General features: G+C 33.8%; 5 protein-coding genes and 2 long non-coding RNA genes across 8 annotated transcripts; 1 reads left to right on the top strand and 6 right to left on the bottom strand.

Annotated features, from left to right (window-relative positions):
* Positions 1–5,031: 5,031 nt before the first annotated feature.
* On the bottom strand, positions 5,032–12,899 carry LOC135130600 (cytochrome P450 4d2-like). The gene is made up of 8 exons (XM_064058005.1): positions 12,424–12,899; positions 11,984–12,184; positions 11,747–11,932; positions 11,314–11,687; positions 11,190–11,258; positions 10,806–10,977; positions 10,569–10,742; positions 5,032–7,684 (listed from the first exon to the last, which is right to left on the bottom strand). Exons 1-8 carry the CDS (start codon positions 12,581–12,583, stop codon positions 7,524–7,526), a joined length of 1,497 nt encoding a protein of 498 aa, XP_063914075.1. The 5' UTR covers positions 12,584–12,899; the 3' UTR covers positions 5,032–7,523.
* Positions 12,900–16,061: 3,162 nt separating this feature from the next.
* LOC135129959 (uncharacterized) lies at positions 16,062–18,133 on the bottom strand. Its single transcript, XM_064057229.1, has 5 exons — positions 17,948–18,133; positions 17,111–17,316; positions 16,785–17,051; positions 16,434–16,719; positions 16,062–16,133 (listed from the first exon to the last, which is right to left on the bottom strand). Exons 1-5 carry the CDS (start codon positions 18,131–18,133, stop codon positions 16,062–16,064), a joined length of 1,017 nt encoding a protein of 338 aa, XP_063913299.1.
* A 4,643-nt stretch (positions 18,134–22,776) lies between these two features.
* On the bottom strand, positions 22,777–49,535 carry LOC135130597 (probable cytochrome P450 4d14). The gene is made up of 12 exons (XM_064058002.1): positions 49,243–49,535; positions 41,414–41,775; positions 41,290–41,358; positions 41,066–41,237; positions 25,404–25,607; positions 24,416–24,616; positions 24,173–24,358; positions 23,618–23,979; positions 23,498–23,566; positions 23,274–23,445; positions 23,049–23,222; positions 22,777–23,000 (listed from the first exon to the last, which is right to left on the bottom strand). Exons 2-12 carry the CDS (start codon positions 41,765–41,767, stop codon positions 22,834–22,836), a joined length of 2,130 nt encoding a protein of 709 aa, XP_063914072.1. The 5' UTR covers positions 41,768–41,775; positions 49,243–49,535; the 3' UTR covers positions 22,777–22,833.
* On the top strand, positions 44,226–45,358 carry LOC135129960 (uncharacterized). Its single transcript, XM_064057230.1, has 4 exons — positions 44,226–44,257; positions 44,337–44,542; positions 44,844–45,030; positions 45,303–45,358. Exons 2-4 carry the CDS (start codon positions 44,342–44,344, stop codon positions 45,356–45,358), a joined length of 444 nt encoding a protein of 147 aa, XP_063913300.1. The 5' UTR covers positions 44,226–44,257; positions 44,337–44,341.
* On the bottom strand, positions 46,122–47,355 carry LOC135129961 (putative nuclease HARBI1). The gene is made up of 2 exons (XM_064057231.1): positions 47,227–47,355; positions 46,122–47,169 (listed from the first exon to the last, which is right to left on the bottom strand). The coding sequence occupies exons 1-2, from the start codon at positions 47,271–47,273 to the stop codon at positions 46,122–46,124; spliced, it is 1,095 nt and encodes a 364-aa protein (XP_063913301.1). The 5' UTR covers positions 47,274–47,355.
* Positions 49,536–57,718: 8,183 nt separating the features above from the next.
* LOC135130601 (uncharacterized) lies at positions 57,719–58,799 on the bottom strand. 2 transcript variants are annotated; one of them, XR_010280816.1, is made up of 3 exons: positions 58,537–58,799; positions 57,972–58,482; positions 57,719–57,884 (listed from the first exon to the last, which is right to left on the bottom strand). It is a non-coding gene; the product is annotated as an uncharacterized LOC135130601 (long non-coding RNA). The 2 variants fall into 2 exon arrangements; XR_010280815.1 differs by lacking the exon at positions 58,537–58,799 and having other exon boundaries at positions 57,972–58,510.
* Positions 58,800–59,220: 421 nt separating this feature from the next.
* On the bottom strand, positions 59,221–60,531 carry LOC135130603 (uncharacterized). The gene is made up of 2 exons (XR_010280817.1): positions 60,048–60,531; positions 59,221–59,982 (listed from the first exon to the last, which is right to left on the bottom strand). It is a non-coding gene; the product is annotated as an uncharacterized LOC135130603 (long non-coding RNA).
* Positions 60,532–60,948: the final 417 nt, after the last annotated feature.

Below are 60,948 nucleotides of genomic sequence, written 5' to 3' on the forward strand. Positions count from 1 at the left end.
CAGAGGGCAGCATGTTGAAAGCGTGATTCATTATCTTTCTGTTCGGTGTATAGTAGATGCATGGTGAAAAGACGCTTTAAGTGGTTTGGTAGTTAATTAAAGGGAGGAAACCTTTCTTTAACGACAATCAATCGTAATTTCTATGATGACACAGTTTTCCCCAAACCGCGCGGCTAATTCTTGCGGCTTCTAACCAAAAAAACATGCGATCTTTCAACGCGCAACACGTGCTGTAAATTTGTTTTATTGTTTGTAAATTCACCAATCGAGTTAGTTTTTCTTAATCGTCAGCTAGTGCTAACACAATTTAACAATCAGGATTATTTAAATAAACCACGTGCTAGAAGATTTCATGAAATTCATTTAGTCAGGAAAACACCTTTGTTCTTTATTTACGAATAGGTTTCTTGATGCATATACGTAAGTGTTACATTATAACACTTCTGAATTCTTCACACAAGATTGCTAATAGTACATTTACGCCAGTTAAATTAACAAAATTCATACTGCGAACTGGCGGGGGGTTAAAATAATTTCTTCTCTTAAGCGGTTATCATCGTTATTATCATCGTTATCATGATCACATCACTGGAGCATGTCCTCACCACGTTAAAGATTGATAACATCATCGAGGCTTGTCCTCACAACGCTAAAGAATGATTACATCATCGAGGCTTGTCCTCACAACGCGACAGATTGATTACTTCATCGAGGCATATCCTCGCAACGCTAGAGATTGATAACATCAACGAGGCTTATTCCTCGCAACAATAAAACTAGATCACCGAGACGCTTTTTTCCTCGCAACGATGATTGGATATTTTTGTGTCTGTTTATTATGTGTTTCGTTGGGGTAACCAGTTCGCGGTATGCTAAACTCTGAAAGTAAATTGTTTTTTTTTAAGTAACCAATCACTTAGATCATGGTATAATTTGACATAATGTAAACTCTTTGTTTGAATCGTTGATAAAGTGTGGCAAATACTTATTAATCTAATGTAAATTATGTTAACTTTGCAAATTTTCACCTCATAAAATATTTCTCTATCTCACAATTTTAACTTCAGTAATTTTCTTCGTTGTATAATTTTAATTGAACGTAAATTTCATGCTCTACAGTTTTAACCTCACATAATATTTCAATTGGCACAAGTTTATTTCTCACCAGATCTTTCGTTTTTCATAAATCTTTACTAGTTTTGCTTTGTAAATACTTTGTTGATGAATGTTTCTATCATATAAATTATTTGATGTCCAAGTTTGATCTCAAATAAGAATTGTTTGTTGTTGAAAATTTCACAAGATTGTATGGCGAACTTAAATGTTGTTTATTGCTCTTTTGAGACTTTAACACTTGTTCAGTTGTTATTAATATCAGAGTTAAAAGAAATTGAACATTTAAAAATGGAACTGAGGTTAAATAACCCTGAAAAACGTAGCAGAAGCGCAGGGCGCGGCTCCTAGTGGTGGTCGTCGGGATTTATCGCGCCATCTGTACAAGGGTTGCAGGCTTTGAATAGATTCAGTGGGGAATGGTCTGGACGATGAGGTGTTGTCAGCTTGACTTCACCCCTAGTTTTCGACCGAAACGGCCTGGTTAGGACGGCATGTTCGTAATGGAGGGATGCTGTGCGGTAGGTTTGCCGATAGATAGAATCACCGTCGCGGGGGACACCAGCCCGAACCGGTAGCCCCAAACTCCGCTTATGTTAGAACGCCCCAGGAATACTTTTGTTGTGCTCCTGTTAACTGCCGTAACTTTAAATTTGACGCCACACGCCCGTAATAACTTGTGTATTTGCATCCAGTTACTTTAATTCAGATTTTACGTTGTTTTTATTAAATTTGTGATATTGAACATAAGATCACATAAGATTCGTAATAATTGAGGAGTAGGCCATGTCAACGATGACATTTACAGTAAAATTTTTGACGAAACTTTTTAAAAAGGTCAATAACGTAAATTTTCTGTTCTATAAACTTGTGTTTATTACAATACCTTAACATGAAGACAGTAGTGCCAAACGTCAAAGGCAATATCTTTGACATATCTTAAATCTCGATTAGATATTTATGTTCAGTTGTTAAAGTCCAAGTCAATCTATTACAAGCAGGTATGCAACCAGCTTAACATTGTTCCTATGTTCAGAGAAAAAAAAAACCTCACGGTATAACTAACTGGTCTATCAATAATCATCTTACTGAATCGAGACAAGTGTGTTATTGAAACTTTTAGCAAGAAAAGATTATTATTTGATTATAATTTGGATTGATATGTTTTGTAAAGACCGGAGTTTGATTGTGATCTTGGTTTAACATTTGATAGCAAACTTATTTTATTGAAGATCTTAGACAGATTCTAAATTAGCATATAGATCCCTGGGATTTGTCATTCGAAATTCTAGCGATTTTCTTGATGTTTGTACTACTGAGTCTCTCTATTTTGGTTATGTAAGGTCTCGACTGGAATATTGCTCTGTAGTGTGAAGCCCACTTTATAAACAAAATGGGGTTTACCCTCTTAGAGGTATTTCGAATGGCATGCTTTATGAGCGCTTTGACGTTAAAAACTTGGTAGACAGAAGCGAATTAGCTTATGTTAGATTTTTACACAAAATTATAAACTACAAATTTAAGTGTGAAGGTTTGGTAGAAATGATAAAGGTTAGAATTCCAAAGAAAAGCTTAGGACAAAATACGATTTTTGAGCACAAATTTTCAAAGATCAATACACTGAGAGCTGCAAGTTTATACCAAATGCTGGAATGCTACAAGAGAATAGAGAGCAGCGTCGACATTTTCACTTATTGCAAAGTATCAAAAATAAAGAAATATAGCATTTAAAAAGAAAATGGCCTCACGATTTTAAGCTGTGAAATCTAAAACGTCTTATCACTAGACGTCTTCTATTATCTTATTCTTCCTCGCTTCACCTGTTTCTTTTAAATTAGAGATACAACTATACCTTTTGGTAAGCCTGCTAAGAGGACTCAATAATAACATTATTAATTATTATAATAATATATATTATTATTATAACTAATTCATCTAGAAATGCTATAAATTCACCTATTGCTACGATAGGAGGAAAGTATATGCAAAACATACTCACTTGTATTTATTTATCGACGTCCTGCCGTCAAGGTTAAGATTAAGGCGTATTACAAAAACACAAATTCTTTTTATTTAACACAAGGACTTTACTTTTTAATTTACAATTAAATAACAAAATACGACTAGCACTCTCAAGCATTTGGAGTATACGTTTTTTCACAATGGAGAAGATTTGCGGATACTCCGACTGTTCTAAATTTGATGAAACAAAGATCCATTCTATAGAGATTTCACGAAAAACATGTGTCTATTTTTGAATTTAAGCTTTTTTAGATGACTCCAGAATCCAAGAATTTATTCTAAAATCTAAGCTACAGCTGGCAAAAAATGGAAACTAACGCAGAATGTCTCTTCTTCTAAATCTATAACCATGTAGGTAATTATTTTTGAATATGTCGCGGAGTCTCGCATACTCATTATGACTGTTTGAACGTTTTCACTTCTACTTGCTTGGTTTCAATTCGGAATCACTTCTAAACTTTGGTATAGTAGCCTGCATAGATATTGTAGCCGTCCATAGAGTCGAAATTTGCGAATAAAAATAAAATAAAACCGGTTTAAACGGAGCCGACGGTGGCTTGCAACTTCTGACGTCACTCTGGCACACGTTGCACAGAGACGTATTTAATATTAAATGTCATCTTTTCCGCTATGATATAATCTGTTTCATTTCTTAGCTCAATCTCGTCAATAAAAACGAAGCTCTGTTCACTGTACACAAGTTGTGGTATGGTATATTCATCATTGCGGAGGTAGGTGGAGCGAAAAATCTGGTCATCTTAGCAGCAAACACGGCTATAAACTAGTCCACGTGGAGTGTTTGTTTCCTGTCATATTTTACTTTGCTTGAACCAATTCCGTTGCACCAAACGGTTATTACACTTGTTGAAATACATTTTCAAACTTCCATCTTTCTCGGTTTCGTAGCTGTGTGACAAATCGTTTGTCGTAGATAGAAAATAGTAAGATTACAGTGACTCTAAGATTTTGTGCAATCGGCCTTAAATACACCCCTGTGTGATGCGGCGCGTGCAGTTTTTATTCGCAAATTTCGACTCTATGGACGGCTACAATATCTATGCAGGCTACTATAACCTCATTAATTCCCAAGAGTTACAATGTAGTCTTCCTTGGTAGGATCAGGCAATCACTGTGTTAGGTACACATACCGGTATTGTGATTTATGCAGTTCTGAAGAAACAAAATGTACTCAAAATCATGATCATCCCTTTACTTCGGAAGGAAGGACATTAAAATTACTTTAATAAATCTGGCATTTAATGGGTTAGATTAAATTCTGGCCTTCCATAAATAGGAAAAAATTGTGGGGTGGAGTTGATCAGCACACGTTACACGAAGCCCAAAGAAAAACAAAAAAATTCACTCACTATTCACAATCAAATGCAGAGTTGCCAACAATACTAAATTATTTGACTACAGTTAGAAAGAAAAATGCTGCTATGTAACAATATAACATTGTCTACAATTCTACAAATAACTTATTGGTCACATATACGAGTATTTTATCTAGATCAATTAAATATCTATAAAAACTTTTTTTGTAAACCAGACCGCAAGGTTGGATCTTTACCCTTTATACTTCAAGTTAAAGATGCACCCCTACGGTCGAGTTTAGGTGTATTACTCCTATTATGACCGTCTTTGTGGAGGTATTTGATTGCATAACAATGGGTCCCTGCTACGTAAATTTGGTTTTATGATTTTGGCTTTTCCAAATCCCTCATTTGAGAAGAAAGGTCATCTTATGAACCAAATTATTATTAGTCTTACTCGCCACTGAGGATTATTGTTTTCCTATCATGGTCCTTCGAGTTTAGACACCGTAGCATAAAATTGGGAGAAAAAGAACAGTGTGAACAAGGAGTAGTTAAAGAAAAAATGGCACCAGTTTATTAACAAAAAGGCCATAAATAAATAAACAAGTTTGGTTTTAAATATTACCTAAATACATAAAGTAGATAACAAAAATAAATCTAAACCTAATAGCAAATCATAACAAAACCATTAACAGATATGTACAACCTCTAAACAATTAATTTTAACAAAATTATGAACTATAGCCTTTGCCATTTCTATTGAAACACCACTTGTTAATCGTAAATTTGGCAACGTTCATATTCAGACAATTTTCTAACTAAAAGCCGTCGTCAATCAACTGAAAGCTGATACCAATTGCTAAATTTTAAACAAAATCAACAGGTGCTATTTCAATAGAAATGGCAAATACAATATGTGAGAAGAATGTGAATACCAGTTGTAGTTCAAGAAGTATTCGTGTAGATTTTTTTTATTTTCCTGGATTGTATTTAATTTCGACCTGTTTTAACAATTAATAGAGTTCTTAAATAAATCAGAGTAATTTAGGTCTCTTTGAAGTTAGGGTCCGTACTGTGGAAACAGTTCCACCATGAATAAATTCCTTTTTTTAAGTCTGATAAAATTGTGAGGACTGATGGATACTTTAACAAATTTTGATTTTCAGTTTCTTCAAAAACGTTTCTTTAAATATACAGAGAACGCGTAAACAAATAAAGTTGTTAAATTATCAGTGAATAAACTAGGTCCATTTTTTTCTATTTAAATTCGGATCTTTAGATCAAACATACTCTACTTAATACTGGAAGACGAAAAATAATTCGATAATGACAATATAAAAAATCAGACATATAAATTAATATTTTAGCAAATGTTTATTATTATTAGTTATTATGCTTTTTTTTTGATATTTGTTTGATGAAAGTGTTAAGATATACAAAACAGTTTCGAAAAGATATTTGCTAACATTTTTACTACATTAAAAATGTTCGCTTCCAACCAGATTCATTTTCAAACTAATATTAGGAGTATCATTATACAACTTTTTTATGGAAAGACAACGGACTACCTTATTATATAATTAGGTGACTTGCATGGTAAGTAAGCAAGAAAACTCAAACAGTATTTAAATTATGCTTTTCTGACGCTGTTGTTTTATTTTTGCCAACTCATCATTTCCAAGTACGTTAAGTTCTACATCGCATGATGGTATGGATGTGAAAAACTTAAAAATAAAAACATTATTTATAATTGTACAACAAATAAATACTTTATAACTTTGTTTTGACAATTTTGGGATATTCCTTTTGTTCTAAAATATGTAATCAATTTTGGATCTGAATTCGCTAATGAAATCTATTGATTATTTATTTTATCTTTTGATTATTTAACTGAAATATCACACTCAACTATATCTTGGAATTGTCATAAAAAATCTTCAAGTAATTTCTTATATGAATACTGTATTCAATCTGTGTTGGAAATCTGGTATATAATATTCTGCTGACGTTTGTTTCATATTTACTTCGAGATGTTTCTCCAATCAACTTGGGTGCCCTTCTGATAATTTCTTAGATGATGATGATCATTTTCCAGTCAATATTCTTTTGAAATTATCACATAACATCTTGTATAAAATCATGATAAAAAAACAAATTATCCGCTTCGATTTTATCTCAAAAAATCTTGTAAAAATTGTCATAAATTTTTATCTTCAAGAATATATAATATAATTTTGCCTATTTTAAATTTTTCAGCTACCTTTATTATTTAAATAGAATATTATGTCCTGAATTTCATTTTCCTGTGTTAGATCTGTGCTAATTAATCGTAAAATTATTAATTACATATGTAAATGAATATAACTGTAAATTTAAAACCCGAACGTATACCTAGTGTGAGTTTATTCTTGAACAAGAAGAATAATGCAAATTAAATATTAAAAAAAAACATTAGATCATTAACAAATGAGGATGTGTGGTGCAGAATTCGTCATGAAATAATTTTACAATTTTTTCGGTTGACTGACGAATCTAAATTATTCACTGGTGACAATTTAAGTTTATTTGTCTACGTGTTCTCTATTTATACACAGAAAATACCTTAAAGAGACTGATTATCAAAATTTGTTAAAATATCAAAATGTTTTTGAAATTTTTATGCCTACTTCAAAAACAAAATTTATTGATGATGAACAGTTTCCGCGTGCTCACCTAATTTTAAAGACAGCAAAATTACTGAGACTTATTTAAAAAATGTAGTAATTTTTAAAAAGACCCAAAATTAACAAAAATCTAACGTCTATCAATTTTTTGTAGCTTGAATAATGTGATTAGGATATTTTTTTAAATCTATACAATTACTCCTTGTTCGTCTTAATTTTGCTAGTTTGTTGAAGTGATTATACTTATTACAAAATATTGCAACAATTAAATAAATAATATTTTAACAAAGGAATCATTTATATATGTATCAGCCATATAAACTTCCTAAGTCAACAAAGGTACCTTAATAAAAAGAATGTGTACAAAATCCCATGCCCATTACAAATTTTTACTTCCTTTTTAAAAATGCTACTGCCTTAAATCTAAACTAATTTTTACACCATTTGCTGATTTCAACACTGACTCCGCAGCCAATATCAAAGTATGTTCTGGAGTAGACGGTTTTAACTTGAATTTCCGAAGTATTTTGGAAATTGTGCATTTCATTTCCAGCATTGCGAACTTTTGGCCTTAAAAATAGAAAACACAGTTAAAATTATATAAGTGCAGCAACAACATATCTAGCAGTTTTGTAACTAGGTATAAGTACTTATAAACCAAAATGTCTCATTTTAGCCCCTGCTGTGTAACCGTAGGAGGTACACTTTCTTCACTGATCAATATAATGCGGCTAAAATCAGATTTAAGGAATCCAGACTGCACCTTTACACTTTTATTAAACTGTATTATATTTATTTATTTAGTACATTAAATGGGTTTTAAATTGTATAAAAAAACATAGTCCTCCACATGTAGTTTATGACTCCGTGTTGAGTTTTTACCCGAAACGTCCAGATTTTTGGAAAAAAGATCAAAATTATAAAACAACATTTTGCAATTTAATTTTGATTCTGCAAAACCGAATACTCTGAAATCATGCAAATGTTTTAAAGTTATCATAAACAGTGAATTTTTCATCAAAATGTATTTGTTTATCCCCCAAAAAATTTATGACGTCACCTCAAATGCAATCTTAAATGTGCAAAATATGATGAGTCTATACTTGTGATTTACCACTGCATTCATATTTTTTAGATTTGCTTATACAGGGTGTCACAAAAAATTAATAACTGAGCCAATTTATTTTATTGATTAAATCAAGAATTGCAAAACTGAATACTTTGAAATCTTGCTGACGTTTTAAATTTATTGCAGGATTGTTAATCAAAATATACCTGTTAATTTCGTTCAAAAAAATTGATGTTGTCAACTCAAAATTTTGCCGAAAAAATTCTACCCCAAAATGTGTTTTTACTTGTAATTTATCGTTGCATTCATTTTTTTTAGATTTGCTTAAACAGGTGGCTCAAAAAAATTAATGAATGAGACAGTATGTTTTATTGATTAAATCAGGAACGGTTCACTCCATTTTCCCAAAACATTTTGGAAATACAATACTGTTATTTTTAGTATTACACTGCACCAATGCAAGTTGATATACGTGTCTTTGCAAACATGTTGATGACGTCATCACAAAATAGTATAAAGAAAAAACTCAACTGGAAAATGCTGGATGTTTCAGTGTACTTTAGGTGCCAGGGAAGTTCTGTCGAAACAACTTTCGACCAATTTTTTTTAATGGTATGATATATCAAAGATGACTTTAAAATTGTATTTTTGGTTGAGTCTTGAATCTTTTAGGTATGGAGCTTCTCGTGAATAACCTTGTATATTAAATAGTAAAGACAATTAACACAATTAGTGACGTGGGAAAAGTGCTATTTCTTATTAATTATGTTAAATTTTGATACACGACATTTAACTTAATACTACCAGTAGTACTGCTATAAAGCAATTAACTGTCAGGAAATTTATCTTTTAAAATGGTTCTGATTTGGTTCGAGGTTCGACAGACTATTATAAGATACAAGTACTAGATTTTGACCTTTCTTTACAAAGTTGCACCTTATTTTTAATATGAGTAATTATTTCTGCAAATTCTGTAAAAAATACGGTATAATGGAATAGGATCGAATTTCGACATATTTTTATACATATCTAATCTACAATTGTTTAGCATTTTCGTAGATTTTTCATTGTAGAACTTATTTTCTATAACGTTTTGAAGTAATGTGATCGGCCACTTCAGGTGAAACGGCTTGTATATTTATTTGCTCTCAATTATATTTTTACATTCACTGCAAGCTAGTGAATGTTATCTGAGCATTATATTTTGTTTCTATTTATGTTTCATTTAATATTTTAAAACTGTTGCGCTATTGCTGCTTCATCCTACAACCACGGTATGATTATGCAACCAACATTACTAGCAGGAGCAACTCGATCGTTTCAAAATAAATCTCCCGTTATCATTTATCACTGATATAATAATAATTAATACCATGGAAGAGAAACCAATAAATAGAAGGAAATTATTGTTGAAATGAAATCTTTTAATGATTCTTGATATAACAATTAGGGCTCTTAACGATCCTAGAAAGTACATTGTTTTCTAATAAATGTCAAAGCTTTTGTCACAAAATCCAATGTTATTCAATGTATCTTGTCACAGAACTGTTTATGGATCTAATTTTATAGTCCCAAGAAAATTTAACTTTGCTAATAATAATAAGTATATATATATAATATCGCGTTATATTGAATTCCTTAACGTTTCGTGTTATGTCTTTAAACATAATGATCTATTATTATAAATATGTGACTTCAACTACCTACTTTGTAAAATGATTCAGCCGCGAATAAAGCATTATTATTAGTAAAGTGTAAACAAAACTTTTAATTCTGTGAACACTGTTTGTGTTTATGTTTCTGACCAAAGACTTCAAATACATACAGTGGAGGTCAAAGTAAGATGGGACTATGGAGGCAGAATGACAGAGGAGAGCATGACTTGTTGAACTAATGTTAAAGAAATGTCTGTAGCACAGGGCCTAAACTACTGAAGCTAGAAACATGAAATTTCGACAGTAGGTTCCTTTTGTAATGTAAACACCCACTAAGAAAGGATTTTTATAAATTCCACCCCTAAGGGTCTAAAATAAGGGATGAAATTTGTATGTCTCGTGAGTTTTTAAGTTAGACGGGTTTGTGGGAGTGCGAGGGAAATGAGTATTTATGTTAACCCTATCAGAGGATGAAAAATAATGTGTCCTAATTGTGAAATTCACCCTAGCGAAGCTGTGTGTAAAAGCTACTCTAAAAAATACTTCTAGCAACATAAAAACTTAAGTAAATTTTACTGTTACTGCTTTTATATTCTATGTTATCATTTTAAAACCTATTTCTGCATCTTTTTTAAGTATCCACAGGAATTTCCCTGTTAAGTTTTACACTCTGTATGATACAATATTTCAGTGCATGTGATAAACACGCTAAGAGAAGTCTTTTGCTTACCAATACAGTTCCTAGGTCCAGCACTAAATGGTATATAGGCATAGGGTAATTTTCCATCTATATCAGCAAATCTGTCAGGATCAAACATTTCAGGGTTTTTAAAGTACTTGGGATTTCTGTGAATACCATAGGCAAATATCATAAATGTATCCCCCTGAGGGACCTTAATGCCATCTGCGGAACAAATAAATAAATTTATTCCTACAACTCTGTTTAACAACCCATTTAAAACCATACCATAGTCCACTTCGTCCGACGTTTCCCTACCATATAAAGGCACCGATGGATATAATCTCAAACTTTCCTTAATAACTTGCTCCAAATATTTCATATTTTGTAAATCTGCATACGTAGTAGCAGATTGTTGTTTACTATTAAATATTTCCTGTTGTTCGATAAATACTTTTTCCTAGAAGAGAACAGACTAAATAAAATTTATTAACAGCGTATCGTTAAATACAAAGTATTTACAAATGATTGTCTATCATAATACCACAATTTTTAGTTTAAAAGCAATTTTTTTGAAACTTGAAGCTAATTGTAAATGGTAAAATTTTTAGCAGGCGGCAAAAGTTAAAAATTGCTTTGATGGAATATACACTTATTTAACTTTTACTGTACCTGAACGTGCTCATGATTTGCTAAACAGAATAATGTGAAACTTATTGCTGACGCTGTAGTATCGTGGCCCTGTAATATAATAATTTTTGTAAATCTGTCACACAGTTCATCACTAATTACTTGCTTCAAACATAAAAGTATCTACTTCTTCTCTTATTTCTTCTTGAGTTAGAGGTCTTCCATCTACTTGTGCGCTCAAAAGTATATCCAAAAAAGTTTTTCGTTTCTTAATTTCGAATTCATCATCTTCGACCGTATTGGTCTCTTTATTTTGTAACTTTTCTAATTTTTGTGTAATAATAGTATTCGATTTTTCATGTAAAATTTTCAATGCTTTTTTTTGTGAGTAATAGTTTTTCGTCAAAGGATATAGGAAATCGTACATCTGCAGTGGGGAGAGACTTCTTTCGACAAGAATGCGTGTCATAGCTTTAACGCTTTGGACATATTCAGACTGGTCATCATCTTGAGCGTTTATCGTCACTCCCATTGTACTCTCTGACAAGTGATTTAACAAATGTTAATTAAATTGATTGGTGCATAATTAAAATATTTACCGCAAATTATGTCCAAAGTACATAAAGTTACGTAAGGATAAACATCAACAGTTGATTTTCCTATTTCTCCTTGTAACTTTTCCACTAACTTTGTGCCACATGTTTCAAATACACCAATAAAGTCCTCTAAAATTTGAAAATGAAAAGCGGGTGTTAAAATTTTCCTATGTTTTTTCCATTTTACCCCTGTAAAATTAATAAGTGAAATATATACATTGAAAAATTACACAATAGTACCATCGCTAGTTAACAAACCGGTTCCCAACCAAGGTTTCAAGAAATAATAATCATCGGATTTAGTTAATAGTTTTATGCTGCTCAAAATACATTCTAAAAATTTGTAGTCAGATACTATTAGGAATTTACGTACTGGACCAATTTGTATTTTGTATATTTCTCCGTATTTTCTCTCATACTTATGTAAAGTGTGCAACAGTTCTAAAATTAAAATATTTTTACCTTGTGCCAAATTTCTAATAGGTACAATCGCGGCCACAGAAAAATGGACAACTAGTTTTGATACACACTTCTAAATTGTAAAATAAAAGATAGGATTTAATCAATATTTTGTCTGTCAAATGAAATAATTTTGACAAAGGTTAAAAAAATAATAATAACCAAAACTTTGTTATGTCAAAGAGGTCCAGTTTTCTATAGCCGCAACCGTACGTTTTTACCTGTTGTTGAACCGAATTCTAAAGCATTGCCTAAAATAGGAAGCGGTGGTGGTCCTGGAATGTCTTTGTAATATTCTTTATTTTTGTTAAATTGTCGCGTTAACCACAACACTAACACTACAATGCACACAGCTAAACCTATATCAGCGAGTATGGTCATTGCTTAAACTTGAATGGAACCAAGACTTGAGGAAAACACAGCGAAGTGCCGAAGATATTCCCGCAAGGTCAGCAAGAAACTCATGGTTATTTGTATGCGTATAGTGTATGAATACAGATATCCACCATTTTAACTTGCCTTAATTATTATTGTTTATGGAAAATTAATTGCATATGAATGTGTTACGTAGAATACCCCTGATCGTGACCGTATACCACGCAACTGATACGACATTTATAGATACCCAATGGAAATTTACGTTTGCTTAATTGCCAACTGCTGATTACTGCATGTACGCATTATAAACGACCTTACAGATTTTTTCATTGTTTCACCAAATCACAGATCTTACAATTTAAGAAAAACGAACACCTCTGATCGTGACCTTACACCACGCGACTGATAACACATTTTTATAGATATCAAATGGAAATATTGCGTCTGTTGAATTTCTGGCTATTTATTAATGTGTATGTGGTCTTATAAATTTTTTATTGTTTCACTAAGTCGGAGAGATAGTACAGTTTCAAAAAAATCCGGGACGGCAGACAGACGGACAGACAGACGGAAACGGGAGACCTATTTCTTCGTACTGTAGAGGTTATGAAAAGTGGAGAAAACGTAAAAGTAGAGAGTCGGTCGAAGGACTCGATTGCAATACTTCCAATAAGTACAATAAATGACATCCGTTGGCTCGTTTCTTTCTAATGATAATGACCAGTCGTTAAGGCATCGACGTAGGCATGTAACGGTGGACCTGCCAGGTTATTAAATTACAAAAGAATTCTTTAAATAGAATTTCTATCTTATTCTTTTTCACAAACGTTTCTAGAATTGAGTGTTTTTTTTGCTCGAAAACGTTTTAATCGGCTATAAACTGTAAAGTATAAAATTGTAGACATTTTGGAAGCTTTAACTAACTAAAGCCTCCAAAATATACAAGTAGGGCGAATGACTTGATGAATCATTTGCCTTACTTACATTTTCCATTCTGCTTCCGTTTTCTGTCAATTAACTTAGTTCCCGACGTTTGTATCTGTGGTTACAAACTATCTGAGAATAAATGGGTAAATTTAACTATATGGGAGAAATACGACAAAATATGCGTCATCTACACATATTTAGGGGTTCAAATGTAAACTTAGGTATAATCACCCTGTCAAAACAAGTAGCAAGAACTTAAGGTGCTGCATTTTTTGTTTACATTTGCTCATTTGCAACCAGTTTTTAATACAATAATTTCAATAACGTCGTTTTAATGAGAATTACCAAGACCACGTGTGGGTCTTGACTTCGGACCTTTATTTGAATACTCGATCACACACTTTTTTAGCCGATTCATTTTGAGATCGATTAATTCGCATTCTAATAATTAACCCGTGAAGACCAACGATGTCAGTTTTCAAGGTTTTTGTGTGGAAAAAAAGTTTTGCTAGTTAATATGGAAACGCAAAACCGTTATTAATTACCCCTCTTTAGCTCATAATTTTTTTTTTTTGTTTCAACAGTCATGGTTGTTATATTCCTAATAATTTATTTCATAAAAAAAAATGAAAAAAATTGAAATTACTATCACCTAAGGAATTAAAAATTATACTTTTTCAACGTAATAAATATTTATTTCTGTTTTGACTTTAGCTTTTGTCGTGGTGGAGCTGCACAGTACTCAAACCAGATCTATACCTGCAAATAAAATGTAGTCTGCATTGCAACTCTAATAAGTCAAAAATACCTTTCGTCGGCTTCGTTACTCTTAAGTATTAGCACTGCAAGAAAAACAAAATTACAAAAATGTAACAGCAGACAATAAACAATAAGTAGTTAAGTGGTAATCATGTGTTCATTTTGACGTGACAACGTCTTATAATTCGATTGAGCCGGCTGCACGCACGAAAAAACATGACTCATGCGGCGTTACCTCGCTCTGAGGCGTTCCATGTAAGGCTTGAAGTGCAAGCGAGAACGCGGAACGAGCGACAAAGAGGCACAATCGGCCTTCGCGTTCGGCAGCGTTCGCCATCCGTCTCTCTCCTTCTTCCGTATGTTTATAACAGCCACTATGTACATCCCATCATGGAAGTTGATACCGATATACCAATTCTTCTTTGTGGCGACTTCAACACAAATGTGAAAAATGACGAAACATTCATCAAATTCATGAAAGACATGTTTAATGTCGATTGTGCATCAGACGTTAATAACTCAACAACACTAGGAGGCACCACCATCGATTTGACTTTTTCAAGACACATTAAACTCGAAACACTCCCTTTCATTTCCTACTTTTCCTATCATCGTCCTATTCTCAACAGAATAACACAGATTGTAAGAAATTAAATATTACACATGTTTAACAGTTGTAAAACAATTGCTCAACGCACATTTATACTTGTAAAAACTATTAAATTGTAAAAAAAAATTGACATAATTGTATTTATGCGTATAAATAAATCTAACTTGATCAATTTCATTGTGATTTCTAATTACCTCCTTCTCTATATACATACAAATCTATTAAACAAATGAAATTAAAATTTTCTTTTGAAAAATGCTACCATTCCATCAGTATTTTCTTAAGACGTTGTCACGTTCAACTATCGTCAGTAAACCGACTTTACAGACAACCGATTTTTTTTTACAAAATCATATATGGTGTACCTATATACCGGAACATTGTTTTACTTTGAACATATGAAAAGACGTATGAGCTTAATCCCTATGTTCAGTTTTAAAAAACATACATCAATAGTTGAAAGTTTGCAACCAATGTTACGTCTGCCTACTTGATTAAAAAAAACACTATTGTCAACTACATATTTTACAAAAATATAAATATTCAGTCCGTTAAATCACCACTAAAGAAATCGAAGAAACGATGTTTTAATTAATGAAGAAAAGAAGTTAAACAAGTTATGCAATATGTAGAAGAAAATTCAATCTCTACAAAATACAGTATATGTACAGGCTGAGTCAGCTAAAAGGAGATAACTCGCATAATTTTTTCATTTATGAAAAATTCAATAAATTAAGAATATTTAATAGTGAAGCTAATAAAGCTAATTCCTTACATTTTTTGTCTATAAAAAACCTGCCAAATATGCAAAATAAAAAAGTTAAATGGTATTTCTGCAATATACCTTCTTCCATTACTTTTTTTAAACAGTGAACTTACGTATGCACGTGGGCTGTTATTCTCTCTTTGCAAATTTAATATCACTTATTACTTTTAGTTAATAAATAAAAAGGTTATTCAAGGTGTCCTATTGTATTTTCGTTGCGTTGATTTTTGTTTTTTAAAACTGAACACAGGGATTTAGACCATAGCTACCTTTATATGTTCAGAGATAAAAAAATGCCCCGGTATTTTGTTTCTACAATGTATTGGACTAGACATGGGTGGCGTCTCCACGCGGTTCATGGAGTTACTGTCATTACAGAAATACTTGGTATTTGTATACAATAAAATTTTACAATGTCATTACGAGGGGTTGGCCAAGCTGTTCCTACCAGCTTGCCATGCGTCGCTTTTATTCAACCAGAAGAAGGGTAGCTAAGAACCGCTTGTCCGGTTTTTAAATTGCAGTTTATAGTGGATATGATCCGCTGTCAAATATAACTAGCTTAAAACCCTTAAATGCATGAATTTTTATTTTCTTCAAAAAAAAATGTAATCCGTTTACAAACTCGAGAACAATAATGAAAAAAATATTTAAAAAATTCTATCAAATATTTTTTATATGAAAAAACTAAAAAATGTGCAAATGTGATACATTATGCATTTAAATACAAAAATTCATTTGATATGATACGTTTTAAAACAATTCGATTTTTGATTGAAGCAGAGATTTACTCTACATTTGTTGCAATGCACATAAGTTAACCCTTTGCAGCCAGGAAATTTGCATCGTCCTCTGTTTTCTATCCATTCCGGCCAGTGGTCAATTTTGTTGGTCCTGACGTCGAGAGGTGGAATTATAGCAGCTGGATTTCTTTTTTTCTTTAGTCCCAGAGACTCTTGAATCCCTCCGCTTGGACGGCCTCTTTTGGCTGAAGATTTGTCTAATCTGCATAGGCACTGTGTGATTTCACTTCTAAATTTTTTTTGGTTACTGGGTTGTATTGTCTTTACTTTCCCACTTCTTTTATAAAATAGCCAAGCATTGACCACAGCTAAACCAAATGATAAAATATTCGCAGATACCATTTCTTAGATTTAATTTTAATCCTGTGACGTCCAATGTGGCTATCCAACGCGTCGACGCCACCCATATGTTTATTGTAAATTTTTATTATTTGAGGGCAGTTTATTTCTATATGCTCTTTCGTTTTTCTATCAAATCTTTTGACTGGGGTTTCAGGAAGTTGACCACAAAATGAGGACATCAAGTGTACGATTTTGTTGTCGTTCCATGCTAAAGATGGTACTTCCACAGATTCAACATCTGTCACATATTCTACCGAGGTACCTCTAGATTTTTTTTTTGAGTTGAATTTCCGATGGTAATTTACAGTTGGGTATTCTGTTACGCCTTTATTGTCCCTAAAGGTAAAATTTCTTGTTTGTGAAGGTATATCACAAGATCTAAAGAGGTGTAAAAATTATCAAAATAAAGTTTATCTCTTTGAAATTTTGGTATATCTCGGTCTAAGCGAAGGACAATATTAGCGCTTGCTCCTAAGTCGGGTTCGGCAATCGGTCGTGTATTCGGATCATTTTCATGGCCCGTATATATCTCAAATTTATATGCATATCCAGACACTCCACATAAAAAAAAATAGTTTATATCCCCATTTGTGAGGTTTATTAGGTAAATACTCCTTCAGGTGATGTCTAGTTTTAGTTGCACAAATCTGCTCATCTACTGATAAACTCTCTTCCACAAGTACCGACAAAAATTTTCGTTGTAAGTAGTTTACCACTGGACGAATTTTAAAAATTTTGTGGTGTCCAGGCAGTCCACGTGGAACTTGTTCTGTATTGTCGTTGAAATGTAGAGCTGATCCAAGTTTTTGAACCCGTAATTTCTCCCCAGTAGTCCCTTACATTTGTGCAGTATGAAATAGAAGTAAAAATGCATATACCAATAAATTTTTGAATGTCTTCTTTAGTTACATGTTCTGGTTTGTTGAGGTTACTTTGAGTGCTATGTGTAGAAGATTTCGAGCAATTTCTTCCAATAAGTCATCCCCAAAAAACTATTGAAAAAATTGGTATGGAGTTTCTAGTTTAATTATTTCGGATGGAAGATTCTCATTTCCCAAAAATGTTTTTTCAGTATCAGAAAACGTTAGGTTGCCTCGTTTCCAAATAATATTTCTTTTTTGATGTCATCTTGTGTTAGTGTTTTTTCTAGAAGTAGTTGCTGATGTTGTTTGATCATTCAAATCTTCTGGCCCTTCGCTTATATCATCATCTGCAGTAGTATCATCAACATTACTTCCGGTGACAGAGTCTTCATGATCTTGAGAATTATCCAAATAGTCGTCTCTATTTGGTTCCCATTCGTCGTCACTGTCGTTTTCATATTCATCTTCACTTTCCATAGGCATTTCAATTAATTCTAAATTTTTTAATTTTTAAATTTTTCGTACCACCGACTCATCTAAAGAAGAAGACAATTTTGCCTTAGTACGCAATGTATCATTTATGTAACAAGTCAAAAAACGTTGGTGGCAGAGTTGTTTGCCCGTAGAATAGTCCATAAAATGGGTTTTTGAAATGTATATACCTACCGTTAATCGGAAACAATTTTAAAAATTTATTTCTTTGTTACGTGGAACCACAATTAGTTTACAAACATTGTCAACTGTGATGCGGCAGCCATTGCACGTTCCAGTAAGGTAAAAAAATGTAAAAACAAACGCAAACGTACAATTTTTTAAATTGGCGCCATGAACGGTAATTGTATCAAATGTGTAACACGTTTTAGTTCTTATAACATCGCATAGATGGGTCAACTAGTTTAAAAATGAAGATGTATCATATATGATACGGTATGCACTTAAGGGTTAAATCATCAAAAAAATGTATTGCATACAAAAGGAACGTTGTTGCTGTATATTTTCAGTGTCGGCGCAGTATACTTTGCGCCGCGCTGAAATCAACCGGCTGCCCTCAGTATTCAACAACTTAATGGTTCAATTCAGGCTTCAGGCTTACGTATTTCTCTACGAAGTAATACTCGAGGAATTGTTATGTTCACATTAGCTTTTTCGTAAATACCGTTTTTGGGAATTTCAAAGCATCGCTAGTCACACTACATCATGGGCACCTGCCAGACAACCTAGAACAGGGCGATGCATGTAATTGGACTATTATCTGAAGTATCTTTTGCGTCGCGCTCTGGAGCGGTGCAAGGTTACAACCTTGCGGAACGTAACAATTAAATGTACGAGGATGGTCTGAGAAATTCGCCGCCTGTCAATGAAAGAACAGATTTATAAATTTGAAACTATTTTTATTTTTCTACATAATCTTCCTGGAGCGTAATGCACTTAAACCACCCATGCTCCAATGCCATTATACCCTCCCTACAATGGTTTTCTGGAAGGTCTGCAAAATAAGCCTCAACAGCTCAAATCGCTTCAAAATTAGACCCAAAACGCTGCCCACCTAGGAATTTTTTGAATTTTGGGAATAGATGGAAGTCCGAGGGAGCCAAATCTGGTGAATAAGGTGCATGTCCCAACAAGTCGTACTTTAAATCTCTCAATTTTCCCATTGCAATAACACTTTTGTGCACAGGTGCATTGTCTTGATGAAAAATGATTTTTTTTCTATAAACCGGGTCTTTTTCCCCGAATTTTTTTATCTAATCTATCTATCTAGTAATAATAATATTCCCCCGTTATTGTTTTACCTTTTTTCAGGTAATCAATAAGTAAAATTCCTTTAGCGTCCCAAAAATTCAAAGTGATAGATTCATTTTTTATCACTGAGTCCGAGAATGTCTCAGACCATCCTCATAAATAAATAAGATCTGACGGCGTGGTGACGGTGATTTCGAAATAAATGCAATAATTGTAAGCACGGCATCCCGACGTACCGTATTAATGTGGAAACATAGAAAAAACAAATTAAAAGTTAAATGAGGTAAAACTCCCATGCACCGCCTTCGACACGATGCCCCTTATACACGTTTTAAACAGTGGGTGGAAAAACGTACGAATAAAAACGATGTAAACACTTTCAGTTTCAACTAAGACTCTAAGCGCCCTCTAGCGGATACTACGATGAATCTGTTCACAGCAACCAGGGTGGTAAAACGAGAGGAGGGAACATAGTTCGAAAAAGCGCCTGATGCCGCGCTTTCTACTGGGATCATAAATGGCTCTTCCTGCTCCTCCGAGAAAGTGGTTGTTCCAGTGGCGTGCTCGAAAGCGCTTGTCGGGAGGCTAGACATACAATACAAAAATTAACATGTAATAAGTTAATGGTATTGATTAAGTACATACATATATTTAATCGATGTTAATGATAAAAGTGATGAATGCGTAAGGGTCAAAATCTTTTATTATTTGTTACCTGTGAACCCATTCGCTACCAAAGTACACCGCCTCTGATCCTCTGCTGCGGTCGGTTGTCACCGCTTCCGATGTATTTAGTACGGCAAGGGTCACAAATAGCTGTTGCGTGGCTCTTTTGACGGTGTTTCTTTACATTGCTTAAATGCAGTAAGCGCCCTCCGGTCATCCTACCTCCACGACAATAACCACGGCCTCCTTGATGGAAAGATAGACTTTCAGTCTATTCGGCCGAGGTGCAAAATTGTTATAATTTTATTAAGCTTATGTTTCGTTTTATAAGGTAACTTGGATGCAAATAGATGCCAGCTAGAAATTTTGCTACTTTTCATCAATGAATTTGACGATTTTGAACTTGAAAATGGTTATTTTCAACAGGATGGCACAATCCTTCATAGTATGGGAAAAATCTAAATTTCCTTTCTCAATTTTTTGTTGAATGAATTATTAAGCGAAGTGGATCCATCAATTACCCTGTTAGATCTTTCGACTTAACCAGGGGATGGAAGTAATTCAGTACTGTAGTTCAATTCTTTTTCAAGTAATGAGTAATTGTAATGCATCACTTTTCAAAAAATGTAATGAGTAATTGCAACGAATTACTTTTTTGAGTAATTCAGTCACTTTTACAATTTCTTAAAATGACCAGCTGCAGTATAAAAGGTTGTCATAACCGTTCAGAACACGGAAAAATCTTTAGAAGCATTCCGCGGAGATCTTTTGCGCTATCCCAACGGAAGACTAAACTAAATGCTGGCGAACTTCCAAAACAGAGGCGAGTATGTGGCGAGCATTTTGTAAGGGATCACTGGATAATTTTGGACAAGAAAGAACAAAAATTATTTGATTTTTAGTAAAATCATTTTAATTATTTCTTCTAAATCTTGTCCACTTGCGACGCTACTGTGTTTTTGACATTTATTTAACAGAATTTTGGATCAAAAATTGTTGTCATGTGTCATCGTTTGCTCTACCCTTACTATATATATGTACAACGTGTTTCAAAATGATTTTCATCCAGTCGCCTGGTTGCAGCTTTTCATCAAGGGAAAGATAGGAGTTGAAGCGATTTCAAAGCTAACTAGATGAAAATCATTTTGAAACACCCTTTACTATATAGGTACACTAGATAAGTCTGTCATTCTATCAAGAAGGCCAGGACAATAACCAGTGACATTAGCATAAAAATGTCGTAGTATCCAAGTTGTTAAAAATGTCAAGTTTATTGGTTGGGTTCTGTAGCGTCTTTTTAAAAGATAAGAGGAAATATATGCAAAGACATGATACAAGCAGAGATTTGTTTATTCCTAGATAGGATGACCGTATGCTAAGGCAACATACGTTTTGGGATCAACATGTGTAGGTATCATGACTTTTTCTGTCCATTTTCTACGGCATGAGAACGCAGTAACAAGATTTTGTAGTCAATTTGCGGATTTTGCACATTAAAACCGTTGTGCGCAAGTCCGTCTTATTTCAATCATACTACTTATACAGACGTACAAGTCAAATTCTTTTATTTTTACTAGTATCAAATCTAGTGTTTTTTTTACAAGTTTGAACCTCATCGAATTTCAAAATAAATTCGTAACACAAATATAGAAGTCTTTTTTTCGTTTTAAATACTCAACAGATAGTATAGAAATAAATAATAAACGTTTCCACATTTTCTGATAACAAAATGTGTTGCCTATTAAAGAACTGGACTGTATCACTTTTCAAGAATTTTGGAGATGTGAAAGATAAAAAAATTAACAATATACGAAAGTGGTAAATACATCATTTTGGTTAATTTACCACTTTCGTATATTAATAATAATATAGCAAAAGAAAGCGGGCAAATATATTCGAAAAGATCTTGTGTGTGTAATATTTTCATTTGGGAATTGGTTATGTAGTTTATATAGACTACCTACTTTTCTTTCTCCACTTCTTTAAAAACCGAGCTAATTCCCTGTATAATATATATTAGTAGCAGTATGCCAAATCATCGACCAATGACAACAGTCGCTCGACTTACATGAAGGTAACACTAGTGGATATTACAACGAGGAAGAAAAAGAATTAAAAGTGTGTCTGCACCAGTCTCACGCGTCCGTTTTGGGAAAATTTATAAGTGAACTTGCAACAACCTTATTTACTTATACAATTTATCTTGTGGTGGTGTCCCTACAATTTTGGGTTTTAAAATAACCTAAATTGTGATTTGTTTTAATTTTCGCGAGCTACTTTCAACCTAATTTGTTTCGTCAATTATTTAATTCGGGAATTAAAAAAAATCATCAGGTATTACTGCTCACTTTCTGCATAGAAACTACGCATCCTGGCAGAAATTCTCTAAGCCATCACAACTTTAGGACACACCCACATACAAGCAGAGTGGTTGCCGGCCACATCTGCTACAGATGTAATGACGAATATTCTTCATATGTTAACTTTTAGCAATTACCAAGGAACCTACCCGCTATTAATTCTTGTAATTCTAGTATAAGCAAATTCATAATCTCCCACTATATTTTCTTAAATATCTACTCCAGTATTGTCAACAGTTTGACGATTAGGGCAAAACAATGGCACTGTGGTTTTAAACAGAAGACCGCAGTGGGCTAAGAAGTAAGGCCTAAGTATAAACTGGCTTATCAGCCCAGCCCTCCATAAAAAACCGATGATCCAGAACATAACTTTATTTAGAAGAACACGTATAAGTAGAAATCATTACACAATAGCTAAAATTTTTCTCTTTTTCTTAAACATATGCTAATTCCATTGGCCGACTTGAGAACAGTCTCTGCCACCAGCTGTAAGTCATGGTGCGGAACTGCAGGTTGAAGTTTAAATTCTCTAATTATTTTCGAAATTACACTTTTCATCTCCAGCATTGCAAACTTTTGTCCTAAATATTTATTGTTTATAAAAAGTAGGTATTTAAAGAAATTGTTACCGATGCAGTTGCGAGGACCAGCACTGAACGGTATATAAGCGTATGGAAATTTACCATCAACATTTAAAAATCTGCTTGGATCAAACGTTAACGGATCCTTAAAATAGTCTGGGTTTCTGTGGATACCGAAAGGAAATAACAATATCGTAGAACCTTTGGGTATGCAGGTATTTTCTAAAAATAATATTTCACAAATAAATGATTGGATAAATAGGAATGAGATACCGTATTCTAAATCTACATCCGGCTGTCTACCAATTATTGGAACTGATGGATAAAGTCGTAGCGTTTCCTTAATTACTTGTTCCAGATACTTCATACTTTGCAGATGGGCATATTTGACATTAGGCTTTCTGTCTCCTTCAAATATTAGTTCTTGTTCTTCAAATACTGATTGCTGAATAAAGTAGGTACCTAATATGGTATACGGTATGATTTCACTAGCTCACCTGAACATCAGGGTAATTGGCAAGACAGAAAAGCGTAAAGCTAATAGCCGAAGCTGTAGTATCGTGACCCTAGAATTGTTTTACTTGTATAACACATATAACACATACAGAAATAGAGACCGCAAACATGAAAGTATCAACTTCCTCTCTTATGTCAACCTTACTTAACGGTTGTCCATCAACGGTAGCCTCTAATAGCAAGTCTAGAAATGCTTTCTTTTTTTTGGTTTCAGAATTATCGTCTTTAGTGTGTCCCTGTAACTCTTGATATCGCTTGTTAATGACACTATTTGCTTGTTCGTGCAAAATACGAATCGCTCTCTTCTCTATATGGTAATTACGAGTTAACATATAAGTCAAATCAAGCATCTGTAAAGGTTGAACTGCTCGTTCGATGATAATTCTGCACATCTCTTTCACACTTTTTACATATTCTGAACCAATATCATCCTGAGCGTTTATACTGATTCCCATTGTAGTTTCTGAAAACAGATCGCAGTTATTAATATAATATTAATTGTACGTAAATAAATGATATAATTTCCTTGGTTGACCCTTAGAGCTAGTACAGCAGTCGTAGTGCAGCCACAATTATTTTTATAAAAGTATTAACTCTACTTTCATTTATTTCTTTTATCATTTCTAAAAAGATAAAGACTTTTTAAAAACACATACCACATATAATATCTAGGCTGCATAAGGTAACAAATGGATAAATGTCAGTACTAGTTTTTCCAACTTCTTCTAATAATTTTTGAACAAATTTATCTCCACAAGTCTCAAATGTCTCAATAAAATTTTCTAGTACTTGAAAATGGAAAGCTGGTGTCAACAGTTTTCGATGTTTCTTCCATTTTGGACCTGAATCAATTTGATTAATAAAATATTTTTTAAATTAAAAAAATATCTAATACTTACCACTGCCGATCAACAAGCCGCTACCCAACCATGAATATAAGTATTGATAATCTGAAGATTTTGTTAGCAATTTAGTACTACTCAATATAAACTCTAACATTTTATAGTCAGCTACTAATAACACTCTTTTTATTGGTCCCATTTGCATCTTAACAAGTCCACCATGATTTTTGACATATTTCAACATAGTGTTTAGTATAACTAAAATGTACAATAACTATTTTAAATCTCTTAAATTAAATACTTTACTGCAATTCAATTTTTAGCAACAAAAATGTACCAGTTGACAAACTCTACAGTGCTAAATATATCGTTAAATGCGTGACCAACTTAACCTAACTTAAAATATTCTATAAACTGGCTTTTATATCTTAAATTAAGACAATTTCTTAATTATTTTTTAAGATATCAAATAATAAATAAATCAAACTTAATACCTATTACGCTGAAAGTAAAGAAAAAACGAAGTCGATGGTATTAAGAGATCATTGTCAAATTAAATCTTCTACAACATTTAAAGATAGGTACCTGTTTTCTAAACACCCCGTACTACCTTTGCAAATTTAAGAGTCAAAATATTGTAATGATGAATCCTGTCACTTGAATTTAAAGGAAAACTATCATCTAGGGTATGCACACGTAAACTTGAGTATCGAGAATTTGCAGAAATACAACATAATAAAAATGAAATTTTGTTAGAACCATAAACTTATATCGGGCAAGTTATGTCCTTTTTTAATACAGGTTAAAACTAACAACATTTAACAGGTGTGTTTGAAAGTATTAATATTTACGCTAATAATCGTACTGGTTGGTAAAACTAAAAAAAAAACAAAAAATAGTACATATGTATAGTAACGTAAATACGCACCCATCACGCGAATTTCTTACTTTGAGCGTTAATTTTCGATTTACATTTGATTTTCTCCGTGTGTGTGCATAGCAACCTAGACTGTATATGTGAACCCTCTACATATTATAAGCATACCTGCCGAGGATGTGAAGTCTAAAGCGTTCCCAAAAAAAGGTACTGTAGGTGGTCCTGGCAAGTTTTTGTAATATTTTTTGGTGTGACATAAGTGAAACCACCACCAAAATACTAATATTATCATTCCTAATGGAAGAACAACATTTGCTAAAAAACTCGTTTCCATTTCTTCTACTGTATGTTCTCCAAACTCCAAACAATTTCCTACAATAAAAATTACATACTCGCATATGCAACGATTTGTATACAACTATCTAAATAAATAGCACAGGAAACCCATCAGCTTTGCATTTTATCAGTGACTATGTATGTAAAAAGACCGGCAACCCCATATCCCTAACAACCTTCAATGGGTGTTACTAATACCATTTTACGGGTTGTTGTCTGAGCTTGTACAACACAGCTACTGTAAGTGTAACTGTTTTAGTTTGAAATTTAACGAGTCGGACGGCGCCGAAAATTACTCACACTTTGCGACTCGGATCAAATATGAGTGTAGGGACCAAAAATCTGCGCAAATTTCACATTAGCATAACTTTATTATTAAATGACGAATTAAAAATGTAATTCTTAACATTTATAAAACAACTTTTTGGAATACAATCTCCACCATATCAATTTGCTTCACAAATTTTTGTTTTAACGCAGCGCATTAAATTTGTAAAAGCCAATATTTTTGCCTGCCAAATTTTCAGCAATACACACCGCTTAATTCTACATGTGTGAAGGGTTCCCACCCATGTTCACATAAATTCCTCTTTAGATTATTACAAAAGCATTCTATTGGTCGCAGTTGTGGAACTTTCGGAATATTTTTGTCCTTAGTAATAAACTGAATATTTATGCATAAATGACGTTGGCTGGGTAATGATTCAGAAAAATTTTACTCAAAGCTAAAGTAGTCTACAGCGAATTAAAGTTTCAAAAAATTGTTTATTCAATAGTTAAAGTACGTACACCGTTACGTCTTGGTCTAATTGTATTTTTTTTAATTAAAATATTTTAATACAAAATAGGGTTTCGGTAAAATTAATAATATAATTAATTTTTGCAAGGACACGTACATCAACTTGGATTGGTGCGGTGTAATACTAAAAATAACAGCATTGTATTGCCAAAATTATCTGCAAAAATGAAGTGAGCTGTTGTTGATTTAATCAACAAAATAAACTGACTCATTCATACATTTTTTCGAGCCACCTGTTTAAGCAAATCTAAAAAATATGAATGCGATGATAAATCACAAGTAAAAACTCATCATACTTTGCACATCTTTGGTAGAATTTATTCGTCAAAATTTGGAGAAGACGTCATCAGTTTTTTGGGGGGAATAAACAGATATATTTTGAATAACAATTTGCCATGCTTACAATAACTTAAAAACGTCTGCAAGATTTCAAAGTATTCAGTTTTGCCATTCTTGTTTTGGAATGATAAATTACATGTATAGACTGATCATATTTTGCACATTTTAAATAGGATTTATACGCCAAAATTTTGAGGTGACGTCATCAATTTTTTGTAGGGGATAAGTAAGTATATTTTGATTAAAAAATGTATCATGCTTATCATAACTTTAAAACATCTGCAAGATTTCAAAACATTCGGATTTGCACATTCAACATCTATGCTCACTGATTTTATTTATATATATGAGAGAATTCATAGCGGCGTTGTCAGTTATCAAAAACCTATTTTTCTTAGTTTTTTAACAGTGATACAATCAAACACTACGAATTGTAACAATAGTCGTCGTAAATGAGTATACAGACAAAAAGGAAATCTTTTCTTCCCTAATACATTCAAACAGTGGTGGCGTTTAGGTCGTGCTGGAGTCCGTTGTGCCCAGAGGCAATGTTAGTCGATCTCAAAATTTATTTTTTTATGATAATGCACGACCTCACCATGATTGGAACCTGTTTTCCACCTTTATCTCCCGTCCTTAATCCAATTGAACATGTATGGGACTTCCTGCGACGCCGCAGATTTGATATATCATATCCGTATTTAATTGTAAGCAGATTAGTCTACATTTTTAAATTTTACGTGATTTTTTCACTATTACGGAGTGGCATTATACATTTTTGCAATGATAGCCATTACTCACTCTGAAGATTTGATTCACTCGCCTAGCATTGTTTCACAAAGGGCGTCCTCGGGAATAATGGCTATTACACTTTTTGGGTAGGTAATAAAGAAAGATTTTTGTTTAACAATATAACGACATGAATACAACCACAATTACATTGCTAGAATCAGGTGTTTAAGACAAAAGAAACGTGCAAATTAAAAGATATAAAAATTTAAGGAAAAATTTCTTTTACAGTTGAACACGAATAGCTGTGGAAAGGTAAGGGACTTTCCATAAATTGTGCAAATTCATGTAAAAAATCACATCAAATTCTGCCATATAAACTTTATTGTTATGGGATGGGTTTTCTACGCTCTCAGTTCAAAGTGGGACACAGTGTACGTAGCAAATGTTGTTACCTCGGTGGGAATTGAACCCACACCTCTCGCATTCCGGGCAAGCATCCAGATCACTAGACCACGAGGCAACTTATCTTTTCTCCGCTTACCGACGTGTTATTGTGCCGCCACAACCTCATGAATACCTTTCCGATTCGATGGTAGTCAACGTTTAATGGAGTTATAATACTTTTAAATATAGATATAATAGTAATAAATGTAGAAATACGCCCTAGAATGACATTGATCTTCGACCAACAAAAAAGCAGTTTCAGTGCTGGTTTGACCTAGGAATTTCGGTTGGGATTCGCCAATTTGTTTTTATGAATTGTAATTTGTGGCGGACATTCCAATGCGCTCCGCTAGTACCCTGTCGAGGGCGCCACCGTCATCAGAGGCGGTACTATCCTACTCCATACGCACCCCATCCTGGCCACCCTCGCCCTATTGGTGGGTTACTACGCAGGCACCCCCACGCATCTCAACTCTGCCTATATAAGGGCTACCGCGATCACTTTTTATCTCCACCTTAAGGGCTGCACTGTCTAGGTCTTTTTCTGGTGTTCACTGCACAGATAGAAGCGCACTTCAGTGTCCACCATTTCCACCTTAAGGTTTGCACTGTCTAGGTTCCCTTCTGGTGCTCACCGCACAGATCGAAGCGCACTTAACTGTCCACCATCTCCACCTCAAGGGTTGCACTGTCTAAGTCCTCTTCTGGTCATCACAGGGCTGCACCGTTTTCGGTCCCCTGCACCATGTCAACTCCGCGTTATCACCAGGGTTGCACCGTTTTCGGTCCCCTGTGCCGCATCGCCGACGTCTTAATCAGGGTCGCACTGTCTAGGTCCCCTGTACCTCATCACCGACGTCGTCATCAGGGTAGCACTATCATCCCCTACGACGCTTCGAGTCCCAGGAGCCGCCACAATGACCGCCGAGGTTGCCGCCCCTTCGAGAACCCATACCCATACTTTTGAATTGTATTATTTTTACAAACAATAAAATACTGAGCTACCACAAGTTCTAATTAGGAAATAAATGCTTCGTAAGTATGAAGCACTTTAGATACGACCCTCCTTGCAAACTCACGCCGATGTCATGAATTCATAATTCCAGAATTTTACATTTTGGTACAATGTGTGGTTAATGGGGATTTCACAGTAGTATTAGCAGCCAAAGCAAAGAGTTGTGAAGATTGCAGAGTTCCCTACTGAAAGATATCAACATTGTTTACTTTCGAAAAAGAAAATGATATATTTTGTTTGTTAATGCCTATAAATAGGTATTAATCCAAGTTGATCAATTGTCAGACTTAGGAATTATCATTGATAACGAATTAACTTTTGTGTCACAAATATTGCAATTGATAAGTACCACGTTGAAAACTTCATGTTTTATTTTTAGAATTGCCAGAGAATTTGATAACTTATCATGCATTAGAGTTCTTTTTTATGCATTTGTGCGTTCAAATTAAGTGCTTTAGATTATATAATAGTGTTTCCAATCAAGTTATTAATATACATATTTCATTTCAAGTTTCAAACAAAGGCCAGCCGCAAAAAATTGTTTGTGAAATATTTGTTTTATTGTTTTTTCTTATTACTTATTTTTATTTTGTTGGTTTTTAGTTTTTAGTATTTAGTAAATTTATCAACACGTCAAAGTATTGTATTATTGTAGCTATGTCCAATATGGACAGAATTGTCGGATGGAAACAAAGTTTATTATTATTATTATTATATACGGAAAACTAGACAAAACAGATTTTAAAGTAGACTAAAGTGTTATAATCACTTAGTTTGAGCATCCGAATAAACGACAGTTTAATGATGATATTGATAACACGTAAAATTGTGCTATAATTTTCATAGTTAAAAAAAGAAACGATTTACCTAACAACCTAGACACTACTCAAATACAAAAGTCAAACTGTTTTGTCGCTAAGCAAAGTTCTTCAATACCAAATTACATAGTAAGTGTCCACTTATCATTAAATTCCTGTTTTTTATATTTATTTTAATACCTCGCGTTCATAATCGAGCTATTAAAGCACCCCAATTAAGTGCTTTAATAGAAATTTGAGTCCTTTAATAGAACTAGTATAATTTACGTTTTCAAGATGGTAGTTATTACAAATGTCATTATCAAATAAAAAATAAAATTACAGGTAGTATATTTATACTTAAATTAATTCATAATTTTATTCAGTCATCACTGATGAAAAAGTGTAGTTCCAAAGTTAACTTTACTACAAAAATCTAATGGAAAGCTATATACCTATTTACAAAAAATGAAGTAAAACAGTTGGTGAAGTGGTTTTATTTTATAGGTGAACGGCAATTCCAGCTAGTAAACTATTGTTACATTCAGTACAATTATTTAGTATTTAAAAAAATTACCAACGAGTGACCAGGTAGCAACCGATACAATTCTTTTTACTTCCCGAACGTAAGCAAAGGAAGTATTGTAATGTTTTGAAATCTTGCAGATGTTTTATCTTCTCCAAAAAACTGATGACGTCAGCTCAAAAGTTTGCCGGATAAATCCTATCTAGAATGTACAAAATATGATGAGTCTGTACTTGTAATTTCATCCCAATCATTTTTTTGAATTTGCATATACCGGGTGACTCAAAAAAAAACAATGAATGCGTAAATTTATTTTATTGATTTACTCAGGAACTACAAAACCGAATGCTTTGAAATCTACTGCGAAAAAAAAACATAATAGGCATGCAGTCGTCACGTTTCTGATAGCGAGGGAAGTACTGTCTAAACTCTTTAGACCAATTTTTTAGATTTGCTTAACAGGTCGCTCAAAAAAATTAATGAATGAGTCAATTTATTTTATTGATTAAATCAGGAATAGTTTACTCCATTTTCCCGAAAATTTGGAGATACAACACTGTTATTATTAATATTACATTGTACCATCCCAATTTAATAGACACAAAATTTTGTAAAGTAAAAACTCGCTTGAAACAAAGGCGTAGCACGCTTATTTACATTTACTTTAACTTTACAGACGTGCATTTGTTGTGTTGGGCTGACTAGGTTCCGTGAATGTGGTATAGACAAGTTATAATCAACCAATTGTGAATTACACCATCAAAAATTAAAATTAAATCCAATGTTTTATATAATAAGCGGAAATCGAAGCTATAAAAAAGTCCGGGCGACCATCGCTATTGATTGCAGTTTCTCTGTTTCACTCTCACGTGTAGAATCTCAGCAAGTGTTACCGTTTGTTGTCTTAAATTAAGAATGCTTATACATAAATGATTTTGAGTCGCCTCTGCTAACACACGCGGCATACGTGAGTAAACTGTTTCGTTATTTTATTGATTATAAATCAATATTCAAGACGATCCAATTCATTTTCCCGAAAATTTGGGAATGCAGTACTTTTATTTTTAGTACTGTACATCTACATCTATCCAAACTGACGTGTCCTTGCAAAAATGTTGATGACGTCATCGTAAAATTTTTGTAAAATGCCCTGCTACAAAAATGTAATGAGAAAAAACATAATAGGTATGCAGTCGTCATGTTTCCGACCGCGAGGGAAGTAGTGTCTAAATCCTTTAGACCAATTTTTTTAAAAAACATCCGACAATTCCATAAAAAATCGCTCAAAATCTAGCACATCTAAGAACTATAATTACAAAACATAAGATTCGTAAGTTGTGCAGAATATGTTGAAAGAGAAATAATATGGAAAATACAGATACAAAAATGAATCAAACAGAAATTAATTTCTATGAAACTTCAAAATATAACGTAGATGAACATCATTTACAAAGAGGGTGAAATTTGCACTACTGCTATGATTCCAGCAGATTTTTCCTGAACTGATCCTATTCCTTTTATTAAATAAGGGCTGAAGTCTAAAGTGATAAGGCATACAGAAAAAAATCATTATGTAACCACATCAAATGTAACTATGTAAAAATTCTTTTCGGGGGTTCATCTTCTAATTCGTTCAGAGAAGTTCAAGAAGGAAGAGAGAGAGAGAGAGAGAGAGAGAGAGAGAGAGAGAGAGAGAGAGAGGGAGAGAGAGAGAGAGAGAGAGAGATCGTGATAACTGTCGAAAATGAAGAACAAAACGTTCAAGGTGACAATATAAATATTGCAAAAGGTTGCTATGTTATTGTTCAGTATCTAGGAAATTATATATATTATAAATAAACAAGATAATAATGAAACTTTTATAGAAGTAATAACCCTCAGTGGATTGAATCACTGGAAATGGCCTGCCAACATAAATGAAATGTACGACGCAGAAAATGTGACGAAAATTATTTTCGCGCTATTACCTGTCAATGGAAGGGGGATTTTAATGTGTCAAAATAATTATTCCATATGATAAGATATATGATTAGTTAACGTGGAATTCGAGCAGTCCCTTGGTGTGTTGTTAAACAGCAAAAATGTCTTAATATGTTTGTAGCACACAAGGACACAAACTCTACTCAATAACTTGATAAATAATAATGGTACTACCAAAGAAACAATACGATTTATGTTTAACTGAATCAATTATTTCACCGATTACTATAAATATCTACTGCTCTGATAATATTTATTTGCAGTAAAAGACGAGTTTTGAGTATATGCCTACAAACTAAAATTTTGAAAGTACATACATCCCACGCAAGATTCTACCTGCTACTGACATTCTGTTGTTTAGGAATATTTGCACCTTTATTATTGTCCATTCTTCCATCAAAGCGTGAAGAATATTTTTTTTTAAGTTTCTGTTAAAAAAGATATAAATAAATGGAAGAACAATGGAAAAAGTTATCAAAACTGCACGCAGCTTGTGGAACAGCAGCTCTTTTTCTAATAATAAATATGTGGTTAAATTCATTACGAAATTTAAAAATTCTTACACTTATTAAAATATGTTGTAGCAACTTGCATGTATTAAGAATTACTTCTTTGTCTTACATCTCACTCGGGATAAGCACGAAAAATCTTCCACCTACAAACGAGCACTACACGCCAAAGCAAGTGCCACTGACGAATAGACAAACACGAGTGAGAATGAGCGAGACCGAGAAGACGAATTGCAGATTATCGTGCATACGCACCGTATTTCGAGTAGGGCAACGTGTACAAGGTCAAGCCAATTCACAGACCCATAGGTCCCGCACCTGTGGATTAATAAGCCAACGATGAACAAGTATTTTCGGACAAACCGGTGTTGTTTTAAATTGCATCATGCGAGGTAGTCACAGTAAACTTCCAGTATACGTAAACAGATCTACATTGTAAGTGATAGTTAAGGGAAGTGTTGCAATAATTATTTTCATTGGCAAATTTGTACCATGTTTATGTTGGCATTTACGGCTCGTAGACTAGGGTAATTAATTACTGGACAAATACTATGTTAAATGTCTCCATTAGCAGGCTTTCATTTGTTACAGTCGATGGCTCAGTGACTGGTGCATCGATTTATTTCATCAATAATTATTATTCAGGATCACGAACGATTCAACAAATTTCCCCTAAATTCCTGCAGTAATACACACCATGCAGGGCTGTCATAAATATTTCCTACAACCAGTGACATGTTACATTTTAAAATGTTACAGATTTGCTACTTCTGTAAATATAGTAAACATTTTACTTCCTGAGCTAAGGAAGTATTGTAGGGTGAGTGGTTATTTTATATTCTCTCGATGGGTCATGGACCTCTGGACTGGAGTGCGGATTCAGTTTGTCGGTCTATTTGTCTGTTCTCCGTCCGTGAGGATTTTTGTTAGACAGATAATTTCCAAAACTACCGGACCGCGTGTTGTCAATGTTTAAATGGGTATTATAAATATCACGTAGATGGTAAAACGCTAACCAAAATTTGTAAAATCATCCCCACCAACAGTATGATGAGGTCATCTCAATATTGTACATAGGTTTTAAATTGCACGAAATAACATTCTCCTGCGCGTATAGTTTATGAATACGTGTTGAGTTTTTACCCAAGCACAGTGAAATTAAAAAAAAATTGGTCTAAAGAGTTTAGACAGTACTTCCCTCGCTGTCGGAAACTTGACGCCTGCATGGCTATTGTGTTTTTTTCTCATTACATTTTTGTTGTGTGGAATTTTAAAAAAAATTGCGATGACGTCATCAACATTTTTGCAAGGACACGTATATCAGTTGGGATAGATGTAGTGTAATACTAAGAATAAAATTATTGTATTCCCAAATTTTCGGGAAAATGCATTGGGTCGTTTTGAATATTGATTTGTTATAATCAATAAAATAACGAAACAATTTACTCACGTATACGGTGCCGGTGAGAGGCAACTGAAAATCGTTTATGTATAAGCATTCTTAATTTAAGATGACAAGCGTAACAGCATACGTGAGAGTCAAACAGAGAAACTGTAAACAAAACGACCATCGGTTTTATTGCTTCGACTTCCGCTTATTATATAAAACATTGGGTTTTATTTTAATTTTTTACGGTGGAATTCACAATTGGTTGATTATAAACATGTCTATTCCATATTCGCGGAACCTAGACAGCGCACAAAACAAATGCACGTCTGTAATGTTAAAGTCGATGTAAATAAGCGTGCTACCCTTATGTTTCAACCGAGTTTTTACTTTAAAAAATTTTGTGTCTACCAAATTGGGTTGGTCCAATGTAATACTAATAATAAGTGTTGCCTTTAATTTAATCAATAAAATAAATTGACTTCATTAATTTTTTTTGAGCCACCTCTTAAGAAAATCTAAAAAATATGAATGGAATGATAGATAAATCACGAGTACAAACTCATCATATTTTTTGCATTTTAGATAGGATTTATTCAGCAAAATTTAAGGGTGACGTCATCAATTTTTTTAGGAGGGATGAACAAATACATTTTGAACAAAAGTTTACCATGCTTATAATAACTTTAAAATATCTCCAAGATTTCAAAGCATTCACGCATTCATTAATTTTTTTGAGTCACCCTGTATATGCAAATCCAAAAAATATGATTGGAATGATAAATCATAAGTACAGACTCATCATATTTTGTACATTTTAGATAGGATTTATTCAGCAAAATTTTGGAGTGACGTCATCAATTTTTTAGGGGGGAAGAGCAAATACATTTTGATAAAAAATTTACCATGCTTATGATAACTTTAAAACATCTCCAAGATTTTAAAGTGATCGGTTCAGTAATTCCTGATTAAATCAATAAAATAAATTGACACATTCAATAATTTTTTTCAGTCAGCCTGTATATGCAAATCGAAAAAATTTGAATGGAATGATAAATCACAAGAAGAGACTCACCATATTTTGTACATTTTAGATAGGATTTATTCAGCAAAATTTTGTGGTGACGTCATAAATTTTTTAGGGGGGGACGACCAAATACATTTTGATCAAAAATTTACCATGCTTATGATAATTTTAAAACATCTTCAAGATTTCAAAGCATTCGGTTTTGTAGTTCCTGAGTAAATCAGTAAAATAAATTTTGCGCATTCATTAATTTTTTTGAGCCACCCTGTATATGCAAATCCAAAAAATATGAATGGAGTGATATATCACAAGTACAGACGCATCATATTTTGTACATTTTAGATAGGATTTATTCGGCAAACTTTTGAGCTGACGTCATCAAGGTTTTGGAGGGGATAACCAAATATATTTTGACCAAAGATTTATGATGCTCTTTAGAGCCTTAAAACATCCACAACATTTCAAAACATTCGGGTTAGCAGATTCAAAATTAAATTGCAAAATGTTGTTTTATAATTTTGATTTTTTTTCCAAAAATCTGGACGTCTCGGGTAAAAACTGAATTCGGAGTCGTAAACTACATGTGTAGGACTATGTTATTTTATACAATTTAAGACCCATTTACTATGTACAGTTTTGAAGTGACGGCATCGCATTAGTGGTGGGGATGATTAGACAAATTTTGGTTACCGTTTTACCATCTACATGATATTCCTAATATAAGTACAAAATTTCACAACAATCGGTCCAGCACTTTCGGAGATTATCTGTCTAATAAAAATCCGGTACGGCAGACAGACGGACAGACGGACAGACGGACAGACGGACAGACGGACGGACAGACGGACAGACAGACGGAAATGGGAGACCTATTTCTTTGTATTCTAGGGGTCATGAAAGATCGAGAAAACGTAAAAGTAGAGAGTCGGCCGACGGACTCGATTACAATACTTCCTTTGCTTACGCTCGGGAAGTAAAAAAACTATTTCTACGTAACATTCTTCCGATGTATGGACATAAACACTTCAAGTTGTTATTATTGCTGAGAGGCCATTTTTACTAATTGAGCGTAAACTAAGGAAGTATAGTAAATAAAGTAATCGAGACTGAGTCTCCCCTTAAGAAATTTTTGCCTTCCCTAGACAGTAATGGAGTCCATCGGGCAATTTGGTAGGTTCATATTTTCTCGATATTTCATAACCGCTAGACAAGGCCGCAGCTAGGGAGACGCTAGGAGATGCTGAGCCTCCCCGGGATCTAGACAAGTTGTAATTAACCAAATGTGAATTACAACATCGAAAATCAAAATAAAATGCAATGTTTTATTTAATAAGCAGAAGTCGAAGCAATAAAAATTGGTCTAAAGAGTTTAGACCTCCCTCGCTGTCGGAAACGTGACGACTGCATGCCTATTATGTTTTTTTTTTCACAGTAGATTTCAAAGCATTCGGTTTTGTAGTTCCTGAGTAAACCAATAAAATAAATTTACGCATTCATTATTTTTATGAGTCATCCGGTATATGCAAATTCAAAAAATATGAATGGAATGATAAATTACAAGTACAGACTCATCATATTTCGTATATTCTAGATAGGATTTATCCGGCAAACTTTTGAGCTGACGTCATCAGTTGTTTGGAGAAGATAACCAAATATATTTTGACTAAAAATTTATTATGCTCTTTATAACCTTAAAACATCTGCAAGATTTCAAAACATTCGGTTCTGTAGTTCCTGAGTAAATCAATAAAATATATTTACGCATTCATTAATTTTTTTGAGTCACCCTTTATATGCAAATCCAAAAAATATGAATGGAGTGATAAATCACAAGTACAGACTCAACATATTTTGTACAATTTAGATACGATTTATTCAGCAAAATTTTGTGGTGACGTCATAAATTTTTTAGGGGGACGACCAAATACATTTTGATGAAAAATTTACCATGCTTATGATAATTTTAAAACATCTTTAAGATTTCAAATCATTCGGTTCTATAGTTCCTGAGTAAATCAATAAAATATATTTACGCATTCATTAATTTTTTTGAGTCACCCTTTATATGCAAATCCAAAAAATATGAATGGAGTGATAAATCACAAGTACAGACTCAACATATTTTGTACAATTTAGATACGATTTATTCAGCAAAATTTTGTGGTGACGTCATAAATTTTTTAGGGGGACGACCAAATACATTTTGATGAAAAATTCACCATGCTTATGATAATTTTAAAACATCTTTAAGATTTCAAATCATTCGGTTTTGTAGTTCCTGAGTAAATCAGTAAAATAAATTTAGGCATTCATTAATTTTTTTGAGTCACTCTGTATATGGAAATCGAACAAATATGAATGGATTGATAAATCACAAGTACAGACTCATCATATTTTGTACATATTAGATAGGATTTATTCGGCAAACTTTTGAGCTGACGTCATCAAGTTTTTGGAGGGGATAACCAAATATATTTTGACTAAAGATTTATGTTGCTCTTTATAGCCTTAAAACATTTGCAACATTTCAAAACATTCGGGTTAGCAGATTCAAAACTAAATTGCAAAATGTTGTTTTATAATTATGATTTTTTTTCCAAAAATTTTGACGTTTCGGGTAAAAACTCAATTCTGAGTCGTAAACTACATGTGTAGGACTATGTTATTTTATATAATTTAAAACCCATTTACTATGTACGAGTACAATTTTGAAGCGACGTCATCGCATTAATGGTGGGGATGATTAGACAAATTTTGGTTAGCGTTTTACCATCTACATGATATTCCTAATATAAGTACAAAATTTCGCAACAATCGGTCCAGTACTTTCGGAGATTATCTGTCTAATAAAAATCCGGGACGGCAGACAGACGGACAGACGGACAGACAGACGGAAATGGGAGACCTATTTCTTCGTCTTCTAGGGGTCATGAAAGATCGAGAAAACGTAAAAGTAGAGAGTCGGCCGACGGACTCGATTACAATAATTCCTTTGCTTACGCTCGGGAAGTAAAAAAGTCTGCTACCATACATGGTGGACCTGATTATATTGTTTCCTTTTGTTGATTAAATCGAAATTCAAGAACGACTCACGACGATTCAGTACCATTATTCTTAATATTACACTGCATCTACTTCTCTAATTTAAAATTTAACCTTTAATAAACATATTTCGTGAATAAAACAAACTATTCTTATTTCAGTTAACTTTATAGCAAATGCTCCCATTTAAAATGTTTTTTCTTAAACAAATAACCTTTTTGAAATTTCCCGAGAAATTTGCTAACGAAATTAACTTGCAAGTAGTTTAAAACATAATACTGTAAGAAGAGACTACTTGGCAACATGACTGCAGTTAATCGCATTCAAATGTTTTTTTTAGTCAGATAAACTTGTTTACAATTTCTGTGGTTATTTAGATTAAATGGTAGTTATTAATAATTCGCCAGACATTGCACTTCAAAGCTGATAACAACGTAGATATGTGAGTATGCTTATCTTATTTCTAGAGTTGCCACATTCACCATTGTTAAAAAGAGGAACAATAAAGCATTATTTATAACTTTTAACAACTTCATTTATTAGCCAAAATTAATATACTGTTACGAAATAAACCCATACGCCGCCCCGATACGACGCCTATGGGTTTTTCCAGTATGTGTGTCGATGATGGGTGATCGACGGCCAAACGGCGCTCGCTAGAGTGATGACGACCCACAGAACAATGCAATCACCCACCTATGATGGTCAAACACCGTGGTCATTATACAAAAATCAGTTTGAGGCAGCAGCGACAGCGAATCTTTAAGAGGAAGAACAGAAGGCTATAGCAGCCCTAGAGATACTTACTTCAACCCCTGTCTGACGAAGATGTAAACAAATATAGTGCCTTAACTACTGCTCTAGAACTGCGATTTGGGGATGAACATCTAAAGCAAGTTTTTGCCAGGGTAGTCCTACGCTTTGAAGAAATGAAGAGTTCAAACTGAATCAGCGTTGTATTAAAGCGAAGCCTGCAGGATTGATCGTTTATCAGAACTGCAAACACTGCGACGAGGTTGAGCAGCTGAAAGCACGGTCAACCGCAGGAAGAAAGCAGTTGTAGAAGATGGTAAATGGACTACAGCTCGGTGTAGAAAGAACCAGAAGGAAGACGAGGATATTGGGTCGCTCCTCAAATAGAAAGAAGATGGGATAGAACGAGCTGGCTGGTCGGAAATATCAGATGAGTCACCTTCTTTCAAGGCATTATGGTCTCAATGGGACTCCTTGCATGTCGAGAACGGATTGCTGAAGCCTGGGAGAGTCCGGATGGAAGGCATGTTACTATGCAGTTGGTGGTTCCGGCCACCAGAACCAAGGAAGTAAATCGAGAGATGCACAATGGGATTTCTGGTGCTCATTTTGGAATCAACCACCGATGCAACCACACAACGTCGGTTCGCCTTTTAGAAGAACCGCAGTAGACGTAGCAATCCCCTTCCAGTGATCGAAAAATAGAGTGGCGAGTGATGGAATGAAGACATGTTACGATCTTCGGGACAACTCAGTAGGATTTCAGGCGGGAGATTTGCTATAGCTTTATAACCACCGAAGAAAGAACTGTCGTGTCGAGGATCAACGAAAGGAAAATGAAGATTGTTCACTTAGGCCGCCTCATGAAGTACCACAGTGACACCGTTGACGTTTCTGATCGGGACGATGAGAATTAAGGAGGGGGCAGTGTTACGAAATTAACCCATACGTCGCCCGATACGGCGCCTATGGGTTTTCCTAGTATGTGTATCGATTATGGGTGACTCATCGACGGCCGAGCGACCCTTGCTAGAGCGGAAGTCGCGATGGATTCCAGAAAGACCCCGATCGCACATCTAGAAGGAAGTATGAGTTTAAATAGAGGCCACCTTCAGGAACGAGTCAGTCGAGGTAGTCCAAACAACGAGAGCTGAATTCAGTTAACAAAACCCGTTGTGCCGGAATCATTTTGTAGATAAGCGCTCTGTAATTAGTCGTGTAAATCCGAGTTACTAAAAAATAATTGTTGAGTTTAACCCACGCCGATTTTGTTCACCGTTCAACGTAACAATACATTCAATAACTTCTGACCAAAACACATACAATAATTACTTTCTCGAAATGTGCTGAGTACCACACAAGTGCCAAAAGTAACGACTGGCCTTAAAAATATTTTTATTTTTTTCTATTTAATTTATAAATATGTACTCAATGAATGCAAAAACTAACTCTCATTGAATTTATTTTCACATAATGTTCATCATATTAAGTGTGGAGATAATTTATATGATAAAGAGAACAAGAATATAACAGAAAAGACGATAGTGCAAAACTTTGATGAATCAAAGGATACCAAGGAAACGAAAAGAATGTAAAAGCTGGCAAAACGACAAACACAAGCTTTCGGCACCTTTTTTTGTGAACCTGAGCCCACAGTAACACCCTTTTCGCAGTTTCAGACCATATGTTGACGAAATATTACCTGTCACTACCTAGGGTGCATCTGTACAATCTGGTAGAATTTCTCACGAATCACCAGTTGTTCAGCAACCACCCTACGGACAATAAAAGTTTGCGAACTTCATTGGTAGTAGTAGTACTAGAATGGGCAACATTTTTGGTGAACGTCCATCTCTTCTAGCTACAAGGAATTCATACTCGGACGAATTTGGATTTAGAAAGAACGATTAAAAACTAAAGTCTACATATTAAATAGCGTATCAGTTCAGAACACAGGCTTATTTATGTAAAATTACAAGAACACGTACTAGAAATATTTAGATAGAAAATTCTAACATGTTGCCCTTTTATTTAAACTTATCTTGATACCATTATTCGATTTGAGAACTGACTCCGCCATCAACTGTAAGTCATGTTGCGGCACTGCAGGTTGAAGTTCAAATTTAATTTAATTAATTAAATACCGTATTCTAAATCTGTGTCCGGCTGTCTACTAATTAGTGGAACTGATGGATAAAGTCGTAACGTTTCCTTAATTACTTGTTCCAAATACTTCATGCTTTGTAGGTGGGCGTATGTAACCTTAGGCTTTCTATCTTCTTTAAATATTAGTTGTTGTTCTTCAAATGCAGATTGCTAAACAAAGTAGATAATATGGTATGTATATAGTATGATTTCATTATCTCACCTGTACATCAGGGTAACTTGCAAGACAGAAAAGTGTAAAGCTAATAGCGGAAGCTGTAGTATCGTGGCCCTAGAATTGTTTTACTTGTTTAATACATATAACACAGGTATATAGGAATAGAAACCGCAAACATAAAAGTGTCAACTTCCTCTCTTATGTCAACCTTACTTAACGGTTGTCCATCAATGGTAGCCTCTAATAGCAAGTCTAGAAATGCTTTCTTTTTTTTGGTTTCAGAATTGTCCTCTTTAGTGTGTTTCTGTAACTCTTGATATCGCTTGTTTATGATACTATTTGCTTGATCGTGCAAAATACGAATCGCTTTCTTCTCCATGTGGTAATTACGAGTTAGCATATAAGTCAAATCCAGCATTTGCAAAGGTTGAAGTGACCGCTCCATTATAATTCTGCACATTTCTTTCACACTTTTTACATACTCTGAACCACTATCATCCTGGGCATTTATACTGATTCCCATTGTAGTTTCTGAAAACAGATTGCAGTTTATTACTGCAAAAAGAACAAATGGGTAAAAAAAATAAATACTTTTTTTGTTTGAACTTAAAGCTGATATTCTGTACAACCACAATTATTTTTATAATAGTTATTTATTATACAAGCGGTTAAAGTGAATGTTTAATGAGCGGTCAGTTTAAGGCGAGAGCGGCGTATGCCGCGAGCGCCTTAAGACCGCGAGTGTAATACAAAATTTTATTCAATTTTGACAACCCCAAGTCCAAAATTGTGAAAAAATTGGTGATTCAAAGTTCAGACTCGAGAAACGTCAGAATTGACAGCGACCAAATAAAAGTTTTATATGCGTAGAATTTAGTGTACAATATCAGGTGTGTGTGTGTAGTATGTGACTCTGGCGACGGTGTTTGTTTATTTTAAACAAACTAAAATTATCGAAAAATTGCAAAATCATGCAAGATTCTAACGACACTTAAAGGGGTCTATTTTGTAACTCTTAACGATCTCGCTAGAGCATCGTTAACTTACGATAATCGTTCCCATAACGATTTTGGGACTGATAGCGATTTTGTAACATCTATCGTCTCGTTACATAGCGATCGTATCGTTAGAATGTCATCGTTCCGGAACGATAGGTTTCAGCTCACCGTTAGAAGTGTCAGAACACGTTAGAAAAGTATTTATACAATGAAGAGGAACGTTTTGGTGCAAATATGGGTAGAGAAGGTAAATGTAAGTAATTAATGTATGTTTGGATTAGGTTGATAACTTATTATATATTTTTTTTACTGCAGAGACAGAATCAGAAATTTGTCTCGGGTCTTAAGAAATGTAAACCACCCCTTGATCGTTCGAGAAGAAACCTTTAGGAAGACCTACCAACTGTAATGGGAAGCGGCGAGAGACACATTTCCAGAAATACTGCCTCAGAGTTCTGTATTATTCACCAGAAGTTGCAGGAAAAATTACATACTCATGTGCTGTTTCACACAATCTTACGCATAAGAAATATCGAAAATGACGAGATCAATATTGTCTATGACAAGGAGAACGATAATAATGAAGAACTTGAATATGAAGAACACAATTTACTACATGAATGGCATATCACAAGAAATAATTTAATAATACAGCATTTTCAATAATGTATTTATTATTTTTTTTACAACATAATGAAATTATTAAACAGTTCCTCTTTCACATAGTCTTAAATTTCTGGCCTTCTTTCAAACATTGAATTTCCAATCTACAAATCTCTGGAACACACAGTGACGTTTACTTACCAGGCAGTACATTGTAATTAGAGTGCCCTATGTTATATTCTTGGTGTACTAAAAAACACAGAGGTTATGGTTTATTGTGTAACAGTATTTATAAAGATTAAACATCTCAGTTCTCATAATTGATTGGTCATGACTAAACAAGATGTTCACTTTGTCATAACCAAAGTGTTGATGTAAGCAGAATAATTGCTAATAGTTGTACGATAAATTATAGTAAAGTACACATTTTTAAAAAGAGTGTTCGGGAAATTCATTAATTACACATACCTCTCTGAACTGCTGAACACTTTTGTGGTCCTCCCACAGAATTTAGTTTTGCTACCAACCCTTCCCATATCTTTTCTAAAAGATCTGGCTTGTCCGCTACGAACTTTTGGGCCCTAAAATCTACATTACCTTCTAACTCCTCCACATACAACTCATGTTACTCTTGGGTAATACGCTGGGCCCTTTTACGTTTTTCCATTGCTCCCGTGAACGTATTGTAAACTTAATTTCGTGTTAGTGTGATTATTTTGATGTTTTTCTTTTATAATTATTGTTTACTTACATGTTATAAGTTCAAAAATTTGTCCAAACTTCAATCAGTAGCAAAACAAATGTCATATGTCACAACAGAGAACAACGTAATCTAGACGCTACACAAATTTAAATACTACCGATTCTAAAAACATTAGATTCATCGTTCCGCTAACGATTTCAAAGCTTTACGATTACGATAGTGTTTATAAAATTGGAAATTTGTACAATCTCGCTAAACTGATTTTACGATTGCTTCTAACGATTATCGTTTGGGAACGAGATCGTTCCGGAGCGATAAATTACAAAATAGACCCCTTTACTCCCAGAAAAGACCAGGGACCCTACTCTTGACTTCGCTGAGTTTTCTCACTGGTGACAAAAGTCATGTGTTTAATTTCACTAATTTGAATAAGGGGTCTATTTTGTAATTTATCGCTCCAGAACGATCTCGTTCCCAAACGATAATCGTTAGAAGCAATCGTAAAATCAGTTTAGCGAGATTGTAAAAATTTCCAATTTTATAAACACTATCGTAATCGTAAAGCTTTGAAATCGTTAGCGGAACGATGAATCTAATGTTTTTAGAATCGGTAGTATTTGAATTTGTGTAGGCTGTGGATTACGCTGTTCTCTGTGTGACATTTGTTTTGAAAGTTAGTAAAATTTTGTGAAGTTATAACTTATAGCATGTAAGTAAACAATAATTATGAAAGAAAAACATCAAAATAATCACACTAACACGAAACTCAGTTTACAATACGTTCACAGAAGCAATGGACAAACGTAAAAGGGCCCAGCGTATCACCCAACAGCAATACGAGCTCTATGTCCACGAGTTAGAGAGTAACGCCGATTTTAGGGCCCAAAAGTTCGTGGCAGACAAGCCAGATCTTTTGGAAAAGATCTGGGAAGGGTTGGTGGCCAAACTCAATTCTGTGGGAGGACCACAGAAAAGTGTTAAGCAGTGGAGAGAGGTATGTGTAATTAATCACCCAAACACTATTTTTAAAAATGTGTACTTTACTATAATTTATGCTACACTTAGCAATTATTCTGCTTACACCAACACCTACCCTTGTTTTAGATGAAGTGAACATAGTGTTTACTCATTATCAGTCAATTATGAGAACTGAGAAGTTTTATGTTTATAAATACTGTTACACTATAAACCATCACCTCTGTATTTTTTAGTACAACACCAAGAATATAACATAGGGCAATCTAATTATAATGTTACGTATGTCTGGTACCCAAGTAAATTTCACTGTGTTCCAGAGATTTGCAGATTGGAAATTTAATGTTAGGAAGAAGGCGAGGAATTTACGACTGTATGAAAGAGGAACTGGAGGTGGAGAAGCTGCTGCAGGTACTTTAACAGACCTGGAGCAGCGACTCCTAGGTATTACGGGGAAAGTCGTTGTTGCGGGGTTGGTTTCGTTACCTGAATTAGGTGTACCACAATGTAAGTATAAGAAATATTTGTTTGAAAAATGTTGAACAATAAAACAAAGACACATTATTCGTGAAAAATATGGCACGAGTTCATGTGGAAAAATTTTTTTGGTATAGTTCAGCTAAAGATAATAGTGCATATAGTGTTTTGATTGGTTAAGTAGTTTTTAGAACATTATCTTCTAACTGCCCATTCACAATTGACATAAGGCATAAGAACGAGAGCATAACATAATTTACGTTTTTGGTTTGTGTCTGGGTTATGCTTATGTACGTTCACAGTGGACAGAGTGAACTCTGTAAGAATTGTTAAACTGCGCAAACGCAGAACAGAATAACTGCCGGCTAAGCATAGGCTGTGAAGTACCAAGTGCCACCTGTTAAAGGGAATTCAATAGCAGCATTGAAAAGTCCCTAGATTTTAACATAATTTTGACATAATCTGTGCACAAAGTTGAACTTATTTCAACTTTGTGTACGCACTCAAGGATTACATAAAACGTTCATAAGCATAAGAATTAAGTTCGTCCACTGTGAATACGTTTGCGTATACGTTTTCCATCGTTTCAACTTTATATATTTATGTAAGCTTTATGTACTTGTTATGCCTTATGTCCATTGTGAATGGGCAGTAATACTTTGGAGTCGTAATCGTATTATGTATCTGTATCCTTTACAACAGCGTTCTTTCAATATTTAATTACATTTTTTTAATAAAGTCCTAGGTCATGGCAGTGAGAACAGTGTAGACTTTGATGATCCCGGTGATCCCATTGAAACCGATACTTTTCCCATACCTGCCTACGATACACCTCCTGCTGCCCCACCCAACGTCATTCCTTCGACATCCAAAGATAAACCCGTCCCAAAAAAAATATATAAAAATAAAACGTTGAGTTCGTCACTAAAATCAGTCCTGGAAAAAAATGACGGAACTTTAGAAGAAATTAATAACAACTTAAAAAAATTGGTTGAGTTAAAAAAGCGGGAAGTGTTATTAAAAGAAATGAAATTTAAATTAAAATATCCTAGTGTAAATTTTGATGTTTTGGACAATTCTGTTTAATAGTTTAATTATTTTGTTTTAAAAAAATAAATATATTATTGAAAATGTTGTAGTATTAAATTATTTCTTGTGATGCGCCCTTCATGCAGTAAATTGTGTTCTTCATATTCCAGTTCTTCATTATTGTAGTTCTCATTGTCATAGACAATGTTGATTTCGTCATTTTCAATATTTCTTATCCGTAAGATATTGTGTAAAACAGCACATGAGTATATAATTTTCCCTGCAACTTCTGGTGAATAGTGCAGAACTCTGTCTTTGAGCAAACACCTAAAATATGATTTCAGCAGACCAATACAACGTTCAACACAGTTCCTCGCACGAATATGTGCTTTGTTGTAACGGCCCTCTGGTGTATTATCTTCAGCTCCAATGATAGGGGTCAAAAGAAACGGTGCTAAAGGATACCCTGAATCTCCTAAAAGCCATGTTGTTCTATCGCCCTGCATATGGTTGTTTCTCATAATTTCCTTAACATTACTCATCATCCAAACGGCACTGTCGTGAACTGACCCGGGAAAACGAGCATTGATATTTAAAATTTTCAAATTAGAGTCGCATATTAGCTGACAGTTTATGGAATGACTGTTCTTTCTGTTCACATACACTCTGCCAGGATGAACAGGATGTTCTGCAGGAGGGGGAAAAATAAGAATATGAGTTCCGTCAATGCATCCCTCTATACCGGGAAACCCAAATTTTTCGTAAAATCCCGCTTTCACGGCGACAGCCTCTTGCATATCTCTGGGAAACTGTATGTATCTTGGAGCAATTTCCACTAAAAGGTTTGTTACCTCCTTCAGAGATTTGCTGACTACACTTTGCGAGACGGCGCAGTGTTGATCTTTGCCCACAGATTTTTGGTAACTTCCTTGGGCAAAGAAATGTAAGGAAACCATAAATCTTACAACTGACGGAGTTCTTGTTGCCCTCCTTCCTCGTTCCATTCGCGGCAGTATTTCTTGAAATACATCCCTTGCCGCTTGCCTTGACAGTCGGTAGGTCTTCCTAAAGGATTCTTCTGGAACGAAGAAGGGGTCGTTTACATCTCTTAAAAACCGAGACAAATTTCTCATTCTGTCCCTGCAGTAAAAAAAAATATATAATAACCTAATCCAAAAATACATTAATTACACTTACCTTCTCTCTACTTCTACCAATATTTGCACCAAAACGTTCCTCTCCATTGTATAAATATTTTTCTAACGTGTTCTGACACTTTTAACGGTCAACTGAAACCTATCGTTCCGGAACGATGACATTCTAACGATGCGATCGCTATCTAACGAGACGATAGTTGTTACAAAATCGCCATCGGTACCAAAATCGTTATGGAAACGATTATCGTAAGCTAACGATGCTCTAGCGAGATCGTTGAGAGTTACAAAATAGACCTCTAAGTGTCTACTCGTGACAACCTGTGAGATGATAAATCTCAGCCAATGAGTTATTTCACCAAAATATGTGGCAACGGAGTGGGAATTAAAAATGTATCGAACAAACGAGAAGCGAATAATTGACAAGTGACAAATTTTTTTGAAGTTCGAGCGCAAAAACTTTTAATTATTGAATACAATGAAAATAACGGAAATACAGAAAGACATCTTGGTCAAATTTGTGAAAAGTAATCCAGGTTTGACGTCTGGGAAGTTTTCTCCAACTTTTACAACAAAAAAGACAGAAGAGTTTTTGACAACTGGTGTGCGTGCTTCGGCTTGTTCTTCTTGAGGCCCATGCACATCGTCATCAAATAACCTTTAAAATAAGTTTCTGAATTATTATCTAGACGATTTCGGTACTATCACGAATATTAATTTCTCCCAAATCTTCAGGCGGAGGAATGTTATTTTGAATGCACAAATTGTGAAAAACCACACAAGCGTTTATAATTTTTTGCACTCATGATCTTTTTTGATGGCTTTCGTGCATTCACCAGGGTGCGGGAGTTCGAACTTTCCGCACACGTGCATTTTAACTTCCCGTTGCCATGGTAACCTTAAAATACTCGCGTAGTGTCAACATTGTGATGTGTTGACGGCGCCATTGTTTATAAATAACTCACAGTTAATTTCTTCAGTTTAAAGGTTTATTCGTTGCAAAAAATATTGTACACAACACGTTCGTGAGCCTGCTTCCCGCATTCACGCAAATGCGGCACTCCCTTCGGCGTGCCGCAAACAAGCGTTCATGCGGGAAGCAGGCGATCCCGAACTAGTTGTGTAAATTACTATTTACAAAATAAGAATAGTGTATAAAAGAAATACATCCTAAAATGTGAAAAGGTGAATGAAAAAAAGTTTTGACGGCTTATTTGACTAATTATATTATCAAATAGACTTGTATCAGTCTTAAAATTGTCGATTTCAGAGCTTAACGACGATGTCATTAATCGGATAATCGATATCTGTAGAAAATTTCGTATAGAGTGTTAAGACAGCTATAGATTGAAATATAGCAACATCGCAAAAGTGTACGTGCATGCTTGTCAAACATACACATAACCTAACCATCTTCTGACTAGGACTAGAAATTGTTGTATTGTTATAGGTACGGGCAATGTAATAATATAATTTGATTAATTTGCTTTGAACCATTTGTGTATCGTATATCTAAACTTTTTAAATTTCCAACAAGACAGCCAAATGACAGCGAGTACTTCCTTTCGACAAGCGTTGTTGCCTTGTCGTGACAATTTCTACCGACTCTGTTCTAATTGATCCAACATAATTTCAGGGAACATAAAGAAGCGTCATAGTTTAAATCAAATAACGATTGAGACACAGTATGTTGAGGACTCCTCAATTTGTGTTGTCTAAACTAGCAATAAAATTAACTAGAAGAAATGTCATAACATTTTTAACGGCGCCTTTTACTTTCGACAAACTGAGACCAGATTTACCAGAATATTAAAAGTTGCTTAGGACTGTTTTCTTCACTTTAATTCAGGTCAAACGGATTACAATTATTTGTGAAACAAGTTTTTAATTGGCATCGACTATTTAAATTTGGTCCTTGCCTTTGGTAGTTGGGGATTCCAATGTCAAAAGGGCAAAATCAGCCTGTATGTCACATATATATTAATCTATGATAATTTCGTGCAACATTTGAAAAACCAACCTCGAAAAAGTTGTGAGTAGACTATTTATTTTCACTTACATTTTCTCAGCAAAGTCAACCTTATTTTCAAACAAGAAAATTAACTATAATTATATTTTCTTTTCTGCCTGAAATTTCACATGAAAATACTAAGAAAAATCTTCTGCTTGTTTGTAACAAGTACTGCGTCTCAAAATAAATGCCACTGACAAATCATCAACACGAATGGGAATGCAGGAGACCACAAGTTGCAGATTACAGTTGCCCACACACCGTGTTCAGAGCACAGCAACCTATACAATTTCTAGTCAAATCACAGACCCATACACACTTGTTTTCGCGCGACGTCAATAATAATACTGGTTTACAAATTTAAACTTGTTTTCATATCCAAAAATAAAACAATTATTTTTTACTTTTAAATTACTTACTGATAACAAGTTCAAAAACGGATAATCTTTATCACGTCAGCTTTTTCATGAATGCAAAATAATGAACTTTGCTTTACGTTCACGTTAGTGTTAAACTGATTCATGTTAATGCACCATTGTCGCATAAAAAATGTCTTCGAGATCGTGCAAAGTAAGTTTTGTTACGTTTGTGGTAAAATTAAAACACCTAAAGCGGGAAGACCTATTTCAAATATGCTTAAAAAAAGGTATCAAGATTTTTGGGACAAAATATGTTAGGGGATTACTGTTGGTCTATTATAAGGAAAAATAACAGTAGGTACTGTCAACAAAAGAAACGCTAGTGTTTATAATATATACTGGGTGTTGCTTTTATTTGATACAACCCCTGTAACTTCTTTATAAACCTGTAGTTCTTTGAGCAAATTTGTATCATTTTAAAAGATCTTTGTGATGCCAAACTCACATTTTTATTATCAGTTCCGGTAGAAAAATCAAAAGCAACCGATATTCTAAAATTCAATAAAATAGGCGAAAAAATCATATTTATTGATGACAATCTAGTAACTTGAAAAATTGACACTTATGTCATTTCTTTACGTAAATGATGTTTTAAAATGATTCAAATTTGCGCAAAGAACATGTTCATATTTAAAAATAAAAAATTACAGGAGTTGTATCAAAGAAAAGAAATACGGGGTAAATAAAAAATAATTTATAAACATATAAATATTTCAAAAACCTGACGTGATGGATTTTTTCTGCTTTCAGATTTGAATTTCCCGAACCCAAATTCGTTGGATTCAACTATTTTTGTTTTTGGATATAAAACCTTTTAAACTGATAATTAGTATCGAAGCGGTTGGCTGGCACGTGGGCAGTGGCGCTGTTTAAATTTCCAAAAATGGTAATTATAAAAAAGCGAATCTGAACACCACTAGTCGGTTGAATACCACTTCAGAAAGACAGCAAGTGTACACTGAAACCCAAATTGAAGCATCCGAAGCATTATTATTGAGTCTATCAAATGTTCCGCGCAGCCTACTGATTTACAGCGCTGCGCAAAGTATACTACTAAGTATAAGCTGTGTTACTGAAAAGGTATATTTTTCGCCACGTTCTGTATATTTGATGGTTTACTATGTTGTAGACTTTCATTTTTTAAATTGCTTACAATGATCTCAGTAAATGTTTGGATCCATTTATTTTATGGATTTTTTCGAGAACGGTTGAAAAAATGTAAAATTTGATGCATATACCACATATAACATATTAACGTAGAAAGAGTATGGAATTCCTGTATTTTAGATTTGGAACATACGGAAGTTTTTTTCCCATATTAAATGGAAGTTACTTAGGTGCAGCAAGTTATTTAAACCATTTATTAATTGTCTATGTAAGTATTTGTGTACATTGACGATACTCCATTTTCACATCTCTATAATATTTTTGGGAAGGAAAGTTAAAAAATCTCCAATATAACTTAGGGAACGGTGAAAAAGAAAAATAAATATATGTATTAATTAATTCATTAAATTTATGAGCAAAAAATTTTTCCGAGAAATTACTTTTTCGCCATACGTATGTTGCATTTTTATAACGAAATTTAGAAATAGAAAGTCAGGTTTACAATAATGTGTCGTTTCTAGGGTTACATCAGAACTGTAATATTACTTACACGCCCATGGTCTTGTAATAAGCGAAAAAGGTATAAATACCTAGAAATGAAAACTTTTAAATTTTAATTTATTTTGTGGTTGAGTGGCCTCATAATTCCCGTTTGACGCATCGGAAATCATTCATACTCTGTCACATTACGGCACGATTTCAGATTATGGCACAAAGATGATGCCATGGCGACGGGTTGGAACACCTTAATGTGACTCGATCTTAAAGTGTGTGACAAAGAGTAACTTTTATAAAATAGAAATATATGTGTCCTTTTTAGGCTCCTACAGTCGATCTTATTATGCAAAAGATGGTACAGAAATTTTAAAGAATTTATGCCTCTTCTAAGTGTCGAAGTAAGAAATGTAATACGTTTTCTCGACCTTTCATGACCCCTAGAGTACAAAGAAATAGGTTTTCCGTTTCCGTCTGTCTGCCGTCCCCATTTTTACTAGACAGATAATTTTCGAAAGTACTGGACCGATTGTTGTCAAATTTTGTATTTATATTAGGAATATCATGTAGATGGTAAAACGCTGACCAAAATTTGTCTAATCATCTCCACTAATAATGTGATGACATCACTTCAAAAGTGTTGATAGTAAATGATAAATAAATGGTATAAAATAACATAGTCCTACACAATACATGTAGTTTATTACTCTGTGTTGAGTTTTTACCCAAAACGTCCAGATTTTTGGAAAAAAATCAAAATTATAAAACAACATTTTGCAATTTAATTTTGAATCTACAAAACCGAATTGTTTGAAATCTTATAGATGTTTTAAAGTTATGATAAGCATAATAAATTTTTAATCAAAATATATTTGCTTATCCCCTTCAAAAAATTTATGACGTCGGCTCAATATTTGGCCGAATAAATGTTATCTAAAATGTGCAAGATATGATGAATCTATACTTGTGCTTGAGATTTATTATTCCATTCATATTGTTTGGATGTGTTTATACAGGATGACTCAAAAAAATTAATGAACGAGTGAATTTATTTTATTGATTTAATCAGGAACTCAAAACCGAATGCTTTGAAACCTTGGAAATGTTTTAAAGTTATCATAAGCATGGTAAATAATTTTGATCAAAATGTATTTGTTCGTCCCTCCCTAAGAAACTGATGACGACAAAATATGATCAGTCTATATCGTCTATATTGCAAAACTCAATGCTTTAAAATCTTGTAGACGTTTTAATGTCACTGCAATCATAGTAAATTGTTAATCAAAATAAATCTGTTTATTCCCTCAAAAAATTGATGACGTTATCTCAAAATTTTGCCGAATAAATTCTACCCAAAATGTACAAAATATGACCAGGTTTTACTTGTGCTTTATTTATTTATTTATTTGTTTATTTATTTTATTACTTCCCGAGCGTAAGCAAAGGAAGTATTGTAATCGAGTCCGTCGGCCGACTCTCTACTTTTACGTTTTCTCGATCTTTCATGACCCCTAGAATACGAAGAAATAGGTCTCCCATTTCCGTCTGTCTGTCCGTCTGTCCGTCCGTCTGTCCGTCCGTCTGTCCGTCCGTCTGTCCGTCCGTCTGTCCGTCCGTCTGTCCGTCCGTCTGTCCGTCCGTCTGTCCGTCCGTCTGTCCGTCCGTCTGTCCGTCCGTCTGTCCGTCCGTCTGTCCGTCCGTCTGTCCGTCCGTCTGTCCGTCCGTCTGTCCGTCCGTCTGTCCGTCCGTCTGTCCGTCCGTCTGTCCGTCTGCCGTCCCGGATTTTTATTAGACACATAATCTCCGAAAGTACTCGACCGATTGTTGTGAAATTTTGTATTTATATTAGGAATATCATGTAGATCGTAAAACGCTAACCAAAATTTGTCTAATCATCCCCACCATTAATGCGATGACGTCACTTCAAAATTGTACATAGTAAATGGGTCTTAAATTGTATAAAATAACATAGTCCTACACATGTAGTTTACGACTCCGAATTCAGTTTTTACCCGAAACGTCCAGATTTTTGGAAAAAAAATCAAAATCATAAAACAACATTTTGCAATTTAATTTTGAATCTGCTAACCCGAATGTTTTAAAATGTTGCAGATGTTTTAAGGCTCTAAAGAACATCATAAATCTTTAGTCAAAATATATTTGGTTATCCCCTCCAAAAACTTGATGACGTCAGCTCAAAAGTTTGCCGAATAAATCCTATCTAAAATGTACAAAATATGATGCGTCTGTACTTGTGATATATCACTCCATTCATATTTTTTGGATTTGCATATACAGGGTGACTCAAAAAAATTAATGAATGCGCAAAATTTATTTTACTGATTTACTCAGGAACTACAAAACCGAATGCTCTGAAATCTTGCAGATGTTTTAAGGTCATAAAGAGCATAATAAATGTTTAGTCAAAATATATTTGCTTATCCCCTCCAAAAATTTGATGACGTCAGCTCGAAAGTTTGCCGAATAAATCATATCTAAAATGTGCAAAATATGATGAGTCTGTACTTGTCATTTATCACTCCATTCATATTTTTTGGATTTGCGTACACAGAGTGACTCAAAAAATTAATGAATGCGTAAATATATTTTATTGATTTAATCAGGAACTACAAAACGGAATGCTCTGACATCTTGCAGATGTTTTAAGGTTATAAAGAGCATAATAAATGTTTAGTCAAAATATATTTGCTTATCCCCTCCAAAAACTTGATGACGTCAGCTCGAAAATTTGCCGAATAAATCATATCTAAAATGTACAAAATATGATCAGTCTGTACTTGTGATCTATCACTCCATTAATATTTTTTGAATTTGCATATACAGGGTGATTCAAAAAAATAAATGAAAGCGTAAATTTATTTTACTGATTTACTCAGGAACTACAAAACCGAATGCTTCGAAATCTTGAAGATATTTTAAAATTATCATAAGCATGGTAAATTTTTGATCAAAATGTATTTGGTCGTCCCCCCTAAAAAATGTATGACGTCACCACAAAATTTTGCTGAATAAATGCTATCTAAAATGTACAAAATATGGTGAGTCTCTTGTGATTTATCATTCCATTCAAATTTTTTCGATTTGCATATACAGGGTGACTCAAAAAAATTAATGAATGCGTAAATTTATTTTATTGATTTAATCAGGAACTACAAAACCGAATGCTTTGAAATCTTGCAGATGTTTTAAGGTTATAAAGGGCATAATAAATTTTTACTCAAAATATATTTGCTATCTTCTACAAAAAACTGATGACGTCAGCTCAAAAGTTTGCCGAATAAATCGTATCTAAAATGTACAAAATATGATGAGTCTGTACTTGTGATTTATGATTCCATTCATATTTTTGGATTTGCATATGCAGGGTGACTCAAAAAAATTAATGAATACGTGAATTTATTTTATCGATTTAATCAGGAATTACAAAACCGAATGCTTTGAAATATTGGGAATATTTTAAAGTTATTATAAGCATGGTAAACTTTTGTTCAAAATGTATTTGTTCATCTCTCCGAAAAAAATTGATGACGTCACCCTTAAATTTTGCTGAATAAATCCTATCTAAAATGCAAAAGATATGATGAGTTTGTACTTGTGATTTATCATTCCATTCATATTTTTACTTCCCGAGCGTAAGCAAAGGAAGTATTGTAATCGAGTCCGTCGGCCGACTCTCTACTTTTACGTTTTCTCGATCTTTCATGACCCCTAGAAGACGAAGAAATAGGTCTCCCATTTCCGTCTGTCTGTCCGTCTGTCCGTCCGTCTGTCCGTCCGTCTGTCCGTCCGTCTGTCCGTCCGTCTGTCCGTCCGTCTGTCCGTCCGTCTGTCCGTCTGCCGTCCCGGATTTTTATTAGACAGATAATCTCCGAAAGTACTCGACTGATTGTTGTGAAATTTTGTACTTATATTAAGAATATCATGTAGATGGTAAATCGCTAACCAAAATTTGTCTAATCATCCACACCACTAATGCGATGACGTCACTTCAAAATTGTACATTGTAAATGGGTTTTCAATTGTATAAAATAACATAGTCCTACACATGTAGTTTACAACTCTGAATCGACTTTTCACCCGAAACGTCCAGATTTTTGGAAAAAAAATCAAAATTATAAAACAACATTTTGAAATTTAATTTTTAGTCTGCTAACCAGAATGCTTTGAAATGTTGCAGATGTTTTAAGGCTATAAAGAGCATCATAAATCTTTAGTCAAAAAATATTTGCTTATCCCCTCCAAAAACTTGATGACGTCAGCTCAAAAGTTTGTGGAATAAATCATATCTAAAATGTACAAAATATGATGAGCCTGTACTTGTCATTTATCACTCCATTCATATTTTTTGGATTTGCATATACAGAGTGACTCAAAAAAATTAATGAATGCGTAAATATATTTTATTGATTTAATCAGGAACTAAAAAACGGAATGCTCTGACATCTTGCAGATGTTTTAAGGGTATAAAGAGCATAATAAATGTTTAGTCAAAATATATTTGCTTATCCCCTCCAAAAACTTGATGACGTCAGCTCGAAAATTTGCCGAATAAATCATATCTAAAATGTACAAAATATGATCAGTCTGTACTTGTGATCTATCACTCCATTCATATTTTTTGGATTTGCATATACAGGGTGATTCAAGAAAATAAATGAAAGCGTAAATTTATTTTACTGATTTACTCAGGAACTACAAAACCGAATGCTTCGAAATCTTGAAGATATTTTAAAATTATCATAAGCATGGTAAATTTTTGATCAAAACGTGTTTGGTCGTCCCCCCTAAAAAATTTATGACGTCACCACAAAATTTTGCTGAATAAATCCTATCTAAAATGTACAAAATATGGTGAGTCTCTTCTTGTGATTTATCATTCCATTCAAATTTTTTCAATTTGCATATACAGGGTGACTCAAAAAAATTAATGAATGCGTAAATTTATTTTATTGATTTAATCAGGAACTACAAAACCGAATGCTTTGAAATCTTGCAGATGTTTTAAGGTTATAAGGAGCATAATAAATTTTTAGTCAAAATATATTTGGTTATCTTCTACAAAAAACTGATGACGTCAGCTCAAAAGTTTGCCGAATAAATCGTATCTAAAATGTACAAAATATGATGAGTCTGTACTTGTGATTTATCATTCCATTCATATTTTTGGATATATTTGCATATGCAGGGTGACTCAAAAAAATTAATGAAGGCGTGAATTTATTTTATCGATTTAATCAGGAATTACAAAACCGAATGCTTTGAAATCTTGGGAATATTTTAAAGTTATTATAAGCATGGTAAACTTTTGTTCAAAATGTATTTGTTCATCCCTCCTAAAAAAATTGATGACGTCACCCTTAAATTTTGCTGAATAAATCCTATCTAAAATGCAAAAAATATGATGAGTTTGTACTTGTGATTTACCATTCCATTCATATTTTTTAGATTTTCTTAAGAGGTGGTTCAAAAAAATTAATGAAGTCAATTTATTTTATTGATTAAATTAAAGGCAACACTTATTATTAGTATTACACCCCAACCAACCCAATTTGGTAGACACAAAATTTGTTAAAGGAAAAACTCGGTTGAAACATAAGGGTAGCACGCTTATTTACATCGACTTTAACATTACAGACCTGCATTTGTTTTATGCGTTCACTTGGTTCCGCGAATGTGAAATAGACATGTTTATAATCAACCAATTGTGAATTTCACCGTCAAGAATTAAAATAAAATCCAATGTTTTATATAATAAGCGGAAGTCGAAGCAATAAAACCGATGGTCGTTTTGTTTACAGTTTCTCTGTTTGACTCTCACGTATGCTGTTACGCCTGTCATCTTAAATTAAGAATGTTTATACATACACGATTTTCAGTTGCCCCTGATACGTATACGTGAGTAAATTGTTTCGCTATTTTATTGATTATTACAAATCAATATTCAAAACGACCCAATTCATTTTCCCGAAAATTTGAGAATATAATAATTTTATTCTTAGTATTACACTACATCTATCCCAACTGATATACGTGTCCTTGCAAAAATGTTGATGACGTCATCGCAATTTTTTTTAAATTCCCACTACAAAAATGTAATGAGAAAAAAAAAAGACAATAGGCATGCAGTCGTCAAGTTTCCGACAGCGAGGGAAGTACTGTCTAAACTCTTTAGACCAATTTTTTAGATTTTCTTAAGAGGTGGTTCAAAAAAATTAATGAAGTCAATTTATTTTATTGATTAAATTAAAGGCAACACTTATTATTAGTATTACACCCCAACCAACCCAATTTGGTAGACACAAAATTTGTTAAAGGAAAAACTCGGTTGAAACATAAGGGTAGCACGCTCATTTACATCGACTTTAACATTACAGACCTGCATTTGTTTTATGCGCTCACTTGGTTCCGCGAATGTGGAATAGACATGCTCATAATCAACCAATTGTGAATTTCACCGTCAAGAATTAAAATAAAACCCAATGTTTATTATATAAAACCTATGTTATTGCCTTAGATGTCGTTATTCGATGGATCCCGTCTTCATTTCCACCTCTCTATTGAAATCCTGGATCACTTAGAAAACGTATAAATAGTTACATTATCTGTTCAGAGAACTTTGTGCACCATATCTCATCTCGTTCTTATCTTCTAAAATATATTCAACATTATTTTCGGTAAACTGATAAAGTTTATGAAAATCACGAGTATAATTGTTTACTATACTTTTATTTGTACCTTCCATTGGAGTTATTTTTCAAGCACTGAAAACTTGAAAACCAACATGACGTATGACGTTATGAGGATAACCATGGAGATTAACGTCCATTATTCTGTTGTCATCACAGAAAATCCCTAGCCTTGTTATGCAGGGTTGCTGGTTCTTTAATAAAAAAAAGTTTACTTGGGCTTGAATAGCAAACCCTTCTGGTTCGGCATACAAGCTTGACTTTTGAGCCAATTCAATGACATTTTCTTGTTGATGTGACTTCCGTCTGGGTATTTGAAACATTTTCTATGCAGCGGTTTTTGTTTCAGCCCACTTGTTATATTGTCTACTTTGTGGGGTATTCCTTCGGTATTAGAAACATTTAAGAGTGTTTAGTTTTTGACCTTTTGATTATTTAAAAAGAATGTGTTAGCAGTTGAACACAGAATTATTTACTGCTTTCATTAAATTCTTTCCGTTTAACTGTGTCTTCAATAAAAAAGAATACCAATGTTCGGGTCTGGTTAATATATTTTGCATCTAAAATGCATAGTCAAAATGAATGATGTTCCGCTACAAAGAATATGACATTACATGACACTTGTCCTTGTTTAATACTTGCTTATTCCGATCGCACCATCTTGTAAATTTATTAAGTCTGAACTGGAGTTTAATGCACTCTTCAGCTGTAGCAATTGTCTGGGATATTTTAACTTCATCATCATCAGCATAAAGTGAATAGTTTACATTCAAGTCAACAGTTATTTATATCGTCAACAAACAGTGAAAAGAAGAAACACTCGATGTAACATAGGTATATATATATAAAGCCAGAATTGTGACCAAAGGAATGAACACATTGTTACCTGTTTCGTATGCACGACGCAAACAAGTGAACCAAGTTAGGTGTGAAGCTAAGGCGAATAATGCTTTTTAATTGAAACACCATGGTCCAACTTATTAAATGCTCTAGTAAAGATATTTTAACGTCCCTTTGTAACCCGTCGTCAATTCGTGATTGTGGAACAACTTGGATGAAACTATGTTGATGCTGTGAAGTAGGATGTGACTTCTGAAAATACAGGGTGAGTATTATAATAACGGGACCCTGACCAATTTTCAATGCAACACAACATACATCTATCAGTTATTACGAGATTCCAAAATAAACACATACGTTTTTAGGATCAACGTAGGTACTCTCCCTACTAGTTGTCACTGTTTCTGAAAGACGTCAATCAAAATTTCACAAATAAAATATTAAAAAAAAAACACCAACATATTAATTCAAAGAAATGTAATAAATAAATTGAACAATTAAATAAATTTAACTAGCGTAAGTACTGTTCAAAATGCCTTCCTTCCTGCGCAACACACAATTCGATGCGATTTCAGCAAGACAACAGGACGCGGGCAAGTGTTTCAGGAGATATTGCAGAACCTGCATTTCTAATTCTGGTTTTTAAATCTTCACAATTACGAATAGGACTTTGGTAAACTTTTTCTTTTACAACCCCCCAGAGGAAGAAATCTAAAGGTGTTAAATCGGGAGTACGAGGGAGCCATACATTTACACTGCCTCTGCCAATCCACTTATTTGCAAATGTCTCATCAAGGTAGTACCTAACGACTCTGTGATAATGAGGTGGTACCCCATCCTGTTGAAACCACAGCTGTTGTCGGAAGTTGAGAGGAACATTTTCTAATAACACCGGAAAATTATTTTCCAAAAATTGTCGATACCTGTCTCCTTTTAAGTTGCCTTCCAAGAAGTATGGGCCAATTACGAAATCTGCAGTCTACAATAATACCAGCCCACCCATTTATGGAATAAACATTTTGAAAATGAGCTATTCTGATCCAGTGTGGGTTATTTAGGGAGTAATAGTGACAGTTGTGCCGATTAATAGCCCCGGTATTGCCAAATCCTGCTTCATCGCTGAAGAAAACTTTGAATAAAAAATTGTTGTCCAACTCTAGTTGTCTTCTTCTTTTAGATCTTGTACTAATGTCACATGGTAAGGGTGGAACTTATTCGCTCTTAAAATTTTTTAAACAGAAGAATGAGATATCCCTATCTGTCGTGCTATAAATCTTTGGCTCACATGCGGGTCATTGCCTACGGCTTCAATTACAGGAATTTCATTTTCGACACCAGTAGCAGTAAGTCCTCTATTTTGCTAAAAATTTGGTCGGATGGATCTCGCCTATCGGGATATCTTCTTTCATAGAGATTTGCTGCTGCAGTGGCATTTTTCCGCATTATCTAAAAATCAAAATCATATCGACTTTTTCATGGTTCGTGTACCCTCATCTTATCGCGAAGACTAAAAACTTATCGGAGCTCAAAATTGAAAAATAGAATTATTGCGAAAGTCAAAATTAACTACCAGGTTAATGTTTGTCATGTTTGAGCATTTTATAAAAATGAAATATAAAAAGAGTTACATACGAGATATGTATTTTGTGTTGTGTTGAAATTTGGTCAGGGTCCCGTTATCATAATACTCACCCTGTATAACTACTTGTAAATAATTGTTTAAACAAATTTGCTACAATTCTTCTCCTTCACATGTAGTTTATGAAACAGTGTTAAGCTTTTACAAGAGATTTTTGAAAAAAAATATTAAAAGTTTGTAACAACATTTCGCAATTTAGGTGTGAAATTTTCAAACCAAATACCTTGAAGTTTTGTAGACTACCAAAAATTAATGACGTCAACTAAAAATTTTTGGCGCGAAAAACCTAAAATGGGCAAAATATCATGAGCGTGATTTAACACTGCATTCATATCTTTTAGAATTGATTAAACAAGGTCACTCATAAAAATTAATGAATGAATCAGTTTATTTTATTGATTAAATCTGGAACTGCGGAACGGAATGCTTTGAAAGCTTGCAAACGTTGTAAACGTGTAGTAAGCATAGTTAATTTTTGGCCAAAATATATCTCTTTCTCCCTCTTAAAAAACTGATGACGTTATCTCAAAATTTTGCCGAATAAATT

The sequence above is a fragment of the Zophobas morio genome, unplaced genomic scaffold (genome assembly GCF_036711695.1).
Source record: "Zophobas morio isolate AGI-343-1 ecotype UQ-CSIRO unplaced genomic scaffold, CSIRO_AGI_Zmor_V1 ptg000017l, whole genome shotgun sequence".
Lineage (NCBI taxonomy): Eukaryota > Metazoa > Arthropoda > Insecta > Coleoptera > Tenebrionidae > Zophobas > Zophobas morio.

Bases quoted from the DNA above. Each gene is read 5' to 3' on its own strand.
- LOC135130600 (XM_064058005.1), bottom strand. From the start codon at position 12,583: ATGACCATACTCGCTGATATAGGTTTAGCTGTGTGCATTGTAGTGTTA. The intron at 11,688-11,746 runs GTAAATATTTTA...ATCACTTGTCAG, and splicing joins TACTTTGGACATAATTTGCG to AGAGTACAATGGGAGTGACG. The intron at 7,685-10,568 runs GTAAGCAAAAGA...TCTATTTTTAAG, and splicing joins TGGACCTAGGAACTGTATTG to GCCAAAAGTTCGCAATGCTG.
- LOC135129959 (XM_064057229.1), bottom strand. From the start codon at position 18,133: ATGCCTATGGAAAGTGAAGATGAATATGAAAACGACAGTGACGACGAA. The intron at 16,720-16,784 runs GTATCTGCGAAT...TTATAAAAGAAG, and splicing joins AAAATTAAATCTAAGAAATG to TGGGAAAGTAAAGACAATAC. The intron at 16,134-16,433 runs GTAAATCTCTGC...AGCGGTTCTTAG, and splicing joins TGCATTGCAACAAATGTAGA to CTACCCTTCTTCTGGTTGAA.
- LOC135130597 (XM_064058002.1), bottom strand. From the start codon at position 41,767: ATGGGAATCAGTATAAATGCCCAGGATGATAGTGGTTCAGAGTATGTA. The intron at 25,608-41,065 runs GTATTTAATTAA...TTTTTATTGTAG, and splicing joins GGACACAGATTTAGAATACG to GAAATTGTTTGGAGTTTGGA. The intron at 23,446-23,497 runs GTGAGCTAGTGA...TACTTTATTCAG, and splicing joins CCAATTACCCTGATGTTCAG to CAATCAGTATTTGAAGAACA.
- LOC135129960 (XM_064057230.1), top strand. From the start codon at position 44,342: ATGGACAAACGTAAAAGGGCCCAGCGTATCACCCAACAGCAATACGAG. The intron at 44,543-44,843 runs GTATGTGTAATT...ACTGTGTTCCAG, and splicing joins GTGTTAAGCAGTGGAGAGAG to AGATTTGCAGATTGGAAATT. The intron at 45,031-45,302 runs GTAAGTATAAGA...GTACGTTCACAG, and splicing joins TGAATTAGGTGTACCACAAT to TGGACAGAGTGAACTCTGTA.
- LOC135129961 (XM_064057231.1), bottom strand. From the start codon at position 47,273: ATGGAGAGGAACGTTTTGGTGCAAATATTGGTAGAAGTAGAGAGAAG. The intron at 47,170-47,226 runs GTAAGTGTAATT...TTTTTACTGCAG, and splicing joins TTGGTAGAAGTAGAGAGAAG to GGACAGAATGAGAAATTTGT.